The sequence below is a fragment of the Myxine glutinosa genome, chromosome 1, assembly GCF_964187855.1.
Source record: "Myxine glutinosa chromosome 1, kmMyxGlut1.1, whole genome shotgun sequence".
Classification (NCBI taxonomy): Eukaryota; Metazoa; Chordata; class Myxini; order Myxiniformes; family Myxinidae; genus Myxine; species Myxine glutinosa.
In genome coordinates, this window is record NC_136261.1 from 112124740 (window position 1) to 112196828 (window position 72089).

The following is a 72089-nucleotide window of genomic DNA, read 5'->3' on the forward strand; positions in this document are numbered from 1 at the left end:
TTCTATCTTTGCTTTCATTGCTGACACCGTTTCTCTTTTTCTATCTTTGCTTTCATTGCTGACACCGTTTCTCTTTTTCTATCTTTGCTTTCATTGCTGACACCGTTTCTCTTTTTCTGTCTTTGCTTTCATTGCTGACACCGTTTCTCTTTTTCTGTCTTTGCTTTCATTGCTGACGCCGTTTCTCTTTTTCTATCTTTGCTTTCATTGCTGACGCCGTTTCTCTTTTTCTATCTTTTCTTTCATTGCTGACACTGTTACTCTTTTTCTATCTTTGCTTTCATTGCTGACACCGTTTCTCTTTTTCTATCTTTGCTTTCATTGCTGACGCCGTTTCTCTTTTTCTATCTTTGCTTTCATTGCTGACACCGTTTCTCTTTTTCTATCTTTGCTTTCATTGCTGACGCCGTTTCTCTTTTTCTATCTTTGCTTTCATTGCTGACACCGTTTCTCTTTTTCTATCTTTGCTTTCATTGCTGACACCGTTTCTCTTTTTCTATCTTTGCTTTCATTGCTGACACCGTTTCCCTTTTTCTATTTTACTCATTCTGACACCAAATCTGTTTCTATTTTTCTCATTCTGACACCAAATCTGTTTCTATTTGATATTCAAGAGATTAAAGGGTGCAATGATATCTGAAAGTCACCGCACCCAATTCACCGAGGCGACAGTGGAAACAGATTCCTATATGAAAGTGAACGTCATTGGGATGAAAGAAAATCCTCTCGCATGGTGGAAAGAACACGCCGCTGGATACCCTCAGTTGGCAAAACAGCCAAAAAATATCTCTGCGCACCAGCAACATATGTGCCGTCGGATCGACTTCATTCCAAAGCCTGAGAGCTGATTTCAGAGAAGAGAAATCGCCTCAAAGACAAGCATTTCAACATGTATTTGTTCGTTAACAAGAACTTGTAAAGTCATGTTCCTATATTGAACATGTCGTTAAAAACTTGCCACAAATAAATTGATTTCGTCTTCATTTTCATTTTTTGCATTGCGATTGTAACAATGATTTGAAAAATAAACTTGAAAAGACATCCCCCTCCCAAAAAAAATCAACTCAAAGATTACAATAAACAAGCATTCTGAGTATTGCGCTGTAAGACATGTCCCCTACCAAAGTTCAAAGTGCCATAACTTTGTCAAAAATGATCGAATATGCAAATTTATGCACGGTTGATGCTGGTTTTCAAACTTGATCTGCGTTATGCTGAGACACATGTGTGTACAAAATTTTGTTGAAATCAGCCAATGTTTGGTGGAGTTATCGCACGAAACCAAAGTGTGACAGACGAACCTCATTAAATATGCAAATTTATGCACGGTTGAATGTGGGCGCGGATGATGTGAGACCGGGTTATCCTGACCGGGTTATCCTGACCGGGTTATCCTGACCAGGTTATCCGAGGACCGTGGAAGCTAGGTTACTTCTGACGCGTACTGTGTGTATACTGCTAAGAGGGCAGAGTATCAGATACATATTTAAAGAAGTATTCACGCAGATTATACGCACAGAAGCATATGGTAAAGTGACACTCCAACCTCCCTAGATGTATTGTTGATTTATTGGTAAACTATGTGAATTCAATGTATTCTTGCCTGATATGAAGAATTGTGTCAATGGAAACAAAATTCAGTGAAAACGTTTTTGACTTGATGCTTATTCTTGGAAAGCATTTTGAAGAACAGTCCACGATTACAGCATATTGTACACAAGGAATATTAACAGCTTTGACTTACCGCACTCCAAATTATAGTCCGGAAAACTGTTGGGGAAATTACCAAGGGTTATTTACCTACAGGTTCTAAATCGTTCCCAATCATTAATTACCTCAGGACGGGCTCACCTGTGATTCGCACTCGGGATTTCGATTTATACACCTCGCAGACAGGTCAGCAGATGCACGAGAAAATACGTTGTTTTTCAAGATCAATGATCGATGTGTATATATATGTTGCTCGGCTTGGCTCCGCCCCTCCTGAAAGAGCGCGCTGTGTCGCGCTTTTGACGTTCGCGAGACGAGGCTGAGGGCGCGCGTTGCGGCTTGAGGAGAACTCTAGAATAAACAAAGTGCCATAACTTTGTCAAAAATGATCGAATATGCAAATTTATGCACGGTTGATGCTGGTTTTCAAACTCGATCTGAGGTATGCTGAGACACATGTGTCACGCCTCACCTCGTTGATAAGCCCGCAAGGTTGCTCCGTGCAGCGGCCTGCACGTATTGCACTGTGTGAATTATATAAATTATTACCAACTCACGGTCTGAGGTATTGGCGATTCAAGAGATATCCATTTTTTTTTTTCCCGTTTAATTAACGATATCTGCCAAACCACGTGCCCTATCGCAAATTCCAAAACGACATTTTGGTAGACTGACATGCTGAACAGATTTGTGAAGTTTCCCCTCGATTGGATCAAAAATGAGGGAGGAGCTCGGTTTTAAAGGTTCATGCTTAAAAACGTCATAACTCTGAAACCATGTGACGCATGACGTCATGCTCGTTGACGTTTTTGTTCGTCATGGGTATGCGATTCTGCCTGCAAAGTTTGGCCTCGATCTGTTCAGCCGTTGCAGAGAAAAGGGGGTTTTCGTGCTTTCACGAAAAACAACATGGCGAGCGAACCACGTGACCTGTGACATCTTAATTGCCCATGAAAATATTCTACAGACCGAGTCCCTCCTACCGTGAAAATTTGATCTCAATCGGTCCTATTATTGCAGAGAAATTGGTTTTTAAAGGAAATTAAAACTTAAAATGGCACTGACTTAAGGATCATCAGAATTATCAGAATTACTAAAGTTCAAAGTGCCATAACTTTGTCAAAAATGATCGAAACGTCGTGAAGTTCAAACTTGATCTGTAACTTAACATGAGGAAACCATGTGCCAAGTTTGAAATCATTAGCATGAAGAGTTTAGAAAAAAAGTCCAGAAAACTGTTCTTTGCGTGACGGACTGACAGAGTGACGGACGGCGTGCAAACCTATAGTCCCCTCCGGTGTACACCAGTAGGGGACTAATAACTCGTCCCCGTCTCTAACAACAAACAGCAACCCGTCTCGAACCGCCCCCCCCCCCCTCCCCCCCAAAAAACACCAAAAAAAACCGAGTGACAAAAATCAGACCAAGTCGTCGATTACTCTCTATTACTCCTTGCAAAAACTGAAGGACTGATGATGGACTGAAGGATGAAGGACTGAAGGACTCCACTGATGGACTGAAGGAAAAGATGAACAAGTGGAAGGAATGTATGGAGACAAAAGGTCTGAAGGTGAATATCGGAAAGACAAAGGTGATGGCAAGTGGTAAAGCATGTGGTGAGGTGGAAAGAACTGGGAAGTGGCCGTGTGCTGTGTGCAGGAAGGGTGTCGGAGTGAACTCCATTCAATGTACAATGTGTGCTGAGTGGGTTCATCAAAAATGTAGTGGTCTGAGAGGGTCATTAACCAGTGTGGCAGCTACATTCAAATGTAAGGTGTGCACAGAGGGAGCTGCAGATGGAGGAAATGTTGAGTTGGATGTTGGAGACGGCGTGAAGCTGGAAGGTGTGAAAACATTTTGCTACCTCGGAGACATGCTGAATGGAGAACATGGATCAGACTCGGCAATGGTTGCTCGAGTGAGATGTGCATGGAAGAAGTTTCGGGAACTGAGTGGCGTGCTGATGAGGAGGAGCGTGTCGCTGAAGCTGAAGGGAAAGGTGTATGCTGCATGTGTGAGAAGTGTTATGATTTATGGGAGCGAGACATGGGTAATGAACGTAGAGCAGCAACGAAGGCTGGAAAGGGTGGAAATGCGAATGGTTCGATGGATGTGCGGAGTATCGTTGAGAGAGAGGAAGACAAATGATGAATTGCGAAAGATGATGGGAATATTGCCTGTGATTGATGCTGTGAAGAGGAACAGGTTGAGATGGTTTGGTCATGTATTGAGGAAGGATGAAAGTGACTGGTTGAGAAGAGTGATGGAAGTTAATGTAGAAGGAAGTAGAGGACGGGGAAGACCGAGAAAAACTTGGCTAAAGATGGTGGAAGAAGAAATGCGGGCAAGGGGGTTAACAAGGAGAGATGCAGAAAATAGGGCAAAATGGAGAAGATTGTCATGGGGACCGCAAGGCTAACCCCCGCTCTAGCAGGGAACATGGCCTTAAAATGCATGTTGTGTTGTTGTACTCCTTGCAAAAACCTTTAGAATGATTAGTAATCACTAATCAGTAATCGCGATTACAAAGAATCGATGGTATCGCCCACCACTAGTGTGTGGTACTCGTTAAGCTGACGTCACGCATTTCGCATCGCTTATGACGCCGTTCATTGCTTCAGTGGTACTCATGAGACCAACGTCACGTATTGACGTCACAAGTTCTGCAGCGTTCACGACGCCGTCCTTACAGGATACAGGGGGAACTCGGACTCCACTCTACCTTACCCCCACAACTTCTCCCTCCGCCCACTTTCCCACCTCGTTTTCGTGTCTATCTTTTCCTCTTGGGCTTGGACAGAGACTCAGAGAGAGAGAGAGATCGCCTCATTCGACACACTGACGGTAGGCCTTTGCCTGTTTTCGTCGGGGTTATGTTATTCCAACAGATTGTTTATTTTTTCTCCGTCTTTCATACCTTCGTCTCACCGATTATACTTATAGACGTTTCGTTTGGTTTGATTATTTTTTGTTTTACTTTGTAAATCTCAACCCGAGGTTCGGGTAAAGTCGGCGTTATTTTGCTTTAGTCATGGCGGCTGCTCGTTCGCAGTGAGATGTGTTCGAAGCGTTAACCGGTAAGCACGATTTAGTTTGTTTGTGTGGATGTCCCTGCGATGAAAATAATCGTTGAAAATGTTTCTCCCTTCGTGTCAAATGAAAACCACGTGGCTGTTTTGTCTCGTGGAACGATCGTTTCAAGAATTCCCATGATCCTCCTCGGCTGCCGCCATGACCAAGCGAAGCACGTGATGAGGGTCAGGCGGCAACTGTACATGATTCTTCCAGATCCACACCGTGGTGATGACACGTGTTCAAAGTTTTCTTTTAATAGTCAGGTTCACTATGTTTTTTTCGTTCAAAATTTTCGTAGATTAGCAAAACTATACATTTTTGGAATATTCAGAGCATGAGGAATCCAAAAATTAATGTTTACATTTGCGTAGACACCTTTGCGAAAATGACACTCAGGCGGTAATGGCGGCCATTTTTTTAAACATGTGCCGGTTGCAACTTTGTTTTAAATGAAGCTCGTCACCATTGTCGGTGAGTATGACTAATAAATCGAATGTCAACTGTTTAAAAACCTTTCTCCCAAACTCCCATGAGCCTCCGACCCCAAACATCCGGATTTGAAAATGGCTGCCGGGAGGGAGAAAACTGGGGTAGGCGACAATTGTTGAAATACTGTCATATTTTGAAAAGTAGCATGAAAACAATTAATACCAGCATAAACTAGAATAATTTCCGGTTCTGTTAGTGTAATTTTTGCCGGTGGATGGGAATGGTCAGCAGGAGAAACCCGCGGTACAAAATCGGGTTTCGCTCGCCGTGGGTGCCATGTTGATTTATGTGTTCCGACAGTGGTCATTCTAATCCATTGAAATCTCGCACAAGCGCAAGCCATCCGCTCCCTTTCTTTGTTTAATCATAAAAATATGTTCGTTATTGAAACTTTTGATGACTTTGGGGTCCATTATTTGGCCGATTTTCAAACTTGATTAATATCAAGAAAGATCACGTGACCACTTGTTGGTAAACAAGACCATGTGCTTTGGACCACGTGCTACTACATAGCCGTTCAACACACACCTACAGTGTAGACTATATGGCATGCATTTTATTCATTTTGTCATCTTTAATACCAGCAGGTCACTTCCCTGTTATGTCTGGCTTTAGCCAGAGTGCAGCCAGCACAGCAGACCAATAGTGTCATGTGTCAACTGATCCACCAGCGGAAGTCTAGTACCCAATTCTGGGAGGACCTCAGGTTTGTACATTGAGTATGAATTGTTGAACACTATTCAGTCTGTTGTCACAAGACTCATCTTTGGCAAGAACTAGGAAGGTTAATAATCACAATTGATAACAAAATAAGTGACTACAATTTTGCTGTTCCAGTTGTCACCAGATTGCATGGTATTTTAACCCTGATTCCCAGATACAAAATGTCAAGTGTATGGAATAACCCCTACTCAGACTAATAATATAATTTCAGACAAGGAATTTGCTCGTCACGTCACCTCGTCACGTCAGAACTGCTCCCAGAGAGCCTGCAGGCATCAATCAGCAGGCTGGCGGCACAGCGTTCCACACTCTTCAAACAGCGGAAGAGGAAGGGTGGCCAGCACAAACTGGAGGTGTTCATGTCAACAGAGTTTGTGCTTCCACAGCACGTGTAGACGGTGTAGACGTATGCTACCAGGGCTTAGTCCAGAAATCCAAGCGCAAAGGGACAGTCCTCACCATATCCTACTGGAAGATGGAAGAAACCATTGATGACTGTGTGGACTTTGATGTTCAGTTCAAACAATTTGTCACAGACATCTTGTTCAAGGAGCTGGAGTTTGTGTGAGATTGCTACAGCAGTGTGTGTGGGGTTACGGACCAACCATCAGTTTGACTTTGGAAACATGAATTTCAGGTGTAGCTTCAGGTTTGCCTATGACCTTGACAAAACCAGGTCAAGGTCATATTAACATAATCTTTGATCTGTTGATTATTGACAGTATATGGACATAGCAATAGACTGTACAATCCTGTATTATACCTGTTATACTGTGTAGTTCTGAAATTGTGCCGTTTGGAGCAAAATAGTGGCATTTTTGCATGCTTGACCTTGAAAAATATAGGTCAAGGTCACTGATAATTAAACCTTGGCAACTAAAAACATTGTACATTAGACTTTAATAACCTAAACATGCTAAATACTTCATAAGGTACATGTAGCTGTGAATATTATGAACAAAGATGTATAGTTTCCAATATTTCGGCAATATCGCTATTGCGTAACTCGGGTTTGACCTTGAGAAATCCAGGTCAAGGTCGTACACAAGGTCAATGATTTTATTACCAAAATGCTCCTTACAAATTTTCGAAAATGCTGATATATGGTTTTACATGGTTGTCTTCATTAATAAATGCAGCAGATTGAACTCTATGTCTATTTTTTTAATTTATTATGTAATCATCCTTGAATTTGGACACAATCAATTACATCACTAATGTATTAGACAATAGGTACACTTAACGAGCTATATTCGAGTCTTAAAAGTTGAATATCTCGGAGACTAATTGAGATTTTTTAAAAATTTCAAAAGTTATGAGTTCATAAGCTCCCATAGACATAAATAATAACTTAAAGCAAGCATTTCCACAACTTTGAAATTTTAGTGGTAGTGCCTACATTTGCGTAGACACCTTTGCGAAAATGACACTCAGGACAGTGATGAAGATCTGTAAAAGCATATTCCTGAACGGTATAGACCTCGTAGATCCTGTGTATAGGACTTATAGTTCAATCTGATACTACCTATAACTTCCGATAACAACCTATAACTTCAAAGGACTTGCAATATCATGTATTATGTAATACAGTAAAGGTGGGCGCGATTCGGAAAATTTTAAGTCCGCTTACCGCTTATCCGCTCCGCCAGCCCGTGTAGTCCGATTCGCTTATCCGCTTCAGCGGCCGAAAATCTTAGTCCGCTTACCGGTTATCCGCTTATCCGCTTCGATTCGATTTTTTAAAAGCGCTTCGACGTTTTTAAAGCGATTTTTGACGTTTCTAAAGGGAATTTAATGCTTTTTAAGCCTAAATAGCCATTTCTAACTACTACAAAGACAAACAAAGCTTTTAAGATCAAAAATATATTTTTATTTAAATAAAATTTATTCAAAATTTATTGAAATAAAGTTTTCCACTCGACTCTACTCTACTCTACAGTTAATTTAAATATAATTTTAATATATACAAGTTACATTAAAGAAAAATCAATTTGCCCGTCCTTTCTTTGACAAGAGAGTCTACTAGTCAACAGACTAGCAGTCTGTTGACTAGTCCTCGTCTTCCTCCTCCACCTCGTGGGCCTTCTTGAGGATTTGGAGGTTGCCCTTCATGAAGACGGCCTCGAAGTTCGGTGCAGCCAGGGCCGACCTCTTAGGCCTGAGGATGTCCGACCCGTAGCTGAACATGCGCTCGACCGAGGCAGAGCTCGGGAGCGACCGGGTTGTGGATGTCGCTGTGCTGGGACTGCTCGTTTGCGTCGCTCGTGTGCCTGTCCCTGGCACTGCCGCTGGGCTGGAGAGTCAGAAATCTCTCCATATTGACGTTATTGCCGCTCTAGCGTCCAATAAAATATTCAGTTTTCACTTATTATTCACTTAAATAAATATTCACAATCTAGAGTAACGGCTCAGGCTAACAGCTGATTTGGCGAATCGCGATGCGCTTTAATTTTTCGGTAGTCCGCGTACGCTTATCCGCTTCAGTTTCCGGGGGTTGTTCCGATTCGCTTATCCGCTTCGAAAACGTTAGTCCGTTGCAGCGGATAAGTGGATAAGCGGACTTTCGAAGCGGACCGCCCACCTTTGTAATACAGTTATATCACAAATATAAAGACTGTAGCGGCTACCGCTGGGTTTTCACAATCGCCTTGCACCTATCAAGGACGCGGAGCGATCACCATGCCGGGCTCGTCCAGGACGCCCGGGCAGGCCCACGCTCAACTTGCCAGGCCTCGGTCGGGACGCCTGGGCATGCCCGGGCAGGCTCGCCCTCAACTTGCCAGGCCGCAGCCAGGACGCTCGGCCACGCCCCCTCTCGCCTTTCCTGGGCAAACGCTCCGGGATAATGTGTGTATATATATTGCTGCCCGATAAACGGGCTTTTGGAGAGTACCTGAGTGTTTTGTTTGAATAAAGCAACTCGGACGAATTCCAGCTTTTTGTCGCGTCCATTCTTCCGATCGACGTGGGAGCCCGAGCTCCTTCATTGGTGACCTACCGACATGGACACGGCAGTGGCGCTTAAACTGCCTACCTTCTGGGAGGCTCACGCGGCGGTTTGGTTCGCACAGGTGGACTCCCTGTTCGCCCTGCGAGGCATCACGGCCGACGACACCCGCTTTCACCATGTGGTAGCAGCGCTCGGTTCAGCCACCGCGGCCCGCGCCCTGAGCCTCCTCGAGAGCCCGCCAGCCGCTGACAAATACGGCACGATTAAAAAGCTTCTCCTCGACGCTTTCGCCCTCCCATCGGCGGAACGCGCACGGTGCCTGCTCGACCTGCCCGAGCTCGGCGACACGCGCCCTTCCGAGTGAATGGACTACATGCTTTCGCTGCTCGGCGAGCACTCTCCGGCATTCCTGTTCCGGGAGCTGTTCCTCCGTCAGCTGCCTAGCCCGGTACGCCTCGCCCTGGCAAGCACGACGATCACGGATCCCCGTGCCCTTGCCAGGGAAGCCGACAAGATCTCCGCCGCAGGCCAGCGCATCGCAGCAGCGACCTGGGGCCCACCGCCGTCCGACGCAACACCCATGGCGCCCGAGCACCCGGCACGGTCGACGACCGAACTGCCGACGCAATTGGCGGCCACTACACCGAGCCGACCACCTCCAGCACGACGACCGGGGCCTCCACCTGACCAAGCGTGGTGTTACTATCATGCCAGGTTCGGACAGAAGGCCCGGACATGCCGACCCCAGTGCACCTTCGGAAGGCCGGGAAACGGCCGGGCCGGCGTTCATTACCAGCCATGAGCGCCGGCCACACGGGCAACGTACTGTTCATCACGGATAAAGCGTCCGGACGGCGCTTCCTGTGCGACACCGGCGCCCAACTGAGCGTCATACCCGCCTCTGACTAGGACAGGCAGTCCGCGGTTTGTGGCCCCTCCTTGGTTGCGGCCAACGGATCGGCCATCCGCACCTACGGCCCGCGCAACGTCACCCTCTGCTTCGGCGGCCAACGCTTTGCCTGGACGTTTGTAACCGCAAACGTGCCCATGGCTCTGCTAGGCGCCGACTTCCTCTGCGCACACGGACTGCTGGTGGACGTCCAACGGCGTCGTTTAATCAACGCCGAAACCTTCAGCTCCCTGGTATGCACATTGAGCAGCTCCGCGCCGACCGAGCTGGCATGCGCCCTCCCGGCGGCGAACGAGTTTGCTCGCCTGCTCACGGAGTTCCCGGCCCTCACGCGGCCGACGTTTTCGGCCGTCGCAGTACGGCATGGGATCGAGCACCACATACCAACTACGGGCCCACCGGTCTTCGCCAGAGCCCGCCGCCTCGACCCAGCCAAGCTCGCCGTGGCCAAAGCAGAGTTCGACGCTTTAGAACACCTCGGCATCGTGCGGCGCTCCGATAGCGCGTGGGCTTCGCCACTACACATCGTCCCAAAGCCAGGGGGCGGCTGGCGCCCATGTGGCGACTACCGCCGCCTTAATGATGCTACCACCCCCGACAGGTATCCGATCCCGCACATCCAAGACTTCTCCGCCCGTCTGGCGGGACGGGTCATTTTTTCGAAAATTGATCTCATACGAGGATATCACCAGGTACCTGTCAGGGCGGCCGACGTCCCTAAAACGGCAGTCATCACGCCGAATTCTTACGGATGCCGTTTGGTCTCAAGAACGCGGCTCAAGCGTTCCAGCGCTTGATGGACGGCGTGCTGCGTGACCTGCCGTTCCTTTTCGTTTACCTGGACGACATCCTCGTCGCCAGCACGTCCCGGGCCGAGCACCTCCTCCACCTCCGAACACTGTTCGGGCGCCTCAGCGAGCACGGCCTCATCGTCAACCCGGCCAAATGCCACTTCGGCACGACGGCCGTTGATTTTTTGGGCCACCACATCACCAAGAACGGGGCCGTGCCGCTGCCAACCAAGGTCGAGGCCATCACCACGTTCCCGCGTCCCCGCACCATAAAGGCCCTGCAGGAATTCCTGGGAATGGTGAATTTTTATCACAGCTTCGTGCCCCGCGCTGCTCAACTCATGCGGCCCCTCTACAAAGCCCTCCGGGGCAAGCCGGCCAAGCACGACATCGCCTGGTCCGCAGCAATGGACGCGGCCTTCCAAAGTTCAAAGCGGGCCCTCGCCGACGCAACACTGCTCGCTCACCCGGTGCTCAACGCTCCCATCGCCCTCACCACGGATGCCTCCGACTACGCGGTGGGGTACATGAGCAATGGGTGAACGGGGTTTGGCAGCCATTCGCTTTTTTCAGCCGGCAGCTCCGGCCGAACGAGCTCAAATACAGCACGTTTGACCGTGAGCTCCTCGGTCTACACCTGGCCGTCCGCCATTTCCGCCACCTCCTGGAGGGCCAACCTGTCACGGCGTTCGTCGACCACAAGCCGTTGGTTTACGCAATGGCCAAGGTCACGGAGCCGTGGTCGGCCCGCCAACAGCGCCACCTCTCCGCCGTGTCGGAGTTTACCACGGACATCCGGCACGTCACCGGCAAAAACAACGCCGTGGCCGACTGTCTTTCCCGGGCCAGCGCGAACGCGGTCCACCTGGGCATGGACTTCGCGCTTATGGTGGCGGACCAAACCACCGACACCACGGTGCAAGCCCTCCAGGCGGCGGACACGGGCCTCCGCCTGGCCGACATCCCCTTCGTGGACACTGTCCTGCTCTGCGACGTCTCCCAAGGCCAGCCTCGCCCCATTGTGCCCGTCACCTGGCAACGCCGCATCTTCGCCTCCCTCCACGGCCTTTCCCACCCGGGCCGGAAAGCTTCCCAGAAGCTGGTGTCGGCGCGATTTGTCTGGCACGGCCTTCGTCGGGACGTCCGCGATTGGACCAGCACCTGCACAGCCTGCCAACGGGCCAAGGTCCACCGACACACCCAGGCCCCGCTGGCACCTTTCACCGTGCCCGAACGACGTTTCGACCACGTCAACGTGGATCTGGTGGGCCCCCTCCCCCCGTCACGGGGGTTCACACACCTGCTCACCATGGTGGACAGGACCACCAGGTGGCCGGAGGCCGTTCCCCTCGTCTCCACCACCACCGCCGACGTGGCGCAGGCTTTCATCGCCACCTGGGTCGCCCGCTTCGGCGCACCGGCGGACATCTCTTCAGACCGCGGACCACAGTTCACCTCCGAGCTGTGGGGCGCGGTCGCCCACAACCTGGGGGTCAAGCTCCACCGTACTACGGCCTACCACCCCCAAGCAAACGGGTTGTGCGAGCGATTCCACCGCTCCATGAAGGCCGCGCTCATGGCCGGCCTTCAAGACGGCGGTTGGGCCGACCGGCTGCCGTGGGTCCTTTTGGGCCTCCGCACGGCCCCCAAGGAGGACCTCCAGGCATCCACCGCCGAGCTTGTCTACGGCCAGGCGCTACGCGTCCCGGGCGAATTTGTGCCCGACGCTACCAGTCCCTGGTCCGCAGCTCACCAGCGCTCGGACCTCCAGGAGGCCGCCCGACGGTTTGCCCCCGTGCCAACATCCCACCACGGTGACCCCCAGTCCTACGTCCCCCCAGCACTTCGCACAGCGGAGTATGTTTTTGTGCGTTACGACGCACATCGGGGGCCACTCCGGCCGCCGTACGACGGGCCCTTCCGGGTCCTGCGACGGGACGACAAGTCGTTCGTCATCGACCCGGACCGGATTGCGGTGGACCGCCTCAAGCCGGCGCACGTGGACGCCGACCAACCACCACGGGTGGCCCTTCCGCCGCGGCGAGGCCGCCCCCCGTCCACGGTGCCCCCCACTCGACCGCCCACCACCACACCGGACCCCCCCCCCCCCCCACGACCCGGCCGGGGTTCGCTTCGGCCGGGTCATCAGGACCCCCCTCAAATTGACCCTGCCGGTGCAAGTCGATTCTGGGGGGACGTGTGTAGCGGCTACCGCTGGGTTTTCACAATTGCTTTGCATCTATCAAGGACGCGGAGCGATCACCATGCCGGGCTCGTCCAGGACGCCCGAGCAGGCTCGCCCTCAACTTGCCAGGCCGCAGCCAGGACGCTCGGCCACGCCCCCTCTCGCCTTTCCTGGGCAAACGCTCCGGGATAATGTGTGTATATATAATGCTGCCCGATAAACGGGCTTTTGGAGAGTACCTGAGTGTTTTGTTTGAATAAAGCAACTCGGACGAATTCCAGCTTTTTGTCGCGTCCATTCTTCCGATCGACGTGGGAGCCCGAGCTCCTTCAAGACAATGGTTTTCAATTACCTTTGTTTGTTGCTTTTCTATAATCCTGAGCACTATTTTGAGGCCTTTATTGGATTCCTTGGCCCAGAAAACATAGGATTAGCATATTTAATTAAGTCTCTAGGTTGACTAGAAGCCGAGATCGCGCAAAATATGTATTTTATGGTGGCCATTTTCAAAATCCAAAATGGCGGCCATGCAGGTGTCTGTGCAAATGCCAACATTGATTTTCAGATTCTCCATTCTCTGAAGATTCCAAAAATGTACAGGTTTGCTAATCCCAAAATTTTGAACAAAATTATATTTGTTAACATAGTGAACCTGACTATCTTCATCACTGTCCTGAGTGTCATTTTCGCAAAGGTGTCTACGCAAATGTAAACATTAATTTTTGGATTCCTCATGCTCTGAATATTCCAAAAATGTATAGTTTTGCTAATCTACCAAAATTTTGAACGAAATTATATTTGTTAACATAGTGAACCTGACTATAACATTAAAATCGATCACCATGACTGCATTTCATCGGCGATCTTCACATGTTTTCTTTGTGGGGCTTTCGGGCATTTGAAGAGATTTTGTCCTAAAGCTTATTGTTCGAAGTGTGGGGAATCAGAACACGTTGATTTAGATTGGAAAACAGTTAACGAGACTACCTGGTGTGGTGGAGGAAGTGGTTGGTACCCAGTGCCCCAACCGCCTCCACTGACACTTTCCTGACATGGTGAGGACGTCAAAGAAGACTAATTGTGTCAAAAAAATCACATCTGTGTCTGAAGGAAGCGGTTCCGTTTGGCATTTTAAATATGAAATAGTAGGCCAAGTCTAGAAACGAACAGAAACCTTTAGAATTACACTTTAGAATTACACTATAGAATTACCCTATAGAATTACACTTTAGAATTACCCTTTAGAATTACCCTTTAGAATTACACTTTAGAATTACACTTTAGAATTACACTTTAGAAGTACCCTTTAGAAGTACCCTTTAGAAGTACCCTTTAGAAGTACCCTTTAGAAGTACCCTTTAGAAGTACCCTTTAGAAGTACCCTTTAGAATTACCCTTTAGAATTACCCTTCAGAATTAACCTTTAGAATTACACTTTAGAACTGGATGGTATTGAAAGAAAACTTACCCTGCACAGTCAACTTGTTGCGAGCCAACTCTTCTGTTTTTGAGCATTTTTGTTTCTTTGATCCAATATGGCTGCCAGACCACGTGAGCGATGACATCATACATTTATATTCTCTAATATAATTGTTGCATAGATCATGCTCAGTACATTTCAAACTGATCAGACTAAGCGCTGTCCCTGTCGAATTATGACATCATATTTATGACACCAATGACGTCATCGTTAACAACACCTATTCCCCATATGGAGTTCTTTACAATGAGCCATGTTTCAATTTTTTTCCATGCAGCGGTTTTGGAGATATAGAGGTGCAACATTTTTCGGTTTTTCCAAAATGGCGCCTGTACCACATTACCTATGAAGTCATGATTTTCATTAAAATATTCTTCATGAGGAGGCGTTCCTATGGTGAAAATTTCGTGCCCATCAGACTAACAGTTGCTGAGAAAAAAAATTCACAATGATCGATAAGTGTTGTACTTGTCGAATTATGACATCATAACGAAGGCACCGATGACATCATCATTAACATATCTTGTTCCCCAAGGGGAGTACTTGACAATGAGCCATGTTTCAATTTTTTCCATGGAGTGGTTTCGGAGATATAGACTATAGAGGTGCAACTTTTTTCGATTTTTTTCCAAGATGGCGTCTGTACCACGTGACCTATGACGTTACAATTATCATTAAAAAATTCTACAAGAGGAGCCGCACATATTGGGAAAATTTTGTGGTCATCGGTCTAACAGTTGCAGAGGAATTTTTGTTTTATTCATACTGATCAGATCAAGCGTTGTACTTGTTGAATTATGACGTCAAAATTAAGGCACCGATGACATCACCATCAACATATCTTATTCCCCAAGGTGAGTACTTGACAATGAGCCATGTTTCAATTTTTTTCCATTGAGCCATTGGGGAGATATAGAGGTGTAACTTTTTTCCAAGATGGCGTCTGTACCACATGACCTATGACATCATAATTATGATTTAAAAAATTATACAGGCGGAGGCGCTTCTATGGTAAAATTTCGTGTCAATAGGACCAACGGTTGCCGAGAAAATGAATTTTTAAAATGCAGACACATACGGCACAGGGACCACGGCACACGTACGCAACTGAATGCTTAACCCCGCTTGTCGCTTCGCGAGTGTAGGGTAGTTACCATTTAGAATTGCCTTTTAGAATTACGCTTTAGAATTACGCTTTAGAATTACCCTTTAGAATTACCCTTTAGAATTACCCTTTAGAATTACCCTTTCGAATTACCCCTTAGAATTACCCTTTAGAATTACCCTTTAGAATTACCCTTTAGAATTACCCTTTGGAATTACTCTTTAGAATTACCCTTTAGAATTACCCTTTAGAATTACCCTTTAGAATTACCCTTTAGAATTACCCTTTAGAATTACCCTTTAGAATTACCCTTTAGAATTACCCTTTAGAATTACCCTTTAGAATTACCCTTTAGAATTACCCTTTGGAATTACTCTTTGGAATTACGCTTTAGAATTACTCTTTAGAATTACTCTTTAGAATTACTCTTTAGAATTACCCTTTAGAATTACCCTTTAGAATTACCCTTTAGAATTACCCTTTAGAATTACCCTTTGGAATTACTCTTTAGAATTACTCTTTGGAATTACCCTTTAGAATTACCCTTTAGAATTACCCTTTAGAATTACCCTTTAGAATTACCCTTTAGAATTACCCTTTAGAATTACCCTTTGTAATTACTCTTTGGAATTACTCTTTAGAATTACTCTTTAGAATTACTCTTTAGAATTACTCTTTTGAATTACCCTTTAGAATTACCCTTTGGAATTACCCTTTAGAATTACCCTTGAGAATTACCCTTTAGAATTACCCTTTAGAATTACCCTTTAGAATTACCCTTTAGAATTACCCTTTAGAATTACCCTTTAGAATTACCCTTTAGAATTACTCTTTAGAATTACTCTTTAGAATTACCCTTTAGAATTACCCTTCGGAATTACTCTTTAGAATTACTCTTTAGAATTACCCTTTAGAATTACCCTTTAGAATTACCCTTTAGAATTACCCTTTAGAATTACCCTTTAGAATTACTCTTTGGAATTACTCTTTGGAATTACTCTTTAGAATTACTCTTTAGAATTACTCTTTAGAATTGCTCTTTAGAATTACCCTTTAGAATAATTACTCTTTAGAATAATTACTCTTCATAATAATTACTCTTTAGAATAATTACTCTTTAGAATAATTACTCTTCATAATAATTACTCTTTAGAATAATTACTCTTTAGAATAATTACTCTTTAGAATAATTACTCTTTAGAATAATTACTCTTTAGAATAATTACTCTTTAGAATAATTACTCTTTAGAATAATTACTCTTTAGAATAATTACTCTTTAGAATAATTACTCTTTAGAATAATTACTCTTTAGAATAATTACTCTTTAAAATTACTCTTTCGAATTACCCTTGAGAACCCTTTAGAACTACACTTTAGAATTATACTTCAGAATTAACCTTTCGAAGTAACTTTTGGAATTACCCTTTAGAATTGCACTTTAGAATTGCACTTTAGAATTACAATTTCGAATTACACTTTTGAATTACCCTTTAGTATTAACCTTTAGAATGACACTTCAGAATTACACTTTTGAATTACCCTTTAGTATTAACCTTTAGAATTACACTTTCAAATTACACTTTCGAATCACACATTAGAATAACACTTCAGAATTAACCTTCAGAATTAATTAATAAACTTTATAATTAATTAACCTTGGGTACGACTGGGTACAGAGGGATGGGTTTGGGACACAAGATTTTGAGGCATTCAGCTTTTTCATGTGCGGAGACAGCTGTGTAGCCGTTTGAGGTAAAGGGGGGGATGCAAGGGGAACAAACACCAGAAACAGATTTGACAAGATGCCACCAGGATTTGGAAGAGGGAGACAAGTTTGAGAGTTCAGTCTTGAGAGTGGAGAGATATGGTTTCCTGGATCTTTTGAGGGTGGACACACACTTGTTCCTGGCTTTGTGAAAGGAACTGAGATTGCCTTCAGTTGGATTCGCCTTCCAAGAGGCAAAGGCAAGTTGTTTCATGGCAACTGCCTCACCACAAGATTCCGTGTACCATGGATGGGAGGAAGGGTATGACAACTGAAGACGAGGTCGGATAAATCTGTGCATGAGAGAGAGAGCAATTTACTTTGGAAGAATTCCCAGGATGAGTTGATGTCAGAGGCAGTGGAGATGGGAGACCAGTCCAGATGATTGATGGCTGCTTGAAGACCATACCAGTTGGCCTGAGTGAAATGCCAGACTCGTCGACGCTGAGGAGGCTCTCTGAGTATGGCCAGAGATATGTCAACTTTAACAAGCACATGATAAGATGGGCGGTACAACACACACATGAACAAAAGGTGGGAGTGAAGGGGAAGCCGTAGCCAGAGGTACTCCTGGGGGTGAGGTGGAGAGAGGGCAGTGCAGGGAGAGAGAGGAAGAGAGTTTTTGATAAAGATAGCAACCCCACCTCCAGGATGAGGCTCAGGTCTATCATACCGGAGGATGGAGTAACCCGGGAGAGATATTAAGGAATCGGAGACATCATGGAGGAGGAAATAGGCCATAGGGCATGCAGTATATATGTGCTTAATTTTCAATTTTCGTGCAACAACGATGGGGGCAACTTAAAACTTTAATGGGTTTGTAGGAAATGTGTCACTGATTAAGAATATCCATGTCCCCACGCACAAGGGGTGCTCAGAAATTTATAACGAGCAGTTGATGAAAATGCAAATTAACAAATGGTACATGAAGTGTATGATGGCTTCCTGGCTTTTTAATCAGATTGTTCAGTGAACATGTTATCTGTTGGGCTTCCTAAATTAATAACATGCATTTATAATAATAATACTAAGAGTATTAATGATAAGAATATATTATTGTTATTATTATTATTATTATTAACATTTATGCGCTTAATCTCGTTTGAGCCATAAGCACCCACACAAACTGAAACATAAACCACAAACTAAACCACACACAACACCAACACCGAGAGAAAAAAATGCAGGGAAATTGGGAAAAGTCCTGACTGGAACAGATTCCTTACTGGAAACACACATGGAAGGCTGTTGTATGCACCTGCTTCGCTGATCCCCAGTTAACAGATTTGCAAAAGTTCCTGTAGTCTATGTCCACCCCCTCCAATAATGGCTTCAAGTTTAATATCAAATCATTGACATTTATAATTCCCTGAATAACCATGATTCAAAAATTACAGTAAAATTGTACTACTACAGCAAGTTGAACATGATACAAATTCACTAACTTCGTCTTCCACCAAATTATCATCATCATCATTCACATGTCCAATCTAACGTTACATAAGTTAATTTTAAAGTCATTCTCAATGCATGGTGCATGAGTTTACACATACCTTGTCCTTGAGAAGTAGATTTCTTTGCAAATGACTTCTCTTTTCTTCTGATTTTACTGATGTCACAGAAGCGCTTGTAGCAATTGTAGTGGTAGCCAATGTTACTCGACGGCGAGGGCTGAGCCGCAATGCATGTAGCAGTATCGTGAAAATCAATACCAAGCTTTGTTGCAATCTCGGTAACTATATCACTCTCTTTGCAGTCGTAATTCACCCATTTGCTAGCGAAATCGACAAATCGTTTCCATGATTCATTATTGAACACGAAGGTACTTTTTGTTGTAGAATCTACGTACATAACGCAAAATTTTGAAGAAAATGTATGATCCGCCGTAGAACTGCATTCCGTGGGCGCCGCCATCTTTGGTTCGCAGTGCAATGGCACGGCGATCGTGATTGGATTATTCTGGGAAACTACGTCATCAATTTCACTGAGCGTCAAATACGGTAACGCTGATTGTCCTATTTCATCACGTGCATCGACTCGTCAGCAAAATTTAATGTGACATTATTTATGGAAATTATTAGATTTTTACGCTTTAATGAGCAATTTTGAGGATTGGGGACACACATTTTCTGAATGCATATAATATTTTTGGAATTATTGATCAAGAATAAAGTTTCCCCCAGTAATGTTGCACGAAACAGTTAGATACGGACGTATTGTGGTCTAAAAGTTCCTGTTAAGCAGATCAAGTCTGGTTTGTCAGAAGCAACGTGTATGGAAAGATCAGTCAAGTTTGAGCAAAGACCCCAGATGTTTGAGGTCCATACCGTTAATGAAGAGGAAGGGGGAGCATCGTATACAGACCAGCGGAGGGGTAGCGTAAGATGTGGAAGAGGAGGAGGAGGTAAGGAGAGCTGTTGATGGTGTGTCAGAGATTTCAGAATAGCTAGGAGAAAGGGAAGGATGAGGTGGACAAAAGGTATGATGGTGATTGGGTGAGGAACAGTGAGGTGTTGTTTGAGGGGGGAGTGGGGGGCAAACCGAGGAAGAAGGTTGGGGGGAGATGGAGGTGAGAGTTGGAAGGGAGAAGAAGCGGGGAGGACGCTTTGAGGAGGAGGGGTGTGAGGGGAGAATTAGAGAAAAAAGGAGGGTGGGGAGATTGGAAGGGGAGGAGTGAGGGGGGGGGTTTGGGAGGGGGGGAGGAGGTCGTTTAGGAGGGGAGGGGTGAGGGGGGAGTTTAGGAGGGGAGGGGGAGTTTAGGAGGGGAGGGGGGAGATTTGAAAGGGATGCGTGGTGGTGGAGATTAAGAGGGGAGGGGCGAGGGGGGAGTTTAGGAGGTGAGGGGTGAAGGGGGAGATTTGAAAGGGATGGGTGATGGGGGGAATTAGGAGAGGGGAGTTTAGGAGGGGAGGAGCGAGGGAGGAGTTTAGGAGGGGAAGGGGTGAGGGAGGAGTTTAGGAGGGGAGGGGTAAGGGGGGAGTTTGGATTTTAGAAAGTGTTGTACAATTAATGTAAAACGAACATTTATTGCAAAATGAGTTTCTTGTGATTTTCGAGTCAGAGGTCCATTTGAAAACGTTGGAGGAGGGGTGGAATGCAGGTGACTTTAGGGAAGGAAGGAAGAACTGTAAGAGATGGAATTTTTTTTTTGAAATGAAGACATTTGGTGAGCAAGTCAGAGCAACCTTTTAAAGAAGAAGAAGGAAAATGTGTTATAATATACGACAGAATACAGCACTACAGGGGAAAGTTTAAACATTTTAAAACTAAACCGTGAAAACTATCTGGGGAAATGGAGGTGAAACACATGGCCGAAGAACAAACGAACGAACAAGAACAAAGAAGGAAATATATATATATATATTTTTTTTTGAGAGTTAAGATTTTAAACAAGGAAGTATGGGGTGAAAAGACTGGGAAAAACTGAGAGAACGAAAGCAAATGGGCCACAAACGACCACTGAGAGAAAACAAAGCCTCAATGGGGGAAACTTAAAATACCAGGCCTCAAAAACGCAGCAGGAAATAGCCAACGATTTTATACAGGTATGCACGATTTACACCGAGATCTTCCTAGAGACACACAGTGGGTACACACACTGTAAAATAAAAATACAGTTTTGACAAAAATACAAATGGGAACAATTACTCTTTGATAGATTTGACAGGGTTTTCACCCCTGTGTGTGTACCCCGGTTTAGAATAGGTACACCGTATCCCTGCGCATCGTAACAGGTGACTATGGGTTGGCGTCAGGAAGGGCATCCGGCCATAAAAACATTGCCTCAAACGGAACCATGATTGTCATGGGGCCCGCAAGGCTAACCCCCGCTCTAGCGGGGAAAATGGCCTTAAAAACGATCATTCATTCATTCATTCAGTGTGGAGAGCATGGAGATCTTGGAAAAAACGCAACCTCGCCAGAAAAACTGGAAGCGGAAGTCAACCGGAAGCGGTGTTAGACATTTACTTGTTGTCTTTTTACCTCCATCACTGAAGGTTATGTTTTCACCCCTGTCTGTTTGTCTGCTTGTCTGTTTGTTTGTGAACAGGATATCTCAAAGAGTTGTGGACAGATTCGGATGAAATTTGGCAGAGAGGTAGTGTATGTGACAAGGACAAAATGGTCAGCTTTTGGTGAAGATTTGAATCCAGATCTGGATCAGAGAATTTTTAAGTGACTGTTCACAATTGAGTACAACAACAACAACAGGCATTTCAAGGCCATTTGCCCTGCTAGAGCGGGGGTTAGCCTTGCGGGCTCCATGACAATCCTCTCCATTTTGCTCTATTTTCTGCATCTCCCCTTTAGCGGGGCAGATATGTGAAACAATTGTTCAGATTGTGGTAAAAGCACCAAATTTCGTACAGTTCATCTTGAATACATAATAATCGATTTCAGATATAGTGCCAAGAAAAAAATCCCCCTGGTGGCCATATTTGGCCAAAATCCAAGATGGCCACCAGCCGAGCCGTGAATTTCTATTAAACCCGATATTTTCTTTAATATTCAAGCTACAGACATGAATAAAACATCATTTTGTATGTTTTCAGACACAAGGAATCCAATTACAGCATTAATTCTTCATAAAATACATTTATTTCAACATAAAGGGCTTTTTTGTGCCACATTATCTGAAATCGGTGAAAAATTTGACCGATTTTAAGCAATGTGATGTGATATCATATCACAACATGGGTGTATTATACTCATAATATAAATTCTAAGTATTTTTTACTTGCAATAATATATGTAATGCATGAAGGTGTAATTGTACACATCATTTATAATATGGTAATTTAGTAACCGAATCGCTCTGTTGTTCCACCTGCCAACAGTTTAGCACAACAATACATCGCTACCATTAAATTATGCACATAGTACACTGATGCATGTGAAATGAGATTTAAAAATGAACAATATTTACCGAGCGGTTTTATGGTATGCCCACGTCTGCACAAGTTACCCGATTGTGCCCGAACGTTGACTAATCGCGCTATGCTAGACCAATGAAGGAAAAAGAAGACACACGGCTGGAATTAATACGACACGACACCAGGGATACGGTTCTCAAAGGTTGTTATTACAATAATGCGGAAGGTTTAGATTACAGGGACAAGAGGGAAACATAGGAAGGTGGGCACTTAAACACACTTATATTAACCCCAACAGACGACAAATAAACGGGACAAGGCTCACTCACACGGGGTTTGATGGCAAGGAAAGCGGGTAGCGATCGCTCCAGGTGCACCTGGGCTCAGGGCAGGATCACGTACGGTCCAGTTTAAGAGATGCGGTGGAGGTATTGCAGCGCTCGAGGGATGGCGACTTCTCTCTCCAGGCTGGGGGCGCATCTGACGTCACATCCGGCGCGGGGCCGCGTATATCCGGCGGGGAGTGACACGCCCTCGGCTCGTTAGCTCCGCCTCGTGGAATCGGCACGTTGCTTCTCATTGGGTGCGTGGGGGGGTTACTGGCTCCGCCCCTGACGAGGAGCTGACAGCCAGCCCCTTCGGGGTAACGCCGTGGAGCGTATGGTCATGGCGGGTAACCGAGCCGGTGTGAGGACGCACACTCCCCGCCCCTCTGTTGTTGTAGTCGTAGTTGTAGTTGTAATTGTTGTTGTAGTTGTTGTTATTGTTGTTGTTTGGGGAAGAAGATGGGAGGAGGTATGGGAAAGGTCCTAAACTCACTACTGATGCCATATAATCACATTCTGGTGCAACGAAGAGTCATAATTAATGGAGACGAGGCCTTAACTGACATAGAATAAGAATAACTAGGAAGATGTCCGAAAGTTGTCTACGTGTGGTGCGGTGGACCTGGGCACGACATTTAATGGGGGAATAAGGGGAAGGTCGGCTCTACTGATTGTTATTTACATGCAATGGGACTAGGGAATGGGGGATCGGGGAAAGTTGGGGAGTATTGGAGAAAATAGGGGAATATTTACAAGCGGATATGGAGGCCAAATTCCATATTCGCAACATTGCACCCTTCTCTACCCTCGGGGCGTCCCGACCCGATAAATTTTTACCTACTTTAGTGTGGCACGCAATGTAGTTCCCTCTACTATTAACTCTACCCTGAGTGCGACAGTTTTACAGATATTCACAAATGAGTAAATATGTCCCCCTGCGACGTTGCACCCTTCTCCTCACAGAAACACACCCACAGGATAACCGAATCCGGAAAGAATTCTCAACCTAAACATACAGCCGGTAGGGAGCATTATTTACAAGACTACGCTGCCATTTACACTACGATCCAGGACCTGTTTTTGGAGGAACACATGCAGATGTTATGCATAGAGAGAGAGCGCGCTTGCCAACATCGATACACCAACCCACGAGTGCTCTGTGGCCGACGGCCTTTAATAACGTGCAGAGCACCCCGTCCCAGCATCAAAAGCACCACCCCACCACCAATCGGTGCAGTCACCATTGTTCATTGGAATAAAAATAAATTCGACAACCCCTAACCCTGCAGGTGTCTCTTGCTCTTCTTGTGGTGCACTTGGTGTTAACTAAAAGTGGTTCACCTGTATGGCATAGGTGCCACGTTGACCCATAGGTCCATCCCCGGGTGGTGCTTGGCCGCAAACGAACTGCGGTCCATTGTGGGTGGCCACAAACATTGCGGTCCATATGGTGTATCGATCCCGGCAGCAAACAGCGAAAGTGCAGGCCCACAACTGCGCAGCCAGCACCTCTCTCTCCTCTCTCTCTACCCCAAAGCCAGATCCTCGGAGGTGGGAGACAAAAGAAGAAACAAGTGAGTAAGGTGGTAAGGGCGCAAAAGTGCACGCAATGTAAGGTGATGCACACTGGGGGCACATGGGAACCAGGTGAGACAGGTACGTTCCTATCGTACGCCCCCCCCCCCCCCCCACCAGGTAACCTACATGGTCCCTCCCTTACCCCTTACTGTATCCACAAAACACAACACTACCCATAAACATCTACTTTACAAATCAACAAACATCCCTACTGTCTTCCCCGTTCCTCCCATATACCAAATTCGTCTTCTCTCCCTCCTAACCAATCAAATTTGCCATTTTCAACTCTCATCAAAATTTGCCATCTCCAACTCAACATCATAATTTGCCATCACCAATTCATCATCAGTCCCTCCTAAGGAGGGAGAGATGGAATCACCCCAATGTCTCATCCACGTCGTGATGCGTCTCACAAATCCACACAGCAATTCATCTCCTGCAACAAAACAAAGAAAACACAGGCGTGGAGTCATCATCATCACCACAGGTAAGTGGCTGCGTATGGTGCGACAGGTTCTTCAATCCTAACTATTTCCTAAATGACTTTAACAACTTTACACTACCCGGGGTCTTTCTCCGGCCAAACCATTGGCCCTCTTACACTATGGGTTCTAAAAACCAATTCCCATTGGCCAAACTGTGGTGCTCTTCAATTTGGGGTCTCACTCCCCCGATTCATCTCCCGGTGCCCTCGCACAATTTCTGGGCTGCGACGTGTACCTCTCCCAGCGGGTCTACCCACCTGCACACCTCCACCACTGCAGTTGCCACCCGAGCTTACCTAGCTCCTTACCCTAACCTAACTACCTGGGGAAGGCCCTCTGGCACTCTCCCCACTCGGTGCCCTCTCTGGCACTGGGCTACCCGGGTCCGTCCTCCGGATCCTCGGGCCCCATCCACAACTCTACCGGCTCCCAGAGCCCACCTGCGGCCTCACCTGGCCGACGTCCTCACAGTGGTGGAGTGCCCAACCAACTACACACACTAACAGGCTACACGCCCAGCCATTTCCACAACACTAATGCACCCATCCACAACACCATTCTGCCACCGCACCACAAATGCCAATATCCAACCACAATTTACCTGCACCCTCTACCTAACACTTACACTACCCGCCCCGGGTATCCGTGATGGGGGTCCACTCTTCCCCCATTCACACCTTCACACCATGCACACCACTCCGTACCACTTACTCCAACTCTCTCCACACACCTGTATTTGCACACCTGTGCTCTCACACCTGGTGCCACCTGCACCCTTCTCTCCCCAAGCGCATTCGCGCTGATCCACACACTCACTACTCATACACTGCTCCACACACCTGTCCAGTTGCACACCTGTGCAATCACACCTGTTCCATCCTCACACACACGGCATCATCTCAGCTAACTACTCCCTTCTGAAACTTGCGCTTCCCAGTCGTCCCTTTAAACTATTGCGCTCCCACGTCATTATCATCCACACTAATCTACCTGCGTCCCCACTACAGGTATCAGTCACTAACTAAACTTAACGTTACCTAATGTCAATCTCTTCTAGATCCCTACACACAATATCCTAACCCACCCGGGCTAGTTTTCACTGCCATACACCCCATAATCTATTGCTCCTTTGCCCCCGCCCTGTGAGGGATGGTGGATTTGCCATCCCACCACATCGGGGGTCTCTCACTACCAATTTTGCACATCAAATTTCAACAAATCAAAAATTTGCCAATCATCTGCCAATCACTGTACCATTACCAATCATCACTCTGCCAATCCTTTGCCAATCATCAAATTTCACCTTTTTCTAATTTCGGGGCCAAAACACTAACCTCATCACCCAGTCTACTCACTACTGCCTCTCGGTGCGCCAATTCCTGTCCAAAGCCCGGCTTCGTAAAGCCAAGCAATGGATGCTGGTTGTTTTGTGCCAGCGGCTGGATGCGTCCGGCACTCGGTGCAGGGACGGGGGCTTACCCGGGCCGAGATCCCACGCATCACCTCGGCGTGGAGCCATCCAATGTCCCGATCTCGACCTGCCGGAATGCCTCAACAAAAAGTGGTCGCCATGACGACCCTTTCTATCGGGCCGCCCGCTCCGCCTAGTGGAGCAAGGACGCGGCCGTTCAAAGCGAGGCCCAGCACGCACCGAGGGCCCGATTCGGCTAAAAGTCGACCTAACCTCTAACCCGGTTAATGTCGATGCTTCACCTGCATGCTTACACCCCGCAGCCCGTTCCTTGCTCACACATCCAGCTGTGCCCATGCTCCTCGTACCCTTCCTTACACACCCAGGTACCCTCATTCCACTCACAGCCTTGGTCACACACCTGACCACCGAACACTTTGGCACACATTCGTTGGTCGCACACCTCACCAATACACCGCTTCGCACCCCCTCCTCGGTCACCTCCTCTGTGACAATCACAGGTGTGCCCTCATTCGCACACCCAACCACGTGCCTCACCACCAATTCCAGCGTGCATTCCCACTCACGCTCTACCATTCCAGGTGTGCATCCTTCCATCCCAGGTGTACATCCTCGCTCACCTGTCACAACTAACTCACGCTCCATGTCACTCTCACTACTTTCACCTCCATTCCTGACAGCGCACTCACCCTTACTCTTGACAGCGCACTCTTTCCTCATGCACCTGTCCGTCACACACCTTTCTCGCGCACACTCTCCCGTTACACCCTCTGTAACACTCACCACAGGTGGACACTCTTCCTTACTTCTGACAGCGCACTCTTTCCCCATGCACCTGTCCGTCACACACCTTCCTCGCGCACACTCTCCCGTTACATCCTCTGTAACACTCACCACACCGCGCTTCCATGTGCCCCCTCGCACACGCGCTACGACCGACTCACTCTCGCCAGCACCCTCACTCCTTGGCACGCACTTTTTCCTCACACACCCCAGAGTCGGACTTTCTCGCACACCTCCTCTTTCGCACACCAGACCTGTCGCACACTTCACCAACGGCCTCTCACGAACACCCGGGTCTATCTTGACCCCCAAGCCTCTTAAATCACCTGGCGCATCATACGCACGACCATATTGGTCACCACTTACACCGGGTCCTCTTCCTCTTCGCTTCTCCTCCATCACCTGCGAATCCCTCATCCGGTTAATGAGCACATCATCACGATCCAAACACAGACTTTGGACCAATTCTTTTATCTCCTCTTTTATCTCTTTCTTATCCCCTCTCCGTCGCTTCTTAATTTCACTCATCCCTTCTTCCACTTCTTCTAATTTGTGCTTCACCTCTTTTATTCCCCAGTACGTCTCCTCAAGCTCGTCCTCCAAGGCTACCTTGACCGTTTCCATGTGCGTCCTCACCTGCCGGTCCTTCGTCTCCATTACCTCTATCACCTCGTCCAACCTCGTTGTCAGTCCCTCACGTACCATCTGACATTCCCTCTTTGTCGCTATCAAGTCGTCTTTTAGTTCTTTCTGTGTCGCTTTTAACCCTCCTATTACCGCAGTGTTCCTTTGAACCTGCTCCACTAACTCCGTTTGTCCCACCGTCAGCTGCTCCACCTCCTGCGTCAGGACCTCTATGCCCCCCTGTAACTTTACAGTCCCCTTTCTCACCTCCTTCTCCATGTGCTCCCTACAGTGCCTCACCTCCTCGCGCACTCCTCCGACCTCCTCACTCACTCCTCTTCTGATCTGCTCTCCCATCACTTGCATCTCCTGCCCAGATGCCACCCTCATCTGCTCCATTTCCTCCCTGTGAGCATCCAGTTTGGTTTCTACCCCCATTCTGACCCCCTCTATCTGCTGCCCCATTTGGTTAACTTCCCTTTCCGCTTGGTCCCTCATGTCCCTCAATTTGCCTTCCATACTGTTTTCTAACCCCTCTAACCCATTTTTCACTCCCTCTATTTGATTCTCTTGAGCGGCCATTCTGTTTTCTACCCCCGTTAACCCATGTTTCACTCCCTCTATCTGATTCTCTTGAGCGGCCATTCTGTTTTCTACCCCCGTTAACCCATTCTTTACTTCTTTTATCCCGTTGTCTAACCCCTCAAATTTCTTTTCTAATCCCTCACCGGTACCCCTCATTTGGCCCTCCAATCGCTCACCCTGAGCATCCATCCGGTTCCCCATTACCCCCATTTGGTCCTCCAATCGCTCACCCAATCGCTCATTATTAGCCCTCGTTTCCTCCCTCATTTTCTCGCTATTCTGGGCCATAAGGGCCTTCATTTGTATGAAAAAAAGGCCCCAATCCATCGGGGGCGCTGCCACGGTCGCTGGCGCGGTGATCAGCGAGGCGCCATTTTGCGCGCCCGCTTCTTCGTGCGTGACGGCGCTATTTTGCGAACCTGCCGCCCTCACTGCTTCGCTCTCCTCCTGTCCCTCATTTTGGTCCTGGATCGACCCTACCTCACTCTCCTTTACCGGACCCCAGCTGTCTTGATCCGCCATAGCGCGACTTTCAAAATTCGGTTTTTATTTTTTATTTTCGTAAAACAAATTGAAATTTCGCCGTTATAATTTCGCGCGGGAAACGCGCTCCGAATCGATTCGGTCGAGCGCCGTACGCGCTCCGGCTCGATTTTCCCTCCCAAAATTTGGGCCTAACTAATTTAGTCCCGGGTTCGAATTCCACTCCTCGACACCAATTGTTACAGACGTGGCTTGGATGTTATTTACCGAGCGGTTTTATGGTATGCCCACGTCTGCACAAGTTACCCGATTGTGCCCGAACGTTGACTAATCGCGCTATGCTAGACCAATGAAGGAAAAAGAAGACACACGGCTGGAATTAATACGACACGACACCAGGGATACGGTTCTCAAAGGTTGTTATTACAATAATGCGGAAGGTTTAGATTACAGGGACAAGAGGGAAACATAGGAAGGTGGGCACTTAAACACACTTATATTAACCCCAACAGACGACAAATAAACGGGACAAGGCTCACTCACACGGGGTTTGATGGCAAGGAAAGCGGGTAGCGATCGCTCCAGGTGCACCTGGGCTCAGGGCAGGATCACGTACGGTCCAGTTTAAGAGATGCGGTGGAGGTATTGCAGCGCTCGAGGGATGGCGACTTCTCTCTCCAGGCTGGGGGCGCATCTGACGTCACATCCGGCGCGGGGCCGCGTATATCCGGCGGGGAGTGACACGCCCTCGGCTCGTTAGCTCCGCCTCGTGGAATCGGCACGTTGCTTCTCATTGGGTGCGTGGGGGGGTTACTGGCTCCGCCCCTGACGAGGAGCTGACAGCCAGCCCCTTCGGGGTAACGCCGTGGAGCGTATGGTCATGGCGGGTAACCGAGCCGGTGTGAGGACGCACACTCCCCGCCCCTCTGTTGTTGTAGTCGTAGTTGTAGTTGTAATTGTTGTTGTAGTTGTTGTTATTGTTGTTGTTTGGGGAAGAAGATGGGAGGAGGTATGGGAAAGGTCCTAAACTCACTACTGATGCCATATAATCACATTCTGGTGCAACGAAGAGTCATAATTAATGGAGACGAGGCCTTAACTGACATAGAATAAGAATAACTAGGAAGATGTCCGAAAGTTGTCTACGTGTGGTGCGGTGGACCTGGGCACGACATTTAATGGGGGAATAAGGGGAAGGTCGGCTCTACTGATTGTTATTTACATGCAATGGGACTAGGGAATGGGGGATCGGGGAAAGTTGGGGAGTATTGGAGAAAATAGGGGAATATTTACAAGCGGATATGGAGGCCAAATTCCATATTCGCAACAATATGTAATGCATGAAGGTGTAATTGTACACATCATTTATAATATGGTAATTTAGTAACCGAATCGCTCTGTTGTTCCACCTGCCAACAGTTTAGCACAACAATACATCGCTACCATTAAATTATGCACATAGTACACTGATGCATGTGAAATGAGATTTAAAAATGAACAATATTAAAACATTTCACATTAAATGAAAAGTAAAATTACTTTACATGGAATTACCACATGGTTGAGTTTTAAAATAAATGCATTGTCATCATGGTAACATATGATGGCTGAGTCATCATATGCATTAAAATATGCATTAAAATATGCATTAAATATGCATTAAAATAAATGCATTGTCATCATGGTAACATATGATGTACAAGCAGAAGCAAACATAAATAAAAATGTAAACAAATATCGCAATGCAATATATTGGGAAGTAAGAACACAAAATCATTAAGCAACTACTTCTGACTGCAGTTGGGTGTGGTTGACATTCCACATTATAACAGATTATTAAGCACCTTGATATGATATACCAGTATACCAGTAGCCACTATAGCTGACTGCTGGCAAGAACGATACCATAAAACTGATATACAAATCAGACTAGAATTAAAACACAATTACCCACATTGGCAGATCTTGAAATAAACAATAAATTGACCAGTTCATGTTGTATATAGACATGATAGACAACAAATACATTAACTATATACACCCATGTCAACTGAATGACAATACTACTGAAACATGATGATGTTTCAGTAGTATTGATGTTTCAGTATTAGTAGGCGCTTAGCGCCTACTAATACTGCAGTAGGCTACATTCGACTAGCGAATGAAAACGCCATATCATTACATCATTTACAAACAACAGTCAGTTGCCTTCATTGTGGTCGCAATCACCCCTGCATTGACAGAGTGTTGTGCATTTAAGATTTGCTTTGACACACTTGCATTGTCCCCTGCAACCTTTCACACAATGACACTTTATCAGCTCGGAACAAGACATTGCTGCTTCAGGCAGTAGTGTCCACAGTGGTTCCCATTCATGTAGAGCGCTCTTCTTCCACCCCCATGCATCTGGGGAAGGCATCTCTGGAACACGCACATGTGACTGTCCCCAAATATGTCCACCTTGGTAGACTGTCCGTTTCACTTGTTGTAACAGTGCTGCACTTGTTGGCGGTATACCATCGAGAGATCTAGCTTTGGTACTGAACATGTGTTGCCTGGCTGCATTTACGCTGGTTTCTGAAGATGTCCTGTCATACAGCAGTACAACTAAGCACTCTAAAACTGACATGTACTCTTCGTTGAAACTTGATGGCGTTTCCGTAAGAGTGATGAAGACTGGAGTGACCTCGGGGAATGATTTCCAAATGTCGAAAGCAGTCTTCTTTCCTCTCCCCGCAAATGATGACATGGTGTCGCAACCAGTGAAGGCATGAAACATTGGAAGCGCCCTTGCTTTGTCATGGCCCAACGATGTGGCGATCTCATGAGCAGGGATGTACCGGAAATGCTTTCCTGTGCCAAACGCAACCCATATCTCCGTGTTCTCAAGACGTACAGCATTGGAGACGGCAAGAACAAGTACATCAGTGTCGACTGTCCGCAAGACAATTCTGCGATGTCCTCGGTTTGCTGCATCCATTGCATGGACAAACATTCTCGTGTCTGCTTCTTCATGCGAACAAGGTGCCATAGCCGATACGTTTTGATTCACACGAGTACACAACACATTCTCTCCACATGTCGTGTACACTTCCTTCTCTGTGGAGAGATTTTCCAACACCTATGGTTAGAAGTAGCGACAGTAAAGAAGTATTAGTGATTATAGATTCATATTGGTATAGAGCATTGGTATATCAGTAGTACGCACGTCGCACACTTGCTAACATGGTTAATGAAACTACATTGTATATTAAATGTTATGTACAATTATTTGCATATATTAAGAATTATATTAAGCATGGTGATTGGTGACGGTAATACCTGATGTGCCAAGAATTCGAAGAGCTCAGTCTTGTTGTTGTCCAAATGCAGGAACTCCTGCCAGTTTCCTGGAATAGTGTTTGCTGCTGTTACACGTCTCCGAATACCTTTGCCTCGTTTCTCTCTAGCTGTGGATTTAAGGCTCCCTTGGATGTACATGTCCCAAACGATATCGACTCTCGAGACGTTTCGTAGCTGTGCTTTGATGTACGGCAGAAACACTAGGGTAGCGTATTCCTGGAAGGTTTTGGTCCCTACTGGTCTCAACATGTTGACGATTGCTGCTCCATCCAATATGATAACATCAGCTACAAGGGCTTCTCCACTGGGTTTGCATAGCTTTTCTAAACATTCAGTGAGGTCAGCTTTTGTCCCAAACTGGAGTTTCCCAAGCTGTGACAGAGAAGGAGGATACACGTGGTTCTCGTGCCTGAATAAATTTTCCAGGTCCCCTTCGCGCATTTGAGAAGCTATGTAGAGTCTCGAAAACAGTGCACAGTCACTTTTAAGTGATGATAGGTGTGTTGCTTTAGATGAGACCTTTGGTGGTGGTCGGCTGAACAAAGGTATGTTGTTTCTCTTGATGGGATCCATTATAGGGGTTGTTCTCTCTAACATATGCTCTTTGCCATATTGCTCATACTGCTGCTGGCCCAAATTCTCTATGGAGCGCACGTTATCCGCTATTTCTGAATCAACAATATCTCGGCTATCCAAGACCAGCAAGTCCCCGCTTTCGTCTGTGAATGGATTTCCCATGTCATAAATTACTTGAACGAGCGTCGTGACCTCTTTTGCAAAGGAGACTTTTGCGGACAGCGTATGCTCATGATGCTTAAGATTGTTCTTCGAAGTACTGCTCTCGAGGGCAACTGTTTCAAAGCCATGTACAACCCTAGCCAGTTCAGGACCTGCTACCATCCACCGTAGAAGTGCTCGTGGATTTTGCAGAAGACCAACCGCTCCACCATCACCCTTTACGACCGCATTATTTTGTTCGTGTGCATGATCTATGGCAAGAGCTGAGAATGGACGAAACATGTAAGAAACATGTATCACTACTTTGATCTTCACTAGCTTGTCGACGCATATAAGGACCATCTCCTTTCTGACTGGTGCATGGTTACACCGGTTGTAGTCTTGTCAGCCTACTAGCAGAGTACTTCAAGCAGCAGGAGTGATGCCATTTGGCACTATGTTTGGACAACGTATTTGCAATGCCATCGCCCTCATCAAGCTGTGATATATCTATAGCCACCGCTAGCTTGCCCAAGTCATGAAAACATTTCAAATTGTCAGCCAATGTGTCATAACCAGCTCCCACATCTGTTCGTTTTGATAGTGCAGGACACTGAAGTGGTGCAGTCGAACGTTCTTGACATAGCACACATATTGTCCAATCAATAGGTCCTGGTGTGTTTCGAGGTGAGGACAGCTTCTCATGTTCAATGAGCTTACACTTTTTCCGTTTCGACATTGTGGGAGCTCCGAAGGTTCAGACTTAACACCTGGATGGCATCATTGGCGCCATACATGTAGACCTGACAGAAAAGAGAAAAGAATTGTTTCTGAATACAGTTAATAGTCATATTAGAAAGTAAGCATTCACCTTTCCGACTGTTGTCATCGTGAATATTCCAAATTGTAATCCGGTCAATTGTTCGTCGATTGTTGACAATTTCGACATAAACATGCCCTTTATGCTGAAATATATGCATTTTATGAAAGAAGTAATGCTGTAATTGGATTCCTTGTGTCTGAAAACATACAAAATGATGTTTTATTCATGTCTGTAGCTTGAATATTAAAGAAAATATCGGGTTTAATAGAAATTCACGGCTCGGCTGGTGGCCATCTTGGATTTTGGCCAAATATGGCCACCAGGGGGATTCTTTTCTTGGCACTATATCTGAAATCGATTATTATGTATTCAAGATGAACTGTACGAAATTTGGTGCTTTTACCACAATCTGAACAATTGTACTGATATTTGGCACTTAGCTGCTTGTTAACCCCCTTTTCCACATTTCTTCTTCCACCACCTTTGGCCAAGTCTATCTCGGTCTTCCCTGTCCTCTACTTCCTTCTACATTCATTTCCATCACTCTTCTCAACCAGTCACTTTCATCTTCCTCGCTCTCATTTGTCTCCCTCTCTCTCAACGATACTCCGCACATCCACCAAACCATTCGCATTTCCACCCTTTCCAGCCTTCGTTGCTGCTCTACATTCATTACCCATGTCTCGCTCCCATAAATCATAACACTTCTCGCACATGCAGCATACACCTTTCCCTTCAGCTTCAACGACACTCCCTTCCTCGTCAGCACGCCACTCAATTCCCGAAACTTCATCCATGCACATCTCACTCTAGCAACCGTTGCTAAGTCTGATCCAACTTCTCCATTCAGCATGTCTCCTAGGTGGCAAAATGTTTTCACACCTTCCAGCTTCATGCCGTCTCCAAAATCCAACTCAACATTTCCTCCATCTGCAGCTCCCTCTGTGCACACCTTACACTTGAATGTAGCTGCCACACTGGTTAATGACCCTTTCAGCCAACTACATTTTTGATGAACCCACTCAGCGCACAATTGAGTAATAGGGCTAAAACCGATATCGGCTTATAGCAGGATTTCTCAAAGAGTTGTGGACGGATTTGGACGAAACTTGGTGGACAGGTTGGGTGTGTGACAAGGACGAAACTTGGTGGACAGGTTGGGTGTGTGACGAGGACGAATCGATTCGATTTTGTTGAAGATCTGAATCCGGATCCAGATATGAGGATTTAAAAAATTTTCAAAGTGATTCTTCACCATTGAGTGACCAGGCCAAAAACTATATTTAGCATAATATTTCAAAAAGTTGTGGACAGATTATGACAAAAATAGGTGGATGAGTTGGTTTGGTGACGAGAACAAGCAATTAGCTAAATTAGTAGAGCTAAAAACCGATATAAGCTTATAGCAGGATATCTCAAAGAGTTGTGGACGGATTTGGACGAAATTTGGTGGACAGGTTGGGTGTGTGACAAGGACGAATCAATTCGATTTTGATGATGATCTGAATCCGGATCCAGATAAGAGAATTTTTTAATTTTTCAAAGTGATTCTTCACCATTGAGTGACCAGGCCAAAAACGATATTTAGCATAATATTTCAAAAAGTTGTGGACAGATTATGACAAAACAAGGTGGATGAGTTGGGTAGGTGATGAGAACAAGCATTTATATTTATGGCCGACCTATCAGTGGGATAGAAAATGTAAACTGTTCAGCCTGGCGGAGGTATGCGCTCTACCGAGTGCCGTTATAGTTTGGTTGGAAATGCCCTGGTTTGGGTGGCAATACACTGATTGCTCTTCTTTGACTTTCTTTGATTTTCTTGTGGCTTTCCAAACTTGTTTTGGTGTTACTCTTTTCATTATTAATTTTTTTTTTTAAATAATAAAAGGAGTCAAAAGTCAACGTGTCTCTCCCTTCAGGGTGCAGATGTCGCAGAAGATCTATGCCAGGATGCGAGCATTGAAGCAGGGCGCTGCCAAGAAGCGGGCGTCACAGAAGGTTGCTGCTAATAAGCGGGCATCACCGAAGGGAACGGCTATGAAGCGGGCGTCACAGAAGGTTGCCGCTAATAAGCGGGCATCGCCGAAGGGCACGGCTAAGGAGCAGACGTCACAGAAGATTGCTGCTAATAAGCGGGCATCACCGAAGGTCACCGCTAAGAAGCGGGTGTTGCAGAAGGATAACGCTAATAAGCGGGCATCACCGAAGGGCACTGCTAAGGAGCGGACATCACAGAAGGTTGCTGCTACTAAGCGGGCATCGCCAAAGGGCACGGCTAAGAAGCGGGCATCACAGAAGGTTGCCACAAATAAGTGGGCATCGCCGAAGGGCATGGCTAATGAGCAGACGTCACAGAAGATTGCTGCTAATAAGCGGGCATCGCCGAAGGTCGCCGCTAAGAAGCGGGCATCGCCGAAGGTTGCCGCTAATAAGCGGGCATCGCCGAAGGGCACGGCTAAGGAGCAAACGTCACAGAAGATTGCTGCTAATAAGCGGGCATCACCGAAGGTCACCGCTAAGAAGCGGGTGTTGCAGAAGGATAACGCTAATAAGCGGGCATCACCGAAGGGCACGGCTAAGGAGCGGACGTCACAGAAGGTTGCTGCTAATAAGCGGGCATCGCCAAAGGGCACGGCTAAGAAGCGGGCGTCACAGAAGGTTGCCACAAATAAGTGGGCATCGCCGAAGGGCATGGCTAATGAGGAGACGTCACAGAAGATTGCTGCTAATAAGCGGGCATCGCCGAAGGTTGCCGCTAAGAAGCGGGCATTGCCGAAGGGCACGGCTAAGGAGCGGACGTCACAGAAGGTTGCTGCTAATAAGCGGGCATCACCAAAGGGCGCGGCTAAGAAGCGGGCATCACAGAAGGTTGCCGCAAATAAGCGGACGTCACAAAAGGTTGCAGCTAAGAAGCGGGCATCGCCGAAGGATGCGGCTAAGATGCGGGCATTGCAGAAAGGCGCAGCCAACAAGTCGACGTCACAGAAGGTCGCCGCTAAGAAGCAGGTGTCCCAGAAGGATGACGCCAAGAAGTGTTTGTTGCAGAAAGATGATGCCAATAATCTAGTGGTAAGGAAATCTAAAGATGACTGTAAACAAGAAGTGACCAGCAATATAACTATCAATTACAGGAGTAAACAATCTGTTCACTCTTGCTTGCCTGCTCTTTCACAAAAGGTCCCGACTGCCTGCCTCGCAGTTGAAAAAGCTACCTCACAAGCTGATTTGATGGCTGTGCCTGTTAGCAATGAGTTTCAGGCCCATACGGTAGATATGACAGCTCAGGTGGGGAAACAACCAGGATTGAGTTTCAGTATACAAAGTGTATATGATGATTGGGAAGAAGTAGCTGTGGAAGTGGAGAGTGTGGGAACTCCTCAGCCATGTGCTACATCTGGCATGAAGCATAATGTGACCAGAACAGCAGGTCAAGGAGAAGAAGATGTAATAGAACAACCTCAAATGGCTGGAAAGGCAAGCGGACACACAGATTCTGGAATTTTTACAGCAAAGGAAGTTTATCCAATCTTCACCTATTTCAGTTGTGAAAACAGGGTAATTACCAGGCAACGACGTCAACGTGAGCAGCCGTCCACATTGCAGGCAACAGGGGCCCATTTAGCTTACATTTCTCATCAACTACGTGGGCATGAAACACTTGGAAGCTGTGATTCACCATTGCCTGTGAAAAGGAGACGATACACCCCACTAAAGTCCTCAGACTGCTCATCCCAAAGTCTATCTTTATGGAAGTTATGGCGGTTTAAAGAGAAGAAGCGTATTGATGAAAGTCAACTGATCATTGATGCAGGACAGAAGCATTTTGGTGCAGTAACGTGTGGTACGTGCGGAATGGTGTACACAGCAGCAAGTTCCCATGATGAGGCACAGCATCTTCTGTACCATCAACACTTTGTGGGAGCAGTGAAGTTTGGGGGCTGGAAGAAAGAGCGTGTCGTGGATTCTTACCCAGATGGCAAGATTGTGTTGGTGTTGCCAAGTGACCCAAAATATACCCTTAAGAAGGTGCAGGAGGTACGTGAGTTTGTGGACCATGACCTGGGATATCAGAAAGCTGTCCATAGCTCTACCTCCCTTACGAAAACCTTTCTGTTTGTGACAAATGATAAAAAGGTATCTGGCTGTTTAATTGCGGAGCACATCAATAAGGGCTACAGAGTACTTTCTGAATCATCTCTTTTAAGCCAAGAGAAACAATCCCAAACTTCCACTTCCGGGATACAAATAGAACGACAGTGGGCTTGGTGTTGTGCGACCTTACCTGAGCCTGCTGTCTGTGGCATCAGCAGGATCTGGGTATTCAGCCTACTTCGCCGGAATGGCATCGCTACTCGTCTCATGGATTGCTTACGGAGAAACTTCACTTGTGGAACGTACTTGACAAAAGAGGACATCGCTTTTTCTGATCCAACGCCAGATGGCAAACTGTTTGCAACAAAATACTGCAACGCACCAAATTTCTTGGTGTACAACTTTTGAAATTGAATTTTTATTTTCAGTGCATTAAAAAAAAAAGTTTTTATTCTATCCCAGCTTGAAACCTGTATGAGCAAAGTGAGGTTGGAAAGGTTTGACTTTTTGTTGGGGTAAGTTTACTAATGGAGAGTTTATCAAAAACGTTGTGTCCTGTTTTCTCTATTGACATCATGTAATCTTCTTCTTTTCCTTCTGCTCTCCTTTGTCACCCATCTGATGATGATGAAATTAGATGAAACAAATTGGCGAGGAGGAAAGTGCATAAGGAGCTGTGCTGACATCACCTTTAACTTTTCATTTGAGACATCCAATTTGTAACACGTACAAGAAAATGCTCACATCGTTTTGAGCTCTTTTAAAAACTAGTGGGTCCATTGGACCAAATTTTCATTGGTCTTCCCAGTCTTGTAGCATACATGCCTCCTGTACGGCTTGAGCATTAGCTTGAATTTCACCAAGCTCAGATGTGCTTGGGCCAGGGTAGGGATCATATGTTCGTTATTATTTCCAAATGATACTACTATTATTTTTAGTATTATTTATGCTTTGTTACAATCCATTTTTTTTGTTACTTTTGTAATTGGAATGCCATCCCGTGGAAAGACCTATTGAGCTGCTCTATACACCCATCAGAAAGCTCCAGCACAACTGAACAAAAACACATGTGACACACCCATACGCATGCACACACAAACAACATTGGGGTATTTATGAAATACGGTAACGATTGTTTGGATTTTACCCCTGTTTATGTCCCAGAGGACTTAAGGTTACATGCGTCAAAATTTTTAATTCAAAATTTTATTTTTGGTCATTCCAGGTGGAATTTCTTGCCATCTTTCATCTTTATTTATTAATGGGAAGCATGGGGATTTGTGATGGCATGCCATCGTCTTCACTCCAGAATATATTGTAAGAGTGTTTATTGCAAACAATTAACTTGTTCTTCCACCAAACCGTTTGTGCAGATGGCTTTCTAACCTTTCACATTTTCTCATTTGTGTTTTAAGTACATTTTGTATATATATTTTTTGCCTGCAGCCTTTAGGGAATGGAATGGAATTAAATGAAAGATGAATAGGTTGAAGATAGATAGTTGGTGTGGAAGGTGAATCAAGGGATTGGAATTCTGTACATTGCAGAGGGAAATGCACGTTTATTGAGATTTGAGTTTTGCACTCTGGGTTTAAATTAAAATCGTATTTAAAGTGTCCTTTTTGTTGAGGGTTTTTTTTTGTTTTTTTTGGATACTGAATCGAGGCTCGTGAAAGAGCTAACATTTATTTCACAAACAAATCAACCAGACAAACAAAATATATAAAAAGAGGGAGCGGAAGACAAGATGGGGAGAGAAGGGGAAGCACACAAACACAACATTTGAGAGCAGGGAGAAGTGTGGGAGGGAGAGGGCTTGGGGGGGAGGAGGTGTGGGAAGGGGGGGTGGGGGGGGGGAGAGAGGTATAAAACACAAGGAGACCAAGGACTTCCAGGACAGAAGTTGGTATTTCTAAAAAGTGTAGGATTTGGGGTGAAATTAGCAGGGGTAGAAAAGATCAAGGTTTTGGATGGGGGAAGATAAGAGATGGTGGTGAACAGCTGTTTTAAAGACCTGGAGGGTGGAGTGGGATTGGAGAGAGTGAGGGAGTTTGTTCCAGAGGTGGGAGAAAAGAGAAATGAAGGAGTGAAGGTGAGCAGAGAGTCTTGATTTTGGCAGTTTAACCATAAGAGGGTTGCAGGCAGATCTTGTGCGACCTGTAGGAATATTTGGGGGACAGAGCCCAGAGAGAGCTGGGGGGGGGGGGGGCAAGGCCAGAGAGGAGTTGGTAGAAGACGGAAAGACCACCAGCCTGCCTGCAGTGAGTGAGTGAAAGGCCCTTGGAGTTAGCTTCATCGTGGGAGATTCCAATGATTCTGAACGCTTTGGTTTCAACAGCATGAAGACGAGCTAGGTGTGAGGCAGGAGCACCAGACCAGAGGGGAGAGCTGTGGATGAAAGCCTTGTAAGTGGAGAGGAGCTCAGGTGTGCCAAGGAAGGACTTCGCACGACAGAGGATGCCCAGTCGGTGACTGGCTTTGGAGTCCAGATTTGAAATGTGGTTTTCCCAGGAAAGATCATGGCAGATAGTGAGACCCAAAAGCTTGAGTGACAGAACTTCTTGGAGAGGATTATTCAGAAAGTGGATGGGAGGGTTGTCCAGTCGGTCTTTTCGGAGAGACATCGTAAGAGTGTGAGATTTGTCAGGATTGAAAGACATGTTCCACTTGTTTGCCCAGTCTGTGATTTTGTCCAGGTCTGCAGAGAGTGAGGAGGCTGCAGACTGCCGATCTGAGGGATGAGGAATGGAGCGACAGAGAGTAGAGTCGTCAGCAAGAGATAGAGAGGATTTTCAAGAGAGTCAGAGAGATCATTGATGAAGACCAGAAAAAGCACAGGGCCCAGAACACTGCCTTGGCGAACTCCAGCCTGAACAGGAAGAGGAGATGAGAGAAACCCATTCAGGGCCACACGTTGACCGACTAGAGAGGAAGTCCGCCAGCCATGCGTGCAGATTGATGGATGATGGAATGATGATGATGCAATGATAGATTCCATGACTTTGCTGATAATTGGGAGAGGGCTGATTGGTCTGTAGTTGCTAGGATCTGTTTTTGCACCTTTTTTGTGCAAAGTGGTGATGTTGGCTGATTTCCAAGCAGATGGCAGATGACCTTGAGCAAAAGAGAGGGTGAAGAGAACAGAGAGAGGGAGTGAAAGAGCGGAAGAACATGATTTTAGGACCCGTGGTCTGATGCCGTCAGGACCAGTTGCAGAATCAGAGTCGAGGGTTGACAGAAACTTTTCCACCTTGTCAGGAGGAAAGGACACAGAGTCCAGGAGCAGCTGGGTACGACTGGGTACGGTGGGTACAGAGAGGGATGGGTTTGGGACACAAGATTTGGAGGCAAACACAGAGTTGAGGCATTCAGCTTTTTCACGTGCGGAGTCAGCCGTGTAGCCGTTTGAGGTGAGGGAGGGGATGGAGGGGGAACAAACACCAGAAACAGATTTGACCAGACGCCACCAGGATTTGGAAGAGGGAGACAGATAAGAGAGTTCGGTCTTGAGAATGGAGAGATATTGTTTCCTGGCTCTCCTGAGGGTGGACACACACTTGTTTCGGGCTTTGTGAAAGGAAATGAGATTTCCTTCCGTTGGATTTGCTTTCCAGGAGACAAAAGCAAGTTGTTTCTGGGCAACAGCCTCACCACAAGATTCCGTGTACCATGGACGAGAGGAAGGGTATGACAACTGAAGACGAGATGGGATAAATCTGTGCATGAGAGAGAGCAAATTACTTTGGAAGAATTCCCAGGATGAGTTGATGTCAGAGGCGGTAGAGATGGGAGACCAGTCCAGATGATTGATGGCTGCTTGAAGACCGTGCCAGTTGGCCTGAGTGAAATGCCAGACTCGTCGACGCTGAGGAGGCTCTCTGAGAATGGTCAGAGAGATGTCCACTTTAACAAGCACATGATGAGATGAGCCGATTGGAGCAGAAGAAGAGCAGCAGACATTTTCAGGGAAGTTAGTCATAACCAAGTCCAGAAGAGAAGATGCTCCGTTGACTGAGATCCGGGTCGGGAAATTGACAGATTGTGTCAGTCCCAGTGAGTCGCAGAAGTCCTTTGCTGAAGAGCAATGGCTGGTGAGAGAGGTACCCACACCCAGCCAACTGGCATGGTGACAATTGAAATCACATATGAGGAAGAGAGAGTTGGGATGGGTAGATAGAAGTTGGTCCATATTATCAGACAGCGAGATGTCGATGGAGTCATCACTGTTTGGTGGACGGTACAACACACATGAACAAAAGGTGGGAGCGAAGGGGAAGCCGTAGCCAAAGGTATTCCCGGGGGTGAGGTGGAGAGAGGGCAGTGGAGGGCGAGTGAGGAAGAGAGTTTTTTATAAAACTAAAAACCGAGGCTAAGGCTAAAACCGAGTTGTTCGGGTCCGGGTTAGGAATTGGCCACTGGTATTGCGTGCGTTTGGCTTGTTAATCCAGAAGCATGGCCTCACGTGTATTCCTCCAGCCCATGGGGCAGTGGAAGCGATTATTGCCGTCTGTGAAATGATATGGGCTGAGAATGTCCTCGCAGTGTCGAAAATGACCAATAAAATTGTTGTTTTACAATCAAATAACTGACCAAATACAGCAGTGAAGGTTCAGGAGGAACCCACAAAGACAAAGATGGAGTCATCAGGAGGAACCTAGATAGGATTTGGGTTTTGACTGCTACTCGTCTACCCTCAAACATCCAGGTGCAGTCAGGTGAACCCTACAAAAACTATTTGCAAGATTCACCTCTCCATTAAAAAAACGAGAAGGAAGGAAAGGAGAGATGGAGGACAAAAATAAACACAAACAAATAAATCATGCATACAAACAGTGTGCGCGCACACACATACGCACATGCATTGCAACCACAGAATATACACAACAATGCACCAGCACACAAATCAATACACATGAATCAATACTCCATTTATAATGAAGTTCCCCTTTCGGTAAAACTATTGACACACTTCCAGTTCAATTATCAAAAAAAAAATACATGAACAAACAACAAAAACAAACACTTCTAATGCTACAGGAACCTGTTTACACGAAAACCAACTAAAGTTAAACAAGAGATTACAATGACATCTAAAAACATTCTCACATGACATAATCAAACTATTAACACAATAACCCCTCTCTAACATAATGAAATACATCTTCTTAGCACAAAACTATCCTCAACAGAACAAATCATCATATTCATCATCATCATACTAAAATACGCAATTTGGTGTCTGTCTGTCTGTCTGACAATTCTTGACCATGATACATTCGGCCGTTACTTATCCAATCTCAACCAACCTTTACAGGAAGACTAAGTGTCACAAAATGAAGGTTGCAGCGAATTCATTTGCTCCCCCTCCCAAAGTAGTGTTGGAGCGTATGTCACTATATTGGGGCCCGTGGGCATTTTGTGAACATTTTGTTTTCTTTGTGGGGATTTGTTATTTCGACCTAGCTGAATAATTTAAAATAGCGCGCCAATTTTTTAATGCATATTTTCGACCATTTTTATGCAAATTAAAGATTACGTCATAATACCTATTGTATAGGACCATATGCTCCTGTTATTGTTCTTGAACACTTAATAGTTTTAAACATTTTAATGTTTCCTTTTGGTAGTTGTTATTTAGAATATGTTTAGCCACTAAAAAATAGTAATTGAAAGCAAATTGCCTAATTTTAACCCTTTGTATGCAAATTTAACGCATACAGCTTACAACCCTGTGCCCAATCGTACCAACGACTGTCCTATCGCCCATGCGAAATCATCTTTCTGTGAAGCTTCTGTTACACCAGCCATGGTGATGTGATGGATTTATATTTATAGGATCATACTTGGGACACGGAGGATGTGTATTAGCAGGAACGTGACAAGGCAACAACTCTGTAGTAAGGCCTGGACCAAACGGAAGTGATCTGGCTGTGGGAGTCTCATTCACGTCAACTGTTACAGCACTGGTAGCTTCAGTAGTTCGTTGGTACACCACCATTGCTGTAGCATGCAGGGTGCCTTTTCCCTCTGGGGTATCTTCTGAAAAGTCTGAATTGTCAGCAGCAAAGAAGATGAATTCATTTCTAACAAGACTTGGTGGCACATATACATCATATTCAGCAGAACGGTTCAGAACAGCCTGTGCTAGTTGCGTTTCAATGCGCAATATACGGTCATAGTCTACAGACAAGCCGAGATGGTGAAGATAGTCTATTAATGTTTTGCTTCTAGTTCTTTGGTGAACAAAGATGCCAGTTCCAACTTGGACAGGGTACTCCCGCCAATGGCGAAATGAAGCTTCATCTCCTGTTGATTCTGGCCGGTAGCGCACCTGTCTGTCAGATTTTGCTTCATACATAATATGTTGTGCTATCGTTGATGCTTTCTGATTTGCGTAATTTCTGCGCTTTTCAGTTGGGAGCTCAGTTGCCATGCCTCATAATCCATTGGAGAAATGTAAGAAGCCTTGTAGGAATGTTTGCACTTAAATCTGACCCTAGTGTGCCATCAAAAGACCAACGTGGGGCATCAAGAATGTCCTTTCGCAGAACTTTGGCACAGTTGAAGATCATTTTCATGTCATCGTTGATATTGGATTCACAGAGAGCTGCTTCAATTGCGGCTATCTTAGCTGCACTGAAACAGAACCGATCTGACTCATTTCGACGTGTGGCAGGGATAAAGTCAATGCCCTCAATATTTTCTGTGAGCAAATGTCGCGTGCTTTTACGACTACGCGTAATCTCGCAGTTATGTTCTTCTAAGATCGTCAGGTAAGCTGTATGCGCAGCATCCATCGACAGTATCATACTCTTTTCAAGCAAATCTCGTATGATATCAACATATTCCACCTTGGCAGCAACCTCTTTCTCATTTATCGACTGTTTCTTAGAGGCGGTACCAGAACTTGAACATCCAGTTGACACCGTTTCCCTTTTTTAAACTTTGCTTTCATTGCTGATGCCGTTTCTCTTTTTCGATCTTTGCTTTCATTGTTGACACCTTTTCTCTTTTTCTATCTTTGCTTTCATTGTTGACACCTTTTCTCTTTTTCTATCTTTGCTTTCATTGCTGACACCTTTTCTCTTTTTCTATCTTTGCTTTCATTGTTGACACCTTTTCTCTTTTTCTATCTTTGCTTTCATTGTTGACACCTTTTCTCTTTTTCTATCTTTGCTTTCATTGCTGACACCGTTTCCCTTTTTCTATCTTTGCTTTCATTGCTGACACCGTTACTCTTTTTCTATCTTTGCTTTCATTGCTGACACCGTTTCCCTTTTTCTATCTTTGCTTTCATTGCTGACACCGTTTCTCTTTGTCTATCTTTGCTTTCATTGCTGACACCGTCTCTCTTTTTCTATCTTTGCTTTCATTGCTGACACCGTTTCTCTTTTTCTATCTTTGCTTTCATTGCTGACACCGTTTCTCTTTTTCTATCTTTGCTTTCATTGCTGACACCTTTTCTCTTTTTCTATCTTTGCTTTCATTGCTGACACTGTTTCTCTTTTTCTATCTTTGCTTTCATTGCTGACACCGTTTCCCTTTTTCTATCTTTGCTTTCATTGCTGACACCGTTTCCCTTTTTCTATCTTTGCTTTCATTGTTGACACCTTTTCCCTTTTTCTATCTTTGCTTTCATTGCTGACACTGTTACTCTTTTTCTATCTTTGCTTTCATTGCTGACACCGTTTCCCTTTTTCTATCTTTGCTTTCATTGCTGACACCATCTCTCTTTTTCTATCTTTGCTTTCATTGCTGACACCGTTTCCCTTTTTCTATCTTTGCTTTCATTGCTGACACCGTTTCCCTTTTTCTATCTTTGCTTTCATTGCTGACACCGTTTCCCTTTTTCTATCTTTGCTTTCATTGCTGACACCGTTACCCTTTTTCTATCTTTGCTTTCATTGCTGATGCCGTTTCTCTTTTTCTATCTTTGCTTTCATTGCTGACACCGTTTCCCTTTTTCTATCTTTGCTTTCATTGCTGACACCGTTTCCCTTTTTCTATCTTTGCTTTCATTGCTGACACCGTTTCCCTTTTTCTATCTTTGCTTTCATTGCTGACACCGTTTCTCTTTTTCTGTCTTTGCTTTCATTGCTGACACCATCTCTCTTTTTCTATCTTTGCTTTCATTGCTGACACCGTTTCCCTTTTTCTATCTTTGCTTTCATTGCTGACACCGTTTCCCTTTTTCTATCTTTGCTTTCATTGCTGACACCGTTTCTCTTTTTCTATCTTTGCTTTCATTGCTGACACCATCTCTCTTTTTCTATCTTTGCTTTCATTGCTGACACCGTTTCCCTTTTTCTATCTTTGCTTTCATTGCTGACACCATCTCTCTTTTTCTATCTTTGCTTTCATTGCTGACACCGTTTCCCTTTTTCTATCTTTGCTTTCATTGCTGACACCGTTCTCTCTTTTTCTATCTTTGCTTTCATTGCTGACACCATCTCTCTTTTTCTATCTTTGCTTTCATTGCTGACACCGTTTCCCTTTTTCTCTCTTTGCTTTCATTGCTGACACCGTTTCTCTTTTTCTGTCTTTGCTTTCATTGCTGACACCGTTTCCCTTTTTCTATCTTTGCTTTCATTGCTGACGCCGTTTCTCTTTTCCTATCTTTGCTTTCATTGCTGATGCCATTTCTCTTTTTCTGTCTTTGCTTTCATTGCTGATGCCATTTCTCTTTTTCTGTCTTTGCTTTCATTGCTGACACCGTTTCTCTTTTTCTGTCTTTGTTTTCATTGCTGACGCCGTTTCTCTTTTTCTGTCTTTGTTTTCATTGCTGATGCCGTTTCTCTTTTTCTGTCTTTGCTTTCATTGCTGACACCGTTTCCCTTTTTCTATCTTTGCTTTCATTGCTGATGCCGTTTCTCTTTTCCTATCTTTGCTTTCATTGCTGATGCCATTTCTCTTTTTCTATCTTTGCTTTCATTGCTGATGCCATTTCGCTTTTTCTGTCTTTGCTTTCATTGCTGACACCGTTTCTCTTTTTCTGTCTTTGTTTTCATTGCTGACGCCGTTTCTCTTTTTCTGTCTTTGCTTTCATTGCTGACACCATTTCCCTTTTTCTATCTTTACTTTCATTGCTGACACCGTTTCTCTTTTTCTATCTTTGCTTTCATTGCTGACACCGTTTCTCTTTTTCTATCTTTACTTTCATTGCTGACACCGTTTCTCTTTTTCTATCTTTGCTTTCATTGCTGACACTGTTACTCTTTTTCTATCTTTGCTTTCATTGCTGACACCATCTCTCTTTTTCTATCTTTGCTTTCATTGCTGACACCATCTCTCTTTTTCTGTCTTTGCTTTCATTGCTGACACCGTTACTCTTTTTCTATCTTTGCTTTCATTGCTGACACCGTTTCCCTTTTTCTATCTTTGCTTTCATTGCTGACACCGTTTCTCTTTGTCTATCTTTGCTTTCATTGCTGACACCATCTCTCTTTTTCTATCTTTGCTTTCATTGCTGACACTGTTTCTCTGTTTCTATCTTTGCTTTCATTGCTGACACCGTTTCCCTTTTTCTATCTTTGCTTTCATTGCTGACACCTTTTCTCTTTTTCTATCTTTGCTTTCATTGCTGACACTGTTTCTCTTTTTCTATCTTTGCTTTCATTGCTGACACCGTTTCCCTTTTTCTATCTTTGCTTTCATTGCTGACACCGTTTCCCTTTTTCTATCTTTGCTTTCATTGTTGACACCTTTTCCCTTTTTCTATCTTTGCTTTCATTGCTGACACTGTTACTCTTTTTCTATCTTTGTTTTCATTGCTGACACCGTTTCCCTTTTTCTATCTTTGCTTTCATTGCTGACACCATCTCTCTTTTTCTATCTTTGCTTTCATTGCTGACACCGTTTCCCTTTTTCTATCTTTGCTTTCATTGCTGACACCGTTTCCCTTTTTCTATCTTTGCTTTCATTGCTGACACCGTTTCTCTTTTTCTATCTTTGCTTTCATTGCTGACACCGTTTCCCTTTTTCTATCTTTGCTTTCATTGCTGACATCGTTTCCCTTTTTCTCTCTTTGCTTTCATTGCTGACACCGTTTCTCTTTTTCTGTCTTTGCTTTCATTGCTGACACCGTTTCCCTTTTTCTATCTTTGCTTTCATTGCTGATGCCGTTTCTCTTTTCCTATCTTTGCTTTCATTGCTGATGCCATTTCTCTTTTTCTGTCTTTGCTTTCATTGCTGATGCCATTTCTCTTTTTCTGTCTTTGCTTTCATTGCTGACACCGTTTCTCTTTTTCTGTCTTTGTTTTCATTGCTGACGCCGTTTCTCTTTTTCTGTCTTTGTTTTCATTGCTGACGCCGTTTCTCTTTTTCTGTCTTTGCTTTCATTGCTGACACCGTTTCCCTTTTTCTATCTTTGCTTTCATTGCTGACGCCGTTTCTCTTTTCCTATCTTTGCTTTCATTGCTGATGCCATTTCTCTTTTTCTATCTTTGCTTTCATTGCTGATGCCATTTCTATTTTTCTGTTTTTGCTTTCATTGCTGACATCATTTCTCTTTTTCTGTCTTTGTTTTCATTGCTGACGCCGTTTCTCTTTTTCTGTCTTTGCTTTCATTGCTGACACCGTTTCCCTTTTTCGATCTTTACTTTCATTGCTGACACCGTTTCTCTTTTTCTATCTTTGCTTTCATTGCTGACACCGTTTCTCTTTTTCTATCTTTACTTTCATTGCTGACACCGTTTCTCTTTTTCTATCTTTGCTTTCATTGCTGACACTGTTACTCTTTTTCTATCTTTGCTTTCATTGCTGACACCATCTCTCTTTTTCTGTCTTTGCTTTCATTGCTGACACCGTTTCTCTTTTTCTATCTTTGCTTTCATTGCTGACACCGTTTCTCTTTTTCTATCTTTGCTTTCATTGCTGACACCGTTTCTCTTTTTCTATCTTTGCTTTCATTGCTGACACTGTTACTCTTTTTCTATCTTTGCTTTCATTGCTGACGCCGTTTCTCTTTTTCTATCTTTGCTTTCATTGCTGACACCGTTTCTCTTTTTCTATCTTTGCTTTCATTGCTGACACCGTTACTCTTTTTCTATCTTTGCTTTCATTGCTGACACCGTTTCTCTTTTTCTATCTTTGCTTTCATTGCTGACACCGTTTCTCTTTTTCTATCTTTGCTTTCATTGCTGACACCGTTTCCCTTTTTCTATCTTTGCTTTCATTGCTGACACCGTTACCCTTTTTCTATCTTTGCTTTCATTGCTGATGCCGTTTCTCTTTTTCTATCTTTGCTTTCATTGCTGACACCGTTTCCCTTTTTCTATCTTTGCTTTCATTGCTGACACCGTTTCCCTTTTTCTATCTTTGCTTTCATTGCTGACGCCGTTTCCCTTTTTCTATCTTTGCTTTCATTGCTGACGCCGTTTCTCTTTTTCTATCTTTGCTTTCATTGCTGATGCCATTTCTCTTTTTCTGTCTTTGCTTTCATTGCTGATGCCATTTCTCTTTTCCTATCTTTGCTTTCATTGCTGACACCGTGTCCCTTTTTCTATCTTTGCTTTCATTGCTGACACCGTTTCTCTTTTTCTATCTTTGCTTTCATTGCTGACACCGTTTCCCTTTTTCTATCTTTGCTTTCATTGCTGACACCGTTTCTCTTTTTCTATCTTTGCTTTCATTGCTGACACCGTTTCCCTTTTTCTATCTTTGCTTTCATTGCTGACACCGTTTCTCTTTTCCTATCTTTGCTTTCATTGCTGATGCCATTTCTCTTTTTCTATCTTTGCTTTCATTGCTGACACCGTTTCCCTTTTTCTATCTTTGCTTTCATTGCTGACACCGTTTCTCTTTTTCTGTCTTTGCTTTCATTGCTGACACCATCTCTCTTTTTCTATCTTTGCTTTCATTGCTGACACCGTTTCCCTTTTTCTATCTTTGCTTTCATTGCTGACACCGTTTCCCTTTTTCTATCTTTGCTTTCATTGCTGACACCGTTTCTCTTTTTCTATCTTTGCTTTCATTGCTGACACCATCTCTCTTTTTCTATCTTTGCTTTCATTGCTGACACCGTTTCCCTTTTTCTCTCTTTGCTTTCATTGCTGACACCGTTTCTCTTTTTCTGTCTTTGCTTTCATTGCTGACACCGTTTCCCTTTTTCTATCTTTGCTTTCATTGCTGACGCCGTTTCTCTTTTCCTATCTTTGCTTTCATTGCTGATGCCATTTCTCTTTTTCTGTCTTTGCTTTCATTGCTGATGCCATTTCTCTTTTTCTGTCTTTGCTTTCATTGCTGACACCGTTTCTCTTTTTCTGTCTTTGTTTTCATTGCTGACGCCGTTTCTCTTTTTCTGTCTTTGTTTTCATTGCTGACGCCGTTTCTCTTTTTCTGTCTTTGCTTTCATTGCTGACACCGTTTCCCTTTTTCTATCTTTGCTTTCATTGCTGATGCCGTTTCTCTTTTCCTATCTTTGCTTTCATTGCTGATGCCATTTCTCTTTTTCTATCTTTGCTTTCATTGCTGATGCCATTTCGCTTTTTCTGTCTTTGCTTTCATTGCTGACACCGTTTCTCTTTTTCTGTCTTTGTTTTCATTGCTGACGCCGTTTTTCTTTTTCTGTCTTTGCTTTCATTGCTGACACCGTTTCCCTTTTTCTATCTTTACTTTCATTGCTGACACCGTTTCTCTTTTTCTATCTTTGCTTTCATTGCTGACACCGTTTCTCTTTTTCTATCTTTACTTTCATTGCTGACACCGTTTCTCTTTTTCTATCTTTGCTTTCATTGCTGACATTGTTACTCTTTTTCTATCTTTGCTTTCATTGCTGACACCATCTCTCTTTTTCTATCTTTGCTTTCATTGCTGACACCATCTCTCTTTTTCTGTCTTTGCTTTCATTGCTGACACCGTTACTCTTTTTCTATCTTTGCTTTCATTGCTGACACCGTTTCCCTTTTTCTATCTTTGCTTTCATTGCTGACACCGTTTCTCTTTGTCTATCTTTGCTTTCATTGCTGACACCATCTCTCTTTTTCTATCTTTGCTTTCATTGCGGACACTTTCTCTTTTTCTATCTTTGCTTTCATTGCTGACACCGTTTCCCTTTTTCTATCTTTGCTTTCATTGCTGACACCTTTTCTCTTTTTCTATCTTTGCTTTCATTGCTGACACTGTTTCTCTTTTTCTATCTTTGCTTTCATTGCTGACACCGTTTCCCTTTTTCTATCTTTGCTTTCATTGCTGACACCGTTTCCCTTTTTCTATCTTTGCTTTCATTGTTGACACCGTTTCTCTTTTTCTATCTTTGCTTTCATTGCTGACACTGTTACTCTTTTTCTATCTTTGCTTTCATTGCTGACACCATCTCTCTTTTTCTATCTTTGCTTTCATTGCTGACACCATCTCTCTTTTTCTGTCTTTGCTTTCATTGCTGACACCGTTTCCCTTTTTCTATCTTTGCTTTCATTGCTGACACCGTTTCCCTTTTTCTATCTTTGCTTTCATTGCTGACACCGTTTCTCTTTTTCTATCTTTGCTTTCATTGCTGACACCGTTTCCCTTTTTCTATCTTTGCTTTCATTGCTGACATCGTTTCCCTTTTTCTCTCTTTGCTTTCATTGCTGACACCGTTTCTCTTTTTCTGTCTTTGCTTTCATTGCTGACACCGTTTCCCTTTTTCTATCTTTGCTTTCATTGCTGATGCCGTTTCTCTTTTCCTATCTTTGCTTTCATTGCTGATGCCATTTCTCTTTTTCTGTCTTTGCTTTCATTGCTGATGCCATTTCTCTTTTTCTGTCTTTGCTTTCATTGCTGACACCGTTTCTCTTTTTCTGTCTTTGTTTTCATTGCTGACGCCGTTTCTCTTTTTCTGTCTTTGTTTTCATTGCTGACGCCGTTTCTCTTTTTCTGTCTTTGCTTTCATTGCTGACGCCGTTTCCCTTTTTCTATCTTTGCTTTCATTGCTGACGCCGTTTCTCTTTTCCTATCTTTGCTTTCATTGCTGATGCCATTTCTCTTTTTCTATCTTTGCTTTCATTGCTGATGCCATTTCTATTTTTCTGTTTTTGCTTTCATTGCTGACATCATTTCTCTTTTTCTGTCTTTGTTTTCATTGCTGACGCCGTTTCTCTTTTTCTGTCTTTGCTTTCATTGCTGACACCGTTTCCCTTTTTCGATCTTTACTTTCATTGCTGACACCGTTTCTCTTTTTCTATCTTTGCTTTCATTGCTGACACCGTTTCTCTTTTTCTATCTTTACTTTCATTGCTGACACCGTTTCTCTTTTTCTATCTTTGCTTTCATTGCTGACACTGTTACTTTTTTTCTATCTTTGCTTTCATTGCTGACACCATCTCTCTTTTTCTGTCTTTGCTTTCATTGCTGACACCGTTTCTCTTTTTCTATCTTTGCTTTCATTGCTGACACCGTTTCTCTTTTTCTATCTTTGCTTTCATTGCTGACACCGTTTCTCTTTTTCTATCTTTGCTTTCATTGCTGACACTGTTACTCTTTTTCTATCTTTGCTTTCATTGCTGACGCCGTTTCTCTTTTTCTATCTTTGCTTTCATTGCTGACACCGTTTCTCTTTTTCTATCTTTGCTTTCATTGCTGACACCGTTACTCTTTTTCTATCTTTGCTTTCATTGCTGACACCGTTTCTCTTTTTCTATCTTTGCTTTCATTGCTGACACCGTTTCTCTTTTTCTATCTTTGCTTTCATTGCTGACACCGTTTCCCTTTTTCTATCTTTGCTTTCATTGCTGACACCGTTACCCTTTTTCTATCTTTGCTTTCATTGCTGATGCCGTTTCTCTTTTTCTATCTTTGCTTTCATTGCTGACACCGTTTCCCTTTTTCTATCTTTGCTTTCATTGCTGACACCGTTTCCCTTTTTCTATCTTTGCTTTCATTGCTGACGCCGTTTCCCTTTTTCTATCTTTGCTTTCATTGCTGACGCCGTTTCTCTTTTTCTATCTTTACTTTCATTGCTGACGCCGTTACTCTTTTTCTATCTTTGCTTTCATTGCTGACACCGTTTCCCTTTTTCTATCTTTGCTTTCATTGCTGACGCCGTTTCTCTTTTTCTATCTTTACTTTCATTGCTGACGCCGTTACTCTTTTTCTATCTTTGCTTTCATTGCTGACACCGTTTCCCTTTTTCTATCTTTGCTTTCATTGCTGACACCGTTTCTCTTTTCCTATCTTTGCTTTCATTGCTGACGCCGTTTCTCTTTTTCTATCTTTGCTTTCATTGCTGACACCGTGTCCCTTTTTCTATCTTTGCTTTCATTGCTGACACCGTTTCTCTTTTTCTATCTTTGCTTTCATTGCTGACACCGTTTCCCTTTTTCTATCTTTGCTTTCATTGCTGACACCGTTTCTCTTTTTCTATCTTTGCTTTCATTGCTGACACCGTTTCCCTTTTTCTATCTTTGCTTTCATTGCTGACACCGTTTCTCTTTTCCTATCTTTGCTTTCATTGCTGATGCCATTTCTCTTTTTCTATCTTTGCTTTCATTGCTGACACCGTTTCCCTTTTTCTATCTTTGCTTTCATTGCTGACGCCGTTTCTCTTTTTCTATCTTTACTTTCATTGCTGACGCCGTTACTCTTTTTCTATCTTTGCTTTCATTGCTGACACCGTTTCCCTTTTTCTATCTTTGCTTTCATTGCTGACGCCGTTTCTCTTTTTCTATCTTTACTTTCATTGCTGACGCCGTTACTCTTTTTCTATCTTTGCTTTCATTGCTGACACCGTTTCCCTTTTTCTATCTTTGCTTTCATTGCTGACACCGTTTCTCTTTTCCTATCTTTGCTTTCATTGCTGACGCCGTTTCTCTTTTTCTATCTTTGCTTTCATTGCTGACACCGTGTCCCTTTTTCTATCTTTGCTTTCATTGCTGACACCGTTTCTCTTTTTCTATCTTTGCTTTCATTGCTGACACCGTTTCCCTTTTTCTATCTTTGCTTTCATTGCTGACACCGTTTCTCTTTTTCTATCTTTGCTTTCATTGCTGACACCGTTTCCCTTTTTCTATCTTTGCTTTCATTGCTGACACCGTTTCTCTTTTCCTATCTTTGCTTTCATTGCTGATGCCATTTCTCTTTTTCTATCTTTGCTTTCATTGCTGACACCGTTTCCCTTTTTCTATCTTTGCTTTCATTGCTGACACCGTTTCTCTTTTTCTGTCTTTGCTTTTATTGCTGACACCATCTCTCTTTTTCTATCTTTGCTTTCATTGCTGACACCGTTTCCCTTTTTCTATCTTTGCTTTCATTGCTGACACCGTTTCCCTTTTTCTATCTTTGCTTTCATTGCTGACACCGTTTCTCTTTTTCTATCTTTGCTTTCATTGCTGACACCATCTCTCTTTTTCTATCTTTGCTTTCATTGCTGACACCGTTTCCCTTTTTCTCTCTTTGCTTTCATTGCTGACACCGTTTCTCTTTTTCTGTCTTTGCTTTCATTGCTGACACCGTTTCCCTTTTTCTATCTTTGCTTTCATTGCTGACGCCGTTTCTCTTTTCCTATCTTTGCTTTCATTGCTGATGCCATTTCTCTTTTTCTGTCTTTGCTTTCATTGCTGATGCCATTTCTCTTTTTCTGTCTTTGCTTTCATTGCTGACACCGTTTCTCTTTTTCTGTCTTTGTTTTCATTGCTGACGCCGTTTCTCTTTTTCTGTCTTTGTTTTCATTGCTGACGCCGTTTCTCTTTTTCTGTCTTTGCTTTCATTGCTGACACCGTTTCCCTTTTTCTATCTTTGCTTTCATTGCTGATGCCGTTTCTCTTTTCCTATCTTTGCTTTCATTGCTGATGCCATTTCTCTTTTTCTATCTTTGCTTTCATTGCTGATGCCATTTCGCTTTTTCTGTCTTTGCTTTCATTGCTGACACCGTTTCTCTTTTTCTGTCTTTGTTTTCATTGCTGACGCCGTTTTTCTTTTTCTGTCTTTGCTTTCATTGCTGACACCGTTTCCCTTTTTCTATCTTTACTTTCATTGCTGACACCGTTTCTCTTTTTCTATCTTTGCTTTCATTGCTGACACCGTTTCTCTTTTTCTATCTTTACTTTCATTGCTGACACCGTTTCTCTTTTTCTATCTTTGCTTTCATTGCTGACACTGTTACTCTTTTTCTATCTTTGCTTTCATTGCTGACACCATCTCTCTTTTTCTATCTTTGCTTTCATTGCTGACACCATCTCTCTTTTTCTGTCTTTGCTTTCATTGCTGACACCGTTACTCTTTTTCTATCTTTGCTTTCATTGCTGACACCGTTTCCCTTTTTCTATCTTTGCTTTCATTGCTGACACCGTTTCTCTTTGTCTATCTTTGCTTTCATTGCTGACACCATCTCTCTTTTTCTATCTTTGCTTTCATTGCGGACACTTTCTCTTTTTCTATCTTTGCTTTCATTGCTGACACCGTTTCCCTTTTTCTATCTTTGCTTTCATTGCTGACACCTTTTCTCTTTTTCTATCTTTGCTTTCATTGCTGACACTGTTTCTCTTTTTCTATCTTTGCTTTCATTGCTGACACCGTTTCCCTTTTTCTATCTTTGCTTTCATTGCTGACACCGTTTCCCTTTTTCTATCTTTGCTTTCATTGTTGACACCTTTTCCCTTTTTCTATCTTTGCTTTCATTGCTGACACTGTTACTCTTTTTCTATCTTTGCTTTCATTGCTGACACCGTTTCCCTTTTTCTATCTTTGCTTTCATTGCTGACACCATCTCTCTTTTTCTATCTTTGCTTTCATTGCTGACACCGTTTCCCTTTTTCTATCTTTGCTTTCATTGCTGACACCGTTTCCCTTTTTCTATCTTTGCTTTCATTGCTGACACCGTTTCTCTTTTTCTATCTTTGCTTTCATTGCTGACACCGTTTCCCTTTTTCTATCTTTGCTTTCATTGCTGACACCGTTTCCCTTTTTCTATCTTTGCTTTCATTGCTGACACCGTTACCCTTTTTCTATCTTTGCTTTCATTGCTGATGCCGTTTCTCTTTTTCTATCTTTGCTTTCATTGCTGACACCGTTTCCCTTTTTCTATCTTTGCTTTCATTGCTGACACCGTTTCCCTTTTTCTATCTTTGCTTTCATTGCTGACACCGTTTCCCTTTTTCTATCTTTGCTTTCATTGCTGACGCCGTTTCCCTTTTTCTATCTTTACTTTCATTGCTGACGCCGTTACTCTTTTTCTATCTTTGCTTTCATTGCTGACACCGTTTCCCTTTTTCTATCTTTGCTTTCATTGCTGACGCCGTTTCTCTTTTTCTATCTTTACTTTCATTGCTGACGCCGTTACTCTTTTTCTATCTTTGCTTTCATTGCTGACACCGTTTCCCTTTTTCTATCTTTGCTTTCATTGCTGACACCGTTTCTCTTTTCCTATCTTTGCTTTCATTGCTGACGCCGTTTCTCTTTTTCTATCTTTGCTTTCATTGCTGACACCGTGTCCCTTTTTCTATCTTTGCTTTCATTGCTGACACCGTTTCTCTTTTTCTATCTTTGCTTTCATTGCTGACACCGTTTCCCTTTTTCTATCTTTGCTTTCATTGCTGACACCGTTTCTCTTTTTCTATCTTTGCTTTCATTGCTGACACCGTTTCCCTTTTTCTATCTTTGCTTTCATTGCTGACACCGTTTCTCTTTTCCTATCTTTGCTTTCATTGCTGATGCCATTTCTCTTTTTCTATCTTTGCTTTCATTGCTGACACCGTTTCCCTTTTTCTATCTTTGCTTTCATTGCTGACATCGTTTCTCTTTTTCTGTCTTTGCTTTCATTGCTGACACCATCTCTCTTTTTCTATCTTTGCTTTCATTGCTGACACCGTTTCCCTTTTTCTATCTTTGCTTTCATTGCTGACACCGTTTCCCTTTTTCTATCTTTGCTTTCATTGCTGACACCGTTTCTCTTTTTCTATCTTTGCTTTCATTGCTGACACCATCTCTCTTTTTCTATCTTTGCTTTCATTGCTGACACCGTTTCCCTTTTTCTCTCTTTGCTTTCATTGCTGACACCGTTTCTCTTTTTCTGTCTTTGCTTTCATTGCTGACACCGTTTCCCTTTTTCTATCTTTGCTTTCATTGCTGATGCCGTTTCTCTTTTCCTATCTTTGCTTTCATTGCTGATGCCATTTCTCTTTTTCTGTCTTTGCTTTCATTGCTGATGCCATTTCTCTTTTTCTGTCTTTGCTTTCATTGCTGACACCGTTTCTCTTTTTCTGTCTTTGTTTTCATTGCTGACGCCGTTTCTCTTTTTCTGTCTTTGTTTTCATTGCTGACGCCGTTTCTCTTTTTCTGTCTTTGCTTTCATTGCTGACACCGTTTCCCTTTTTCTATCTTTGCTTTCATTGCTGACGCCGTTTCTCTTTTCCTATCTTTGCTTTCATTGCTGATGCCATTTCTCTTTTTCTATCTTTGCTTTCATTGCTGATGCCATTTCTATTTTTCTGTTTTTGCTTTCATTGCTGACATCATTTCTCTTTTTCTGTCTTTGTTTTCATTGCTGACGCCGTTTCTCTTTTTCTGTCTTTGCTTTCATTGCTGACACCGTTTCCCTTTTTCGATCTTTACTTTCATTGCTGACACCGTTTCTCTTTTTCTATTTTTGCTTTCATTGCTGACACCGTTTCTCTTTTTCTATCTTTACTTTCATTGCTGACACCGTTTCTCTTTTTCTATCTTTGCTTTCATTGCTGACACTGTTACTCTTTTTCTATCTTTGCTTTCATTGCTGACACCATCTCTCTTTTTCTATCTTTGCTTTCATTGCTGACACCATCTCTCTTTTTCTGTCTTTGCTTTCATTGCTGACACCGTTTCTCTTTTTCTATCTTTGCTTTCATTGCTGACACCGTTTCTCTTTTTCTATCTTTGCTTTCATTGCTGACACCGTTTCTCTTTTTCTATCTTTGCTTTCATTGCTGACACTGTTACTCTTTTTCTATCTTTGCTTTCATTGCTGACGCCGTTTCTCTTTTTCTATCTTTGCTTTCATTGCTGACACCATTTCTCTTTTTCTATCTTTGCTTTCATTGCTGACACCGTTACTCTTTTTCTATCTTTGCTTTCATTGCTGACACCGTTTCTCTTTTTCTATCTTTGCTTTCATTGCTGACACCGTTTCTCTTTTTCTATCTTTGCTTTCATTGCTGACACCGTTTCTCTTTTTCTATCTTTGCTTTCATTGCTGACACCGTTTCTCTTTTTCTATCTTTGCTTTCATTGCTGTCACCGTTTCTCTTTTTCTATCTTTTCTTTCATTGCTGACACCGTTTCCCTTTTTCTATTTTACTCATTCTGACACCAAATCTGTTTCTATTTTTCTCATTCTGACACCAAATCTGTTTCTATTTGATATTCAACAGATTAAAGGGTGCAATGATATCTGAAAGTCACCGCACCCAATTCACCGAGGCGACAGTGGAAACAGATTCCTATATGAAAGTGAACGTCATTGGGATGAAAGAAAATCCTCTCGCATGGTGGAAAGAACACGCCGCTGGATACCCTCTGTTGGCAAAACAGCCAAAAAATATCTCTGCGCACCAGCAACATATGTGCCGTCGGATCGACTTCATTCCAAAGCCTGAGAGCTGATTTCAGAGAAGAGAAATCGCCTCAAAGACAAGCATTTCAACATGTATTTGTTCGTTAACAAGAACTTGTAAAGTCATGTTCCTATATTGAACATGTCGTTAAAAACTTGCCGCAAATAAATTGATTTCGTCTTCATTTTCATTTTTTGCATTGCGATTGTAACAATGATTTGAAAAATAAACTTGAAAAGACATCCCCCTCCCAAAAAAAATCAACTCAAAGATTACAATAAACAAGCATTCTGAGTATTGCGCTGTAAGACATGTCCCCTACCAAAGTTCAAAGTGCCATAACTTTGTCAAAAATGATCGAATATGCAAATTTATGCACGGTTGATGCTGGTTTTCAAACTTGATCTGCGTTATGCTGAGACACATGTGTGTACAAAATTTTGTTGAAATCAGCCAATGTTTGGTGGAGTTATCGCACGAAACCAAAGTGTGACAGACGAACCTCATTAAATATGCAAATTTATGCACGGTTTAATGTGGGCGCGGATGATGTGAGACCGGGTTATCCTGACCGGGTTATCCTGACCAGGTTATCCGAGGACCGTGGAAGCTAGGTTACTTCTGACGCGTACTGTGTGTATACTGCTAAGAGGGCAGAGTATCAGATACATATTTAAAGAAGTATTCACGCAGATTATACGCACAGAAGCATATGGTAAAGTGACACTCCAACCTCCCTAGATGTATTGTTGATTTATTGGTAAACTATGTGAATTCAATGTATTCTTGCCTGATATGAAGAAGTCAATGGAAACAAAATTCAGTGAAAACGTTTTTGACTTGATGCTAAAACGTTTTTGACAAAATGTTACACCGTTACAACATTAGAAACATGAGTTGTTTTTGTAGTGATCTCACAATAATAAAGGGCTATTCAGATTTGTTAATTGTTGTGATGAAAGACCAATTCACTTATAATTATATAATAGTAATAACAGTACAAAATAAAAATCTGAGGCAAGTTTGATACATTTTCACTCGTATTAGGAGCGAAATAACTGAATACATACCATTGTCAAATTTTGGGGGCATGCCGGGGCACAGTACCCTTATAGACCGACAATAAGCAGAACAATCCACAAGTATCAGCTGTTCAAATGATGAACAAGAACCAGGAATTTGTATGACCAGAGCATGGTGGTGAGTTGAACCGCGCTCCTCCCATAGACTTATACGTGTGCAACGCGTACCCTTATTTACGTAGTTAATTATTCAGCGCTATACGATTCGGATACTTGTATACTTTGCGAGAAATGACGTCATAATTCATTTGCATAAAAACACACTAAAACTCGCTGAAAAAAATTGGCACCCTATTTCATTTGTTTTCTAACATCGTAAACTACAATTTCCAGCCAAGAAAATAAAATGTTCACGAAATGCCCACGGGAAAACAAATGCTCCAACACTAAAGGAGGTTTTCCCCATCAATGGGGTTCTGTGTTGAGGCTTATCCATGTTAAGATAGCTTTATCGTGGCGTTTTTCCAAGACCGCTTCTAATAACAAAAGTATAATATTGTCCTGTCTGCGGCTGGTTATCACCAGCCTTGGATGGATGAGCAGAACCAGCTTTAACTCCCAAGGCAATCTTCAATTTTGGCAGTTATTGACGCGCACGGGACTGAATAACCATGAAGCGTTTATTCTTGCGAACACACGGGTTTATTCCGAAACCCACCAAGAACAATACAACAAAAATGTAACAATAACTATTTCCAATAAAATAAGTCACGGAATGAGAATAAAGAAAATAAATGCTGAGGTAAAAATGCCACGGCGAGGATCCTCCAGCAGACACAGAAACACACACAGGGTCGGGGAAGAAAATAAAGCTCGTGGTCCTGCACTCAACTGGCCCAAATGGATCCCGTGGTTAGTCATCAGTTGTTGAAGCCCAAAGCCACACAGGCGTGAAGCCCAGAAAATGGCGGCGAAACCGAATGCCGAGGGCGCCCGGGAGTGAGGCGAGCAGGGAACATGGCCCTCGTTCTCTTCTCCTCCGTCCACTGCTTCACACTCCTTCGGTGCGATAATAAAAAAGATCCTCCTTTGAGGTAAAGGGAAGCACAGCCACCTCCTGACGAACACCAGCACCAACCTCCACAAGGCATGACAAAAAAAACGCTCTGATTCCAGTCAGAGACTAGAACCTTCCTTCCCCGAAGCCTTCCCTTCTCGATGGCGCTCTGCCCACGTTATCGGGCCACGTCACTCATGGGGTGGGGTGTGGCCTGCCCGTCCTGTCCCCCGTCCATCGAACAATTTTAGCTCCGTTTGTCACACCGAACCATCAGCCTGCCTCTCCTAGGCAGGCCTTTGCCTTTGGTGTCCATTGGAGTGTGAATAACTTGGCCGGCTTATGTTATACATGTTAGGGATGGCCACAGAGGGTGTTACAAACAGGGGGAATTCTCCTTAATCCCTATTGCTAATTAACATGGCATCACCCCTCGAATGATGCACATTTAAGCACTACCTTAAGCTACAATTTTCCTACTTATTGCATCGAAATGCTCCTACACGTCACATGGTCCATACTATTTCCTATTCAATCCTACCTTTCCTACAATATTCTCTAATCTACCCCCATAAATGTAACAATATTGATGTTATTACAAAACGATAATAATAATAATAATAATATCCCATCTCCCAAGGGGTGTTTCCTCCATGAACAAATGCCTTGTTAATATTGTTAAGGATCTCGGGGGTCGGCGCTCCCCTTATCAAGGGGGGGGGGGAGGGGGGGGTTATCCTCGGAGGACAAGGAGAATATATCCAAATGGGATTCAATTAATTTGTGTAAGGCCTCCCCCTGGGTACCTCCCAACTCTACGCTACTACGATTTACCATCTCGCAAATGGGCTCGGGCCAATTCCTAGTACTTTCTGAAGGCTCCCCCTGGAGCCGGCTCGGCTGGACGTTCTCGTCCCTCACTTGCGCGACTTCGTTAACTGGGGTGCAGCCGGCTATCTTCGTGCCCCTTACTATAGTGCGTGGTTCTGCACTAATATTAATTACTCGGATGGCCACCACCGGCCCGTCCGTTTTTACAAGGGTGCGGCCCACGATTAAACCCAGGATGGACTGCGCTGCCACCGGTTCGACCAGGCCGCAGGACTCCTGCCATGTTGGGCGAGCTAACCATCGGCCTGGCACTATGGCCTCGGCCCTAGGAGGGATGGTCACGCCCTCAGAAGCCTCCAGCTCCGTCCTCTCGGCCGTGCTCACCCCCTCCAATGGTAGCTCCTCTCCTCCCACTTGCAGGGTCCCCCGGCACAAATCGATTTTACAACCGCTGGCAGTCAACAAATCCAACCCTATTAACCATGGGTCGCACACCTCCGCCACCCAAACTTCTATCTCCCTCTTTACCGACCCCAACTTGAGGGTGACAAAACCACGCCCTATGATCGGGGCCGTTACCCCGGTAGCCAGCTGCAAACTATGATTTTCCAGATGCTGGATTTTATCCCAGCTGTCTGCACTCAAATTAAGGATCACAGGGCTGATGATCGTGGCGCTAGCTCCTGTGTCCACTACGGCGTCTACCCCCACGCCGGCAATTTTGCACCGAATCGTTAAGCTACCTGTTCCAATTTGGCCACAATAAATGACCTGTCGCGTCAATGAGGGCGCTTCACCATCCCCTACGACCGAACACGGCCCTGTATGCTCGGCACCTTCTAGTTTCCCGGGCCCTGGCGGGGGGGGGGGGGGGGGGGGTCTGGGGTTGGCTAATCCGACCCGTACGAGGTGGAGTTAAGGGTCTCGGCTGTCGGGTGCCACGCACAGTGACCCAGCCGGCTGCAATTAAAGCACCTTACCTGGTAAGGTGCTTGCCTCCGGAATTCCAAATTCCCCCCCCCTGAAAGTCCGAATCGGGGCATTTGCCCGTGGCCTACCGGGGGCCACCTCCGGAGCCGCCTACCATGGTCCGGGTCCCGCCAGGTGCTGGTTCACCAGCCTCCGGACCATGCTCTCCAGGTCAGGGCCCCCTTCGGGGGCGGGCCCCCTCGGGGGGCCGCCACCCGTGACGGGCCCTACCTGGCGCACCGCCACTGCGTTGCGCTCGCTTCCCCGGGCCAGGGGCCTCGCTGCTTCCCAACGGGCCGCAGCGTCGGCCGCCTGGCTCAAAGTCCGCGGGCGCCACATGGCGAGTAGGTGCCGAAGCTCGGGGTCCAGGAAGGCCTAGATAAAATGATCCAGCACCAGGCTTTCCTGGGAGGCCGCCACCATGTCTGCGTGTGTGATCCCTACTGCGCGGCGAATGTCATGAGCAAGCTCCCCGATGGTTTCCTGGGGCTTTCTTTTTCGTACAGCGAGCTGAGCTTTAAAAAGCTCGCTCTGCTGTTCAATTCTGAATCGATTAATTAAGGCCGCGCGGAGGGCTGGCAGGGTGAAAGCACCCAGTGGTAAAGCTGTCAGCACATCTGCCGCCGTGCCGCGCAATGCCCCCACAAGGTGTACTCCACCTTCATCTGGATTCCAACTGTTACCCCTACACACATGGTCGAATTGCGCCAGGTACGCCCTCAGATCACTCTTGCCGTCATTTGACGCGAGTGGAACCTTATGAATGCCCGAAGGCCGGACCCCGTGCATCGCTGCTTGCGGGGTTAGCGCGGGGCCGAACCGTTCGGGCCCCCACAGTACACTATTCTCGGGGGGCTCGCGTGCATCCCCTGTCCCTCTAAAGACTGCCCCTGTCGGTGTCGATGCTTGGGTCGCTTCGTTGCAACCCGCTACCCACTCCATACTCGCGCATCCCGGCTCACCAACGCCTCTCACACTCCCCATGGTCGGACATCCTTGCACACACTCTCTTTCCACACACTCCAGATCAGTCGCATACCTTACCATTGGCCTCTCACGAACGCCCGGGTCTATACCAACCCCCAAACTCGCTGAACCTCCCCTCACACCATATACATTTCCGACCATATCGCCACTCACCTCGGCGCCTCTTCTTCTTCGCTCCTCCCCTGCCACCTGCAAACTCTTTATTTGGTTATTAAGACGTCATCACGATGTGAGCACAGACCTTGTACCAGTTCCATCACCTCCTCCTTTATTTCCTTCTTATTCTCCCTCCGTCTCTTTTTAATTTCACTCACCCCCTCTTCCACTTCCTCTAACTTTTGTTTCACCTCTTCTATCTCCCGGTGCGCCCCCACAATTTCTTCTTCTAAGGCCACCTTTGTCGTCTCTATATGCCTCCTGACCTCTTGTTCTCTCATCCCCAACGTCTCTACCACCTCATCCAACCTCTTTGTCAGCCCCTCGTGTACCATCTGGCATTCCTTTTTCGTTGCCATATGTTCCTTCTTAATTTCCCTTTGTGCTGCTTTCAGCCCCCCTATCACATCCGTGTTCCTACCTACTTGCTCCCCTAGCTCCTTTTGTCCCACTGTCAGCTGCTCTACTCCTCGCGTCAAATCCTCTATACCCCCCTGTAACCTAGCCGTACTCTTTCTCACCTCTCTCTCCACGTGCTCCTCACCCCGCCTTACCTCGCTGTGTACCCCCGCAACCTCTTCGCTCACCCCGCGCCTTATATCCTCCCCCATCTCTCCCATTTCCTTCTTAGATGCCGCCCTCCTTTGCTCCAATTCGTTCTTTTGAGCGTCCAATTTGCTTTCCAGCCCGTTCTTTACCTCCTCTATCTGATCCCCCATTTGTTTGATTTCCCGGGCGGATTGATCCCCCATGTCCCTCAATTTGCCTCCCATCTTGTTTTCTAACCCCGTTAGCCCATTCTTCACCCCTTCCATTTGGTTCTCCTGGGTGGCCATTCTATTCTCCAATCCCGTTAACTCCAATCGTCCTTCATTTGGCTACCCACGTCCTCCAATTGGCCCCCTAATTTGTTTTCGAATCCTCCCAATTTGCTGTCTCATCCCTCAAATTTGCTGTCTAACCCCTCAGGTTTGCTGTCTAACCCCTCAAATTTGCTGTCTAACCTCCCCAATTTGACTTCTAACCCCCCAATTTGACTTCCCAATTGCTCACTATTGGCCCTCATTTCTCCCATCTCCTTACTCAATCCCCCAATTTTTCTATCTAATCCCCCAATTTGGCTTCCCAATTCATTTTTAAATCTATTTTCCATTCCCTCAATTTGGTTTCCCAACCCCATTTGCATGGCTGCCTGCAGCTGCGCAATGAGGGCCTGCATGTCCATCCCTCCCACTTGCACCGCGGGCACGGCCCTCGTCACCATATGCGAGGTGCTGCCATTTTGTGCGCCTGCAACCCCTACTGCTGCATCCTCATTAATTTCCTCCTCCATCTCTCCCACTTCTTCCCTGGGGTCCTGGGTTGATTCTAACTCCTCTTCTATTTCCCCCACCGGCATCCGATCGCCTTGGTTATCCATGGCACGATTCAATTTGGATGGTAATGAAAATTTCGACCACTCGAAATTTTGACCAAATTTTTCAGATATATTAAAATTTGGTTCGGGCTTCAAATCCCACTCCCAGACACCAATTGTTACGGATCTCGGGGGTCGGCGCTCCCCTTATCAAGGGGGGGGGAAGGTTAATCCCCTTGTCTTTTTAGCTGGCCGTCCCGAGTCCTGGGAAGTTATAACGCTCCTTCCGGTCGGTATTAGCAAGGGTCATTGGTCAAGGTAGTCCCAAATACCTACTTACTAACCCGACCGTAAAGCAGGGAAATAGCTCCCGCTCGAACCACGGATATGATGGATAATGCCGAGCGGTTAGCAATCCGCGGTCCGAGCCATTAACAAAGACTAAACCCAATTCTAGCGGTTCCGAATCGTGCCACGTTTACCCAATGAAAGAAAGGACGGATGCGATTGGATTAGGGAAAACCAAGAAAGAACAAGGTAATTTATTTACAAATATACAGAAAGAAAGAGGAAACAAAAGGATGTACAGGAAGAAGAAGAAGAAGCAGGACATAGGGCAGTCTTATAACAGTCTTATTCTACGACCCCAGACAAACACACACTCACACCGGGATTGTAGCTGGTAGGGTAGAAGGTCCAGGTAGATAGTCCAGGCTCCAGTCGACTCCGGTCCAGCGGGCGAAACCCGGCAGGCAGCTCTGCGTATCGTTGGACGCGAGCGGACCTTACATATAGCGGGGGGGAGGCTGGTGTCCTTCAGCGTACGTAATAAATGGATGGTCGTGCTAAACGCACCCTCTCCAAGTCCTTCCAATGCGCGCGCCTCCAACAAGTCCATGAAAAGAAGTCCCTTTTGCCACTGCTGTGTGCACGCGAGTCCTCCTGTAGGCGAGCTCTCACGCAGTTCTGTGAAAGGGCTTTTCGTTCGCGCTTATATAACGCGAGCCAAGATTACTCCGCGCGCTCCAAAACCACGCCCGCCAGCGATCTCACCTCAGCCCTGGTTGGTTGGCGAGGGTATACCGGCCACGCCTTTGACGGCTGGTTGACAGGCCACATCTTGTTCTTGGCGTCCCGCCCCCTTCTTCCTTGGGCCTGACCGCATGGTTAATGGCGTCGTTTGAACGAGCTTCAGCTCAATGGCAGTGAACGCTGCTAACAAGGCGCGTAATGGCGGCGCTTGGAGAGAGAGGTCGCAAAATGGACGAAAGGGCCTACTCCTTATTTGATTGACGCAATGCAGATTCAACTCTTGGAAACACGGCCTTATCTGAAACACATAATAATGAAATAACTGGAATTTCTAAGGTGGCCTACGTGTTGCTGTGGACTAACTAGGGGTGCAACCTTTAACCTTTAATGTCATATTTACAAGAGTTATTTATTTACAAAAGTGTGTGTTCGAAAACCGCAACAATATGTATAAATAGCTTATCATGCCATTTTTGTGGGAGCACTACCAGAAGTAAAAAATAAACCACAAACACATTTGATTCCCTTTTGAAACAGTCACTAATGCTGTTTAAGACTAAACTGAAAGGGAGGAAACCCAGGTGTGTTCAGTTACCAAGCAGCTAGCTCGTGCTTGCCAAGCCAGCCATTCCTCATCAACGACTTCTAATGGAGTGCCCGATTTTTGCCCTTGATGCATTCCGTCGTTACTTATCTAATCTCAACCAAACCTGACAGGATGACTACCGGTCACACAATGAAGGTTGCAGCGAATTCATTTTCCCCCTTCCCCAAAGGGGGTTTTCCCACCAATGGGGTTGCGTGTTGAGTGGTATATATCCATGTTAAGCTAGCTTTATCATGGTGCATTTCCAAGGCCGCTTCTAATAACAAAACTAATGGTAATATCATAATATTAATGTTATTACATAACAATATTAATACTAACGAGCCGAAACCCGTGGAAGATCCACGGAAGGGAGGATGTGGTGTATGGATAGAGTGTACCATTATGGATGGCATAGGGGATTTGCTTGTCCGAGTAAGAGTTAGGAAGAAAGATGAGAATGAAGAGTGCGTATATGAACAACGATCGCCGACACCGGCACAAATGCATGCTCTGGATTGTCCACTCAGCGGACGGCTTGCTTCGCCTTCGCCCAGCAGACGCCAATGCGATGGTGTCGTAAGATGGCGTCGTATCGGCAGTTAATCGGATGCTTTTTGGCCCCAACGTCGGCTAATTCAGATTTTTCGAGTATGGCTGTACGTGATAAACAAAGAGCGCGGTTCGTAGATCGTAAATCCATTAGTGCCGTGGGCATCGGGTCACTGGGTGCGGCGTAAAAGGGATAACAAAGTCGAGTCCTTACGCTATTATTATATAGACTAGCCGAAACCCGTGGAACATCCACGGAAGGGAGGATGTGGTGTATGGATAGAGTGTACCATTATGGATGGCATAGGGGAGCGCTCATGGGATCTTCTTCTTCCGTTAAGCTCCAATTTTTTCTCTTTAAGTTAAGTCCAATCAGTCCTCTCTGCTCGAAGTGCTCAGGCCATGCCCTCCCGCTCTCATACTTTTATTTCCGTTCGGTGTAGAAAGAGATTGACATGTCGTTCGTCTGTTTTCAGCTCGTTATCTTTAAGCTTCCTTACGTCTCGCCACCTGCTACACCTCTCTGAGTTACGAGGATTTATGCAACGCACCCCGAGTATCGCAACGTCACTCCATTTAACTTTATTAAAATGACGATAAAGACGTTTCCTTATATATCCTAATTTAAAATGTTCAAGGGAATAAAAAGACCATATGGTTCACACCACCCATGTTCACACCAGTCGACTGTCCAATCAGCGGACGGCTCGCTTCGCCTTCACCCAGCAGATGCCAATACGATGGCGTCGTAAGATGGCGTCGTATCGGCAGTTAATCGGATGCTTTTGGGCCCCAACGTCAGCTAATTCAGATTTTTCGAGTATGGCTGTAGGTGATAAACAAAGAGCGCGGTTCGTAGATCGTAAATCCATTAGTGCCGTGGGCATCGGGTCACTGGGTGCGGCGTAAAAGGGATAACAAAGTCGAGTCCTTACGCTATTATAATATAGATAATATCTCCACCTCCCCAAGGGCTTTTTCCTCCTTGAACAAGTGCTGTGTCAAAGTTTATGAATAGCTTATCGTGCTGTTTCATGGGGCACCGGGCCTGACCAGAAGTAAAAATATTTTAAAAGTCACTCATGTTGTGTTAGACGAAACTGAAATAAATTTGGAGGAATCCTTGAGGCAAATTTTACTTCCAGAACTGAGCGAAGATCTATTGTAATCCTTATACCCCACAAAGGTTACTAACATGACCATTCGTACCTGTAACGTGGCATTCATTTTTCATGGCGGCCTTTTGAAGCAGTAGCTACTGTTGATTAACACAAAACTGAAAGGGAGAAACCTGGGGTGTATTCAGTTACCAAGGAGATAGCTCGCGCTTGCCAAGCCAGCCATTCCTTATCAACGATATTGAATGGAGTTCTTGAGCCCCGATCCTAGATCTACTGTAATTTATATACCCCAGAAAGGAATGACCCTTCATGTCACCCCCATAAGGAATGGGTGTACTACTGCTGGCACTAGTGAAAACCAAATACTGATCACACTTTCTGTGTGCACTCTGGACACACACAGACACACACTCTCAACACACACATATACAGTCACGTGAAAAAGTAAGTACACCCCATGTAAAGTTTTGACTTTTTCAACATATTTCAACACACAGCTATTTGATCTTCATTTCAACAGTATTGATAGATAAAGGTGATATAACCTAACAAATATCATGAAACATTTACTTTTTGTAGTCCATTGTATCTATCTATAATTCCAGCAATCTCTGTGTGTGTGTGTGTCTGTGTGTGTGTGTGTTTGTCTGTGACCGCTGTTTCTCGACAACCACGGGTCCGATATACTTTAAACTTGCCAGGTATATTGCTGGGGACCCGAGGATGTGCCTTTTCAAGGTTTCATATTAATCGGACAAGTAGTTACCGAGCTATGGCGATTTCTTTACCAAACTCCGCAAGCCGTTCGCTTTGGACCAAACCATTTCATGTAAATAGAGGGGGGGGGGGTTCTGTGGTCGTTGCGAATGGACCAAACCATTCATGTAAATAGAGGGGGGGGTTCTGTGGTCGTTACTGCCACGTGGTTTCAAAGTTTTTTGTTGTTGTTGTTTGCACGCATGTTTTTTTGCACCCACGTACGGGCACGCCCTAGGATGTTTACACACACACACCCCTACACAAATTATTTTTTTTTTTTTTTTTTTGGCAAGGAACGGGCACCCACGTACGGGCACGTCCTAGTCTATCTATAATTCCAGCAATCTCTGTGTGTGTGTGTGTGTGTCTGTGTGTGTGTGTGTGTGTCTGTGTGTGTGTTTGTTTGTCTGTGACCGCTGTTTCTCGACAACCAAGGGTCCGATATACTTGCAACTTGCCAGGTATATTGCTGGGGACCCGAGGATGTGCCTTTTCAAGGTTTGAAATTAATCGGACAAGTAGTTACCGAGCTATGTCCAAAAAACGATTCAACCAATCAGAGAGCAGCGAGCTATCACGTGTGCCGAACGTGGCGAACAGACTCTGCCTCGGACGGCACATTTGAGAGCGTATTCATTTATTTCACGTTGGCAAACTATGTTGGCGTTAAACTATGTTTTAAAACTAATTAAAACTAATTTGCGATTCATCGTAACTGCGATATGCGACCTTCCGGACAGTCAAATGAGGACGTCACTTCCGGACTTACGGATAGTCATAGTGACGCTGAACGTGGCGAGCAGACGCTGCCTCGGACGGCACATTTGAGAGCGTATTCATTTATTTGACGTTGCAATCTGTGTTGATTGTTGTAAGGTACGATCGATTGTAGTACATACATATTTATATTTTGTACATATTCATTACGGGCACGTCACGGGTACGGGTACGGTACGGGTACGGTTCCGGGTACGGTACGGTTACGGGTACGCCACGTACGGGCACGTCCGAGTAATTTAAATAAACATAAATGCAAATTTCGCATGTGGAAAAAGTAAGTGCACCTTTGGCTCCAATAGGTGGTATTGCTCCCTTTGGCAGAAACAACCTCAAGTAGGCGTTTCTTATAACTGTCTACCAGTCTCTGACATCGACTGGGAGAAATTTTTGCCCACTCCTCCATGCAGAATTCTTTCAGCTGTGCGATGTTTGAGGGATTTCTTGCATGCACAGCTCGTTTCAAATCCCCCCACAACATCTCGATGGGATTTAGATCCGGGCTTTAACTTGGCCATTCCAGAACCCTCCATTTCTTTCTTTTCAGCCATTCCTTGGTGGATTTACTGGCATGTTTAGGGTCATTGTCATGTTGCAAGGTCCACCTTCGGTTGAGCTTCAACTTTCCGACAGACGGCCTCACATTATCCTCAAGCACCCTTTGGCACAATGAAGAATTCATAGTGGATTCTATGATGATGAGCTGCCCAGGCCCTGATGCAGCAAAGCTGCCCCAAACCATAATATTTCCACCACCATGCTTTACAGTTGGTATCAGGTTCTTGTGGTCAAAGCTGTCTTTGGTTTTCGCCAAACATGTCTTCTGGTACTGTGGCCAAATAGCTCTACCTTTGACTCATCTGTCCAGAGCACATTGTTCCAGAAGTGCTGGTCTTTGCCCAGGTGTTCATTGGCAAACTTTAGTCTTGCCCTGATGTACTTTCTGGATAGCAAAGGTTTCCTCGTGGCACACCTCCCATGTAGATAAAATTTGTGCAGCCTCTTTCTAATGGTAGGCTCATGCATTTTGACATCAACAGTGGCAAGAGCTACCTGTAGGTCACGTGATGACATTCTGGGGTCATTAGAGACTTTTTTCAGCATATTGCGGTCTGCTCTCGGGCTGAACTTGCTGGGGCGGCCTGGCCTGAACAAGTTGGCAGTTGTTTGGAATCTTCTCCACTTGTAGATGATCTTCCGGACAGTCGAATGATTGATTTCAAATTGTTTGGAGATCTTTTTAAATCCCTTTCCAGAGTCGTCGGCATCTATAACCTTCTTTCTGAAGGCCTCAGAGAGCTCTTTTGATCGAGGCATGGTGACGCCGCACACTTCAACAACAAAGAGCAAACCAAACTAAATGTCTGAGGTTTAAATAAGACAGGTTCATCCGAGATCCTCTCTAACGATGTTCTGATGCTGGTGCACCTGATTCTAATTTTAGGTATTTGAAGTAGTGATAAATGTAGGAGTGTACTTACTTTTTCCACATGCGAAATTTGCATTCATGTTTATTTAAATTATACAATGGACTACAAAATGTAAATGTTTCATGATATTTGTTATATTATATCACCTTTATATAATAATACCGTAAGGACTCGACTTTGTTATCCCTTTGTTACCCAGTGACCCGATGCCCACGGCACTAATGGATTTACGATCTACGAACCGCGCTCTTTGTTTATCACGTACAGCCATACTCGAAAAATCTGAATTCGCCGACGTTGGGGCCCAAAAGCATCCGATTAACTGCCGATACGACGCCATCTTACGACGCCATCGTATTGGCGTCTGCTGGATGAAGGCAAAACGAGCCGTCCGCTGATTGGACAGTCGAGTGGTGTGAACATGGGTGCTGTGAACCAAATGGTCTTTTTATTCCCTTGAACATTTTAAATTAGGATATATAAGGAAACGTCTTTATTGTCATTTTAATAAAGTTAAATGGAGTGACGTTGTGATACTCGGGCGTTGCATAAATCCTCGTAATTCAGAGAGGTGTAGCAGGTGGCGAGACGTAAGGCAGCTTAAAGATAACGAGCTGAAAACAGACGAACGATATGTCAATCTCTTTCTACACCGAACGGAAATAAAAGTATGAGAGCGGGAAGGCATGGCCTGAGCACTTCGAGCAGAGAGGACTGCTTGGACTTAACTGAAAGAGAAAAAATTGGAGCTTAACGGAAGAAGAAGATCCCATGAGCGCTGCCGTCACTTATCGAGGTGTGTTGAGGTCTGAAGAGATGAGGTGGTTTCTAGGAGCGATTTGCACCTTTTTACTGCTTGAGTTGAGTTCGGTTCGTGTTTTGTGACTCGTAGATTTATTAATCAAAACATGGTCACAGTGGCGTCAGGCACTGTGACCGTGTATGTGACTCATATTCGCGATTACCACAGAAGCACATCGACGGGGAGTATCTATATAATAATAGCGTAAGGACTCGACTTTGTTATCCCTTTTACGCCGCACCCAGTGACCCGATGCCCACGGCACTAATGGATTTACCATCTATCTCCTATGGCCTATGCCATCCATAATGGGACACTCTATCCATACACCACATCCTCCCTTCCGTGGATGTTCCACGGGTTTCGGCTAGTCTATCAATATTGTTGAAATGAAGATCAAAAAGCTGTATGTTGAAATGTGTTGAAAAAGTCAAAACTTTACATGGGGTGTACTTACTTGTTCACGTGACTGTACATGCACATGCACACACATGTTACTTGGATGATGATATACCTACTACTGGAGTGAATGTTGTTGTGGAGATGAGAATTGTGTTTTTTTATTGTGTAATAAATTGTAAAATATCACCCTCCTTCCTCCAGTTGTTGTGTATAAAGGTCAAAGGGTGTCCCTTAGTTTGGTCATATACCATCACGTAGCCAAATCATATATTTCCTCCTTGTTGGTAGTTATTTCCTTATTCTGTGTATTAGGATAAGGCTCTGTTTTCCACGAGTTAACACTGCATTGCATCGAATTCAAACAAGGTAGATTCCCTGCACATCCCCCCTTTCGTCAATTGCCAACTGCACTGGGCG

General features: G+C 44.8%; 1 protein-coding gene across 1 annotated transcript; it reads left to right on the forward strand.

Moving 5' to 3' along the window:
• Positions 1-4358: 4358 nt before the first annotated feature.
• Positions 4359-38865, forward strand: LOC137419222 (uncharacterized). Its single transcript, XM_078770935.1, has 2 exons — positions 4359-4554; positions 35159-38865. Exon 2 carries the CDS (start codon positions 35166-35168, stop codon positions 37737-37739), a length of 2574 nt encoding a protein of 857 aa, XP_078627061.1. The 5' UTR covers positions 4359-4554; positions 35159-35165; the 3' UTR covers positions 37740-38865.
• The last annotated feature ends 33224 nt before the right edge of the window (positions 38866-72089 follow it).

Excerpts from the sequence above, each read along its gene's own strand:
- LOC137419222 (XM_078770935.1), top strand. The coding sequence starts at position 35,166 with ATGTCGCAGAAGATCTATGCCAGGATGCGAGCATTGAAGCAGGGCGCT.